We start from the raw sequence: 70,581 nt of genomic DNA, 5'->3' as shown, positions 1-70,581 counted from the left end.
TATAATTAACACCTATGCGGCACGGATACGGATACGCGTATCAGTATCCGAAGGATACGGATACGCGGATACGGCTCTTTCCCAAACAACCCGATACGCGGATACGTTTTAACTATTTTTTTAATAAATAATAATAGTGCATAATAAATTACAAAATAGATATTCTAATGTTATTATACAAATAAAAATAATAAAATTACAAAATATTAAAAGCTAAAGTCAATTTCTTTTATGGTCGATTACACCACATCGATTTTTTGGTTATACTTATCCATATTACCAATAATATTGATCAAAATATTTATTTATAGTTACAAAATTAGACAAAGTTAATGGAGTAATAAATTGGCCCAAAAATGAGCCCCAAATATACTCCTTTTCCATCGTGACCACTTCTTGCCCAATTCATTCTCCCATTTCCAATTTTCTTCAATCCCTAGTTGAGGCAATAGCGGCGCCTCCCCTTTCTTCTTCTTCTTCTTCTTCTTCTTCTTCTTCTTCTTCTCCTCCCATTAACTGTCGATTTTGTTCCCAAATCGGATTGAAGTTCGTAAATTGAAAGTTGCGAAGTTCTTCGACAGAGATGGACGTTGATTTCGAAGAGGAGAACCTCAGATCTTTGCAGATAGAGGAGGATGAAGGCCCAATACGGCCCAGCTCGCGGATACGCCGAAGGATACGTATCGAATCTGAGGTTTCCCGGCCCAATACGGCCCAGCTCGCGGATACGCCCAGGATACGTATCGACGGTGTATCCGTCGCGTATCGGTATCGGATACGTATCCGATACGCGATACGGCAACAGGGTGGCGTATCGGTGTTATATAGATTAACACGCAAAAAAAAAGAACAGACAATAATATCAAATGAAATGATGCATATATACATACAAGTACACATACACACACATAATATGATAAAATCCTAAAAATCTCAAGAAGCACAGAAAAATCAATTAGGACAATAAATAATTCACTAGATTTGATGCAAGAACGAAAAATAAAATAAAAAGTATAGTCATCTCAAAATTAAGGTGCAATCAAATCAGAATAGAGCTGCTAGCAATAAATCAGAAAGCATTTCCATGGAAAAAAAAGTGTACGGACAGATCTGGTTTCCTGCAAATCCATCCATAAACAGAAAGATCTACCTAGAAACCTAAAGTTGCTTTGATGAATCATAATCCTACGTGTGAAATCAAGAAAGAATATAGCAAGATTCATTAAAAAATCTACATAATTCAGAAAAAATAATGAAGTACCTTGAGCTAGCGAATTCATGAAGCTTCCCTCTAGGGGAGAAGATGATGAGTGCCACCTCAGCATCGCACAGAACCGAGAGCTCGAAGGCCTTCTTCAGCAGCCCATTTCTCCTCTTCGAGAACGTCACTTGCCTGCTTGTCGCGTTCTCTATGCGCCTCATCTGTGTCTTTCCTCTCACCATTTTTCTCTCAAAATTTGTGAAAAATCAAAGATTGAAACTGAAACAAGTAGTGGTGGTTTTGGGGAAAATTGTGTGAGGATAACTATGTGGAGGAGTGGCAAAGAAAAAAGTTTTGGAAGAATTTTCCAAAAATAAGTGGATTTTTGTGGAAACAAGAATGTGAAATCAAAGTTATTGCAGTGTGGATGCTTACAAATATGGAAAATACCCAGAGAGCCTTTTGGTTTGAGGTGGAAAAAGAAATATGCCTAAAAAAGGGATGAAACAAATCTGATGTGTTTATGTTTATGACTTATGAGAGAGAGATCAGAGAGAGAGGTGGAAAAGAAATAGAGAAAAAAAATAATGTAGAAATATTTAATGGAAGGTTGGTAGACAGATTGACTCACAGACACAGTCCCTTCTATGGGAATGGGAATTTTTATCAATCAAAAATGGGAAATTAAAATAGCAAAAAATAGGTAAAAAATACTACTAGCCTCCCAGCTTATGTATAGTCAATTCCATTCCTTTGAAACCCTAACAAGAAAGGTAAAAACTGCAAAAATCAAAACAGACTCCAATTTGATTTTTTATTAGTATCACCAAAAAATGAAAGCAAGCACAGAGCAATAATGAAGAGTGAGAAAAATATATGCACACACATGCCAAATGAGTTAATTTGAAGAGGAAATTGGATGCGTCCGTACACATTTAGAAACATGTCAACATCTGCAGTGTCTGAAGGAACACAGCAGCCAATTACAGGTCGAAAACACAACACCTATATTAGATTTTCTAACTAAAGCCATCTTGGAATTAATAAGACACGCCCTTCACTTCATATGGGTCCCACTATTTTCTATGCATAGTGAGTCTTCTCTTCCACATTTGTAGCCACGCATCTTAAATTCTTAATATTTCTTGATTTGTCCATTAAACTTATTTTCGCCTGCTACCCATTAATTTACATTTTTCTCCTAACTGTCATTTTCAAATAAATTGCTTAACCAACCATGATAAAAAAAAATAATGATAATCTTTAACTATGTTTTACGCAAAGATGCTGAATTTTAATTGGTGATAGTGTGTGTAGACTCAAAAGGGCGGCAGAAATGAGTGGATTCAAGTCTATTAATCTTTAAATAAGTTTATTAATTAAGCGTAAATACACAGTTTTGTTACTGCAGTTAGTTGACTTATAAACAACTTAATGCTATCCACAGCCAAGATATAAAATTTTAGCCAAACTTTTACCATTCATTCATGTATAATGTTTATAGTCTTAAATTTTATCATAAACATTCAAAATTATGTCACAAAAATCTATTAAAAATTTACTATTCATTGACCGATGATTTACTTTTTAATTCTTTTTCCCCAAGTTACTTTCTCGTTACTTATATTTTTTTTTCTCTTTTTATTTTATCTATTTTACCGTCTCTCCATAGCTCATAAATATGATTTTCTCTATCCCAAAAAGTAGTCTTGTGTATTTTTTGTCCAATAGAACAAAAGTGGTCCACTATTTTTGAAAAAATTTCGCCGCACGATTATGACATGGGTCAACTATATATCCTCTAACACTACTTCAACTAAAACAATCTATCTCTCATATTTATCAATTTCTCATTAAACCTTGTATTGTTCCCAAAGTCTCCATCTTTTGAGCAGATAGAGGGAGTAATTTTGTTAAATCTCATGTAAAAATGAAACGTCTCACTTATCGTGTGTCGAAGAGGTATCAAAACAAAAAAAATGCTTACAACCCTAGAATTATATTATTAAAAAATTCAAAAATCTTATAATTAGCATAAAAGTATCACACAATTGAAATAAAAATGTACAGTACATATTTTAAATTGAAAAACTATAATAAATCTTGTTGGAATTGGTCATAAATTTGTTCTACGGACATATTATGTCCGTCGACTTTGAAATTCTCATAATTGAGGCGTTGCACCTTGAGATGCGGTTGCAAAGCTAGATGTGGCTTTATCGTCAAATAAATTAGTTGTCGATGTTGTCTAGCATTCTGGATAAGCAACGGCACCTCTCGTGCACATTCAATATATATCAATGCTTTCGGATTAAGGTCCTAAACCAATAAGAAATACTCTTTCTCACCAGCTTAAAAAAATTCACAAAACGGGAATGGTCCCGGACCGGTGAGAGAAAGAGATCTAATAGGCAAAGAAACGAACAGAGTGGGTGAGTTGATTCTCATGAGATATTTTGCAGCAACTATTGCCAATTTGACATTACAATTAGTGTAAATTAATTATTATAAATAACATTTAAAATGATTCCGAATTAGATTTTGATGGATAAAATACACATGTTAATATTTATTTTTAGGTTTTAACATGATTGGCCCGCTATATATTCTACTGAAAATCTGGATATTTGGAGTTAGAGTTGAAATTCATCATCCAATAAATTTTTAATTCGATCAATCCGTATCCGATTAGTCTACAATCTAAATGGAGGTTTTTTTTATGCTAGTTAGCTTCAAGAAATTCATGGATATCCCTAGCCTTATTCGTGACAAATGTGTGTCTCACTCATTTAATTCCAAGTGTGGTTTTCATTTCCATAACATTTCAAATTGGTTGGCTTCAAGAGTTCAATCAAATTCTTGCTTCATATAGTAAATAATCATTTTTTGTGTATGAAAATATACAAGTCACATTATTTAATACATATATTTTAAATTATTGGTAATCATAATTAAATCATAAACTATTTGAACACTAACAAAATTACCATAAACTATTGATAATTATAATAAATAAATACATAACGTGAAAACTAACAAAAATATCATGTTGTTCTATTTCTGAGTCATCCTTTTCAACGATTCACGCAATGGCCGATGAGTGATGGGAAACATAATAAATCCATCACCAAAAATCGAACAACGATATAATTTGTCAATTATAAATGCTCCTTTATTTTTATTGTATGTAAATTATACTCCACATCCGTCCCATAGAATATAGACTGATGAATTTTCTTTTACATATGTCCCATAAAATAGTCCATATTCATTTATAGAAATCTTTTAACCTTCTTTTTTTATTTATCATTTTATGAGCTCTACCATCCACTATACTATTTTAACTATTTATTCGCATTCTCTTTTGCTTTATCAATTATACATTAAAACTCGTGTCGTCTCCAAATAACCCATTCTATGGGACGAATTAAGTACTTTTTATTATTTTTCTATTTTGTACGAAGTGAAAAGTTAGTTCGGTATGCTTATCAAAGAAGAAACTAGTTGCGTTTTATCAAAAAATCTGGCCTTTTGTCGATTATACGATCATTTAAAAGAGCAGTAGTGCAGTACTCGTATTATATGCTTATCCAGGAAGGAGTATTGATGATTACTTCAAGTGAGTTTGAATGTTTTGGAAAAGCTAATATGTTGAAAATGGGAAACCCTTTCCCAAATTACGATTAGTCAAACACTTAAAACTCTGGACCTATTAATAATATTTTGTGAATTTCTATTTCTAAGATTTTGATTGGTGATTATTTTAAAAGTAATCTAATTAGTTATAGTATATTCTTTTGTGGTAAAGGTTATAATGACGAATTAACAAATACACACATCTTGATTTGTTCTTACCAAACTTGCCTATTATTTTTCCATTTTGCTATACTTACCCTAGTCAACATATATTGGTGTTATATAACGTAGGCCGTTCGACAAAGCATAAGAAAATAAAATCAAAGATCCCTATTTTTTTATTATGCTACTAAATACGTGTGTGTTTGCCAATTGGTAGAGTGGTTGGTGCCCAGACCAAAGGTCACAGATTCAAGTCCACTGTGGCATTGCCTTTACAATTTATAATAATTTGCCAATAATAGAAAAAATCTATACAAGCCAACAAAGAATTGATAGATTTCTTTTAGGTCCATCCTCACATTTTCATATTTGGTGCCTCAATCGTCAACCTAATAGTCGAAGATGAAGCGTATTACTGATTCGGTTGCACTTTATGGTAGTTTAAATTAAAAATATACATACATTAGGTCAAGTTTGAATGCATATAAAAGATATGTAATCAATAGTTTCGATTTTTTGCCTAAAACAATACACTCGATGTTTTTCCAGTGTAATTGCATTGTTATTATTCCTACAAAATTCAAGTGTTAGATATGAAACACAGTCGTTCCTCTTTCGCATGTTTCTACTAAATATGAGTTGGTGTCTGAGTGTCTCTCTCTCAAGATTAGTAATAATTACTAAAGTGTGTTCAAGAAATTATTGAATACGAATATAAGAATAAATTTTGTAATTACTACAGACAGTGGCGTGTGTCATGTGTGTAGGGAAAATGATAAGATGAGAAAATTATTATAAACCACAAAACAATGGCCTCTTATCGGTTTTCATGTGGTCCATTCCAATTGGATGAAGTCAATATGGCCTATATGAAAAGACAAGACAAAAATTTAATTTTTTGTTGATTAAATCCGCATTATACACCGGTCGTCCTTTTACCCTTATCGTTTAATACAGGCATTCATATCACTATTTTTATTACACATGCATCTTCATTAGAAACACGTGGAGAATTGGTTATTTTTATTTATTCTTTATTGCCTGTCAATTTGAATCTTCTTCCATTTCAAAACGTAATTGAAAGACATATTATTCTCCATTTAATAGGTGATCATAATTTTTCTAAAAATATGTCTCGTTTTTGCCCTTTCTCCATTCCTTCTTCAAATTGTCGTAGATGACACATAATTTTATAATGACATAACTCATTCGAACTGATCTCAATAGCTATTTATAAAGGAGCAGAGTTAAATTCCCCACCCAATAATTTCTGTAGAGCTATTGGGTCAACTAAAAGATACTTATACATTTGATTTCATTTTTGTGCCATGCTCAAAATAAACTTGACTACGAGCATAAAGACGAAATCCATACTTAAAACATGTTTGAAAATTCTTTCAATTAATTGTTTCAGTACATACTGATATACACATCCAAGGACAGCACTACTACCATCACCAATTTCCAAACATAATAAGTTGGCCCATTTGGAGAGAGAACAAAATTTATGGCATTTGGTAGCAAACAATGATCCAAGGGCTCCACCACCATTACACCATTTTTGTCTACCAATTTCAACATTAATTCTCCCCCATCAAATCTCATCTGCTCTGATACTTTACAATAATTCCTTAAGACATGCCAAATTTACAGACACTGTTATGCCATAATAAAATTTAAAAAAATAAGCTCTTCTCACAAATAAAGGTGGAAACTTGACTATGAGGGCTGCATTACAGTCTCCTCTTTAGATAGCATAACTACTAAGTAATAAAACAATAGCATTACTCTCCGGATGAGTCGTTACAAGACTTCCTCTACTAAATTTTGATCAGCTATGGACGAACCTCTGTGCAGCAATTTGGGTGCAAAAAGTGCTATGAGCAAAGGATGCCGTCTCAAACAGGAGATAAAATCGTCCCTGCTGACCCTATCGTCATTATCCACGTCGAACAAACTAAAAAGCCCATGAATCTGTATACACCACAATAAACAAGTCTGAGAAAATAAGGAAATAAAACTATACCTCCTCCGTCCCTTAAAAATATGAATCGTTTCCTTATTAGTCCGCAGCATAGTTGTCCACACTAAAATGCCCAATTATCTAAGGAGATATGTTAATTAAGTGGCAGATTAATAGGGTAAGGTAGAACACTTCAACCTTTTACCATAAAACAAAATATTTTTAAATGTGTAAAAGTCAGAGGGTCCAGATTCTTGATAGGATTAATGCCAGATAATACCCAACTAACCTCCTCGGTATTTAAACTTGGAATTGATAGTGAAACTGCATCTTGTAACTGTCAAAATAACAAAAAACAGGGGATAAGGGAAAATCTCAGAATAAAAGTCACAAGACAGTTTTAGAATCAGCGTCAGATATAGTTATAAACCTCTTGCTTCAAAATATGATCATTCCCACTTATAGCACATTCACCAAATGATACATCACATGCCCTCCAAAACAGAGGCTGCTTCAAAATGTTGGCTGAACCTAGCAAGAACTGAAATGACATAACATTTCAAATGTCAGAAACATCTTGAACAGGATACAACATCGCTAACAAATACACATCTCACTGAGTTTCAACATATACATAGTACATTCAAATGTTTAAAAGCATAAACTTCACTTGTTGAGCCAGTACAACCAGAAAGCCAGAGTAGGATACCCAAACTACATACAGTGGGTCTTGTGTTTTGTTGAACTGCTTCCATTTTTTTCTCTTTTAGATATTAAGGTTTCTAAAACCTGCTAATTGAGATACTACGTGTGGTTGGTAAAGAAAACCACTAGTACTGATTTGTTGCAAATATCCATATTAACAAATTTTATGAGCATTCTATAACAAACTTACCTGCTTAAATGTTATTTTACCCATCTTCTGCACATCAATAAAATCAAACATCTGCAGAATAACAAGGAAATTGTTCAGTAAAATCTACACAAGAATCTGGAAAGAGCTGTAATGTGATGTGGTTGGGTGGGGAGCTATCACCCATGTTATAATAGCATAAAAAATTGCGACATCCATCATTGTCGTTTTGGATGCAGTCAGAAACACCAAGTCACCATGAAAAGAGGTAAAACAGTTCATGAAGGAGATTGAAACTCAGAAACATTTGGAACTAACCTTCTCAGAAAGACCACAAGGTTTCAGTCTCAGAGCTCTAAGAAAATCACGGAATTCAACAAGCCCACTGAAATAAATAAAATTTTATCAGAATCAAGTTATAAATGTTGCATGATCATCTTAATTTCATAGAACATGCAAGTGGTTGAGCATCATAAAAAAACATACTCTCTTCTTCACCAAGTATAGAAGCTATGAACTCAATAGTTATCTAGACAGTGACATGTTCACGCCTTGTTTTGAGTATAAAATAGATAAGAGTTAACCAAGCCCAAAATCTATTGCCAGAGACTTTGACAGCTGACTACAAGATAGCACCTAAAAAACCCTTTTTTAAGGTAGGAGTAGTTTTTTTTTTCTTTTGCCAATTTGTTCACAGGAAAATCTTCTTCATAAAGCACATACATAACGAAGTTATGAGGTTCCTGGATAGTTCCATCTTAAATAAACTGAAAGATGAAGCTCAACATTGCAACTTCGGGTAAAATTGGAAGGACGCAAAATGATTTATGCATTTCTTAATCGTAATTAGTGCATTACAAGGTGTGTTAGAGATGGACCCAGTTAAAATGCAGAAAGAGTCTGTCTTACTGAAGCAACTATAAAATGATATATTTAATGCAACAGAACAAAATTTCGGAATACCTGGGATCTGGATTCATAGACAGAAATATCTCCAAAAACTCAAGGGCTTCCACAACACTCAGATGTAACGACTGCAGTTAAGTGATACAATAAATCAAAAGAATTATAAGTAGTTTATAACAAAGTTGCATGATCTGGGATATTTTATAGAATTTACTTTGTAACCCATATATTTCCAGCCTATGGTTACTGAGCTTCATCAGAGGCATTTAGCAAAACAAAAGGGAGGGTAGAGCTACCATTATAGTTTATACCAAGTACACATTGTTATGAGAGTTCTGCAAAGTGCGGATAACTTTTGCTGATCAACGACTCAATGTTCAAAGCAAACTATGAGAAAGGAATAAATTTTACTCTGTTTCCTAAAAATAGAAATTCTTTCCTTTTTGTCCGTTTCCTAAAAATAGAAACTTCCATTTTAAGAAATGGACCCCTACTTCCACTACTTATTCTCCTCTCTTTTTAATTCACCCATTTTTCTCTTCCCCTCTCTTACTTTACCAATTTTGTATTAAACTCGTGCCGTTTTCCAAAGTTCCTATTTTTAGGAAACGGAGGGAGTATATTCATCTTTCTTGTTCCATTTCTTGCTCTTTTTTTGTAGAGGATGTTGCAACAGGTTATGGGTGAGGAAAAGGAAACAAGAAGAAATTCTGGGATCCATTCTAATTACATAGGGTGATGTTCCATCTGTTTTGAAGCTACTGCAACGAACTTTTGTGAAGTACCATTAAAATGTTTTATGTAATACCAGCAGTCATTCAGGAAACGCCAACTGGAATGGTGAATTCCCTCCATTATTGTGCAATGCAGATTCCTTTAAACACAAAGCACTACAGCAAGAGAATTTCAATGATGTAGACATTGACTCTAAGCACATCAAATTAGCTCTAAACATCATTTCTTCTTCGACTGTTTTTCAAACATGTTTGGGATGATATTAGCAGTGGACCCAACATCCAAAACAATTCTACAATGCAAAAGGAGACATTAATTTCCTTAACACTTAGTTAAGGCCAATTTAACTTACCGATTGTACCCAGCCCAGTTCTACCATGTACAGCGACGGGTTTTCCTGGTAAAAGAAAATAAAACCATATACTATCAATGGATCATTCAAATTTGCACAAAAAGAAAATCTACGTTGTGAACAACCATTCATATGGGCACACTTTTCATATGATCAAACAGGATTTGACTAGATGGAGAACAAATAAACCAAGCATATTTAATAATAACTAACAAATAAATGTAAAGGCAGAAGAAATAGGATACCAGCAAATCTAAACTAAATTGATAATGAGTAGTTACAGTAATCTATTATTTACAAAAAATTAAATTTGAGAAACACAGGGACCAAAAAAACAATGGTCTATACAAGAAGTCGGAGACCTGGACTTCTGGGCCAAATTTAACCAAACGGCAGGCCAACATATTACTACTATAGATGACTAAGGCCAACTGTCCTTACATTCACAATCTTAGGTCTCAGGACTTAAGTTAGTTAAAACACATTGAATATTTAAGGCACTGAAACCAGTCATAAACTCCAACAAAAAAAGAGCACTTGTAAAACTATCATACTAAAGTTCAACATATAATCTTGAAATATTCTCTTCAAATTGAAGACAAACATATTTTAATAGCGTTGGAAAATAATATGCAACCTGCTTTGACTCAGCAGCCTTAGCAAGGAGCATAAAGTCTCCATATGAGTGAGCCGTCTGTGCTACATTGAGGGCACTTGCAATGGCACGCCCAGTCTGCATTAGGTCAAGCACACTTAAGAATAACATAATTAAATGAAGTATTTATGCAATATTTGTATGCTATACAATTGTATATTGTATACTCAGGAAAAAAAAGAAAGATGAAGAAGCCACATTCAAGGTCATGGTATGTGTTCTAGTAAATAGACAAACATTAAACATCAACAAAGTTTCAGAAATTTGGGAAATAACCAAATCGATAGCTAATTACAGGCAACTGGAGTGTGGCATGATTGAAGTTAGACCCAAAAAAGTCTTCAGGGTTACTGCTGTTTAACATAAATGAGAGCTAGCATATCCATACAGAAATTTAGACATTGCTCACCCTCTGAGAAAAATGAACTGCATTTTCCTTCCGATTCTCATTAGGATAAACAAGCGGAAGATATTCTACCTGTGAATAATGACAGGAGAATGGTATGAAAGTATCAGTATATTGTACTCCCTTGCGATTCTCATAAAAGGAAATGTCTCACTTATAGTGGACGACCTAAAAAGGAATACGCCTCACTTATAATGGGACGGAGGGAGTAGTAACATTAAACACTGTACGAGGCCAAGATACTTCACTTATTGATACAAAAGCTCTTTATATTACAGCAAATTCTTTTACATGCAAAAAATGCCATTTAAACTTTTTGTTGCATTCCCTTTCTACACCACACGATAATTTTGAATTTTCTATTAATGTGAAATGCAACAGCAGCTCAAACATGATAACATATACACGTGTAGTTAAATTCACTACTTCTGCAGTTTTCACTAATTAGTACATATAATAAAGGGCATAGAGTCAAGACATTGCTCCATTTAAAGCAGTGTAGGATTATATGAAAGGAAATGCCTGATGTTGTAATTATTTTAGGCCTGTTAGCAGTAGCAGTAGCACTAGCCACTATCATCTAGTTATGAAAAGATAATAATCCAGGGATAACTACTACACAGTACACAGATATCAGAATCCAATACAAAGAAACATACCTCCATGAAATTGTGGAACTGCGTAAACATTCTGAACATTAACATGGCAAGTGTGATATTTCCCCTGTAAAAGATGGCACAAATATGAAGTTGAGCATGCAAAAAGAAATGAAGAGGCATATCCAATGGGAAAAAAATCTGGCATTACCATGACTGGTCAAAGTGAACATAGGGGTAACGAACAGCAACTGGCTGAACAGGATAGCCAGGAATGAATGCACCAATTTGGAATGATAAAAGAACTCTGCCATTGCTTGTTGTTCCCTCAGGAAATAAAAGCACACGAGGAAACCGATTGCATGAAGCTTTTCTCTGTTTTCAGGTCCTTAAAGAACATTTCTGTATCAAATAGCTTATATATAGATAAATGAAATTAAATACATTTTTAACCAAGAACAATTATAAGAGAGATATCCATGTATTTGTTTCGGTTAAAGACAGAATAAATGACAGCATATGGGATCTTCCTACCTTGATTTCATTTACAGCATGCTTCCTTGATGGCTTCGAGAATCTATCAACATAAATAACCTAATGCAGGAAAAACATAATGATTAAATAATATATATGATGGCACCAAGCATGATTATATTGCAATGAATAAACCCTAACTAAACAACAAAAGATTTCATCCTGAGAAACACATGTGCTTCCCCGACTGAACACCGAAATAAAAAGAAGAAAAGTAAGAGCTATTGGAAATTTGGAATTATAAATTGTTAAAAATTTGTACAGACTTATCAGAGAAAGATTACAATCATACCTGCATTGCTCTGATTATGGTCCCAACAAAAGGCATGGAATCATGTGTATCCGCAGACACTATGGTGGGAAATATTTCATAGAAAAAGAAAATCGGATCAATATATGATACATGATTAGACACAACTATAGGAGCAATTTCCCTTGGAGCAGGTTTTCCTTTTCTTTTTATCCAATGGTAGCTGCAGAACAAAATATGCAAAAGAAACAACAGTTAGTTTCTGAATCAACTAAACTGGAGTCACTTAAACGGAATGCTGACAGTGACAACATCTACTATTAATTACTCCATCCGTACTATATAAGTCTCCCCTTCCACTAAAACACACTTCAAGAAAGTGGGCAACTTCACTATTACCACTACTAATAATTATCAAGTTAAAAACTTAAAAGCAAAAAAATAGCATTGATGAAAAGGGGTTATATAGGAAGTTTGGCAACCTTTTATCACGGAATTCTAAAATAGGAAACTTATTCAGGGACAACTCATTTTGAAGTAGGACACTGCTAGCTCAAAATCAATCCTAGTCATCACTCTGATTTCATAATTTGTGATGCTTCCCCAATTAAAATATTTAATATTTTTCCCTACGAACACTAATCATCACAGAATCTTAAACATGAAAACAAGCATACCCAGCATTTCATCGAAAGAGTAAGCAATTCAATTTGTAAGTAAATCAACACAGGAAATATAAAACTGCTACTCCCAACATAAACCTTGGCGAATTTAAAAACTGTGGCATGAAGAAGCTAATAAAGTTAAGAGCTTTATACCCAAAGGAGAAAAGGATAGCCCGACCACAAAAGCGGGTGACCCACATGAGCAGACAGCGCCACTTAGGCATAGGATTATGCCTGTCCTTCCAGCCACACAGCGCCAGGCGAGTAATCAAGTAGCCGACTGTCAAAGACAGGCCGAAGAGCACGAGGCGGAGCAGCGCGATAGGCAAGCAGATGAGTATCTTGAGGCACTCGTAGAAGCCCTCGACGTTTGGGGTGTGGTTGCGGAAGGGGTCGATGGTGGAGGATCCGGGCACCTCGAATTCGTCGTGCGCCCCGATAAACGCGTAGGGATTGCGGCGATTCTCATCTCCCGATTGAAATAGGGGTCCGGGATCGGTTTCGGGTTGAGGCAGATCTGGTCCGTCTTGGACTGTGACGATGACGTGGGGCTGGGGCTGGGGCTGGTCGGAGGAGAGGAGGGGAGTGGAGAGAGAATGGTCCTTTGCCACTGCCGCCATTGCTTTGCTGCTGAGGGAGAGAGAGAAAGACAATGGAGCGGTTAAATTGGGATTTTGGGATCGGAGAGAAGTTCTGTTTTCTGATACTCTGTTAGATAATTAATTAAATGAGGGAAAAGTTAGAGAGGGAGTCCTGCGAAAGTACGTTAATGCCCTCCTACTTTATCCCATAAATATGGATGGTTCGATCAAATTCAACGAAAACAAGATTTTCTATCCAAATTATTTGTCTTCATTAATCAATTATTATAAGGAATAGTAGTATTAAAACTCGTAGGTGTATACGAATAAAGAATATGGCAAAAGGGGTGGCTATCAAATGTAGTGCATTTATTTGATAATATTGTTGTTTATATTGTGTGTGAATTTGATAGTGTCCGCACATTTGGAAAGAGGGAGGAAATATGGAAATGGACAGCGTGAAGTCCGAGTGGAGCTGAGTAATTGAGCCACGTGTGTTAATTTGTTAACTATATTGGCCCCATCACATTTTACTTGGATAGTTTCTGTCATTTTTACAATTCACACTTTTGCAGTTTTGGAGAATGACAGACAGTGCTTTGAAAGATGATGTTTGTATTGATTACTCGTAACAGGAATCAAGCCTTAAAGTATGATATTTTAGAAAGAACAATCCCAAATCATGGGAATAAAGAATGCCTTAAAAGCCGTTTTTAGCTGTGATAGTTTGATCACCCAAAACATTTTATTTCAACATAGATTTTACCAAGACTGAAATAGAGCCTATTTTCTTCATCTCTTTTGGTCCCTCAATGGTAGTTTCCTCATCTTGTTTTTAGGCCTTTTTTTTTCTACCTATACAAATGCCTGGTAGTATCATTTTCATTTCTAGCACTTAGACTTTAATGAACATACAAAAGGACCTCTGTTCTCCCCCTTTTGGTTGAGTTATCTTTTAAAGTGTTTGCCATGTTAGCTTAGCCAATTTCTAGAAATATTCTTCGACCTCGTTTGATTGCCCTGAGAGTGCTGAGTATGATAGGGTTGTTCAAACCAGTTTTGCATGATAGTGCTATGACATACATATCCCAGTTCGATGTTTGGTTGGCCTGCTAGTCCATCTCAGATAACTTATACAGACTTTGATTTGGCTTACAGAAACTACTGATAGCAGCGGTAATGGACAAATATGCCATCATTAACATTTTCTATTGATGAATTCATCCTTGGAAACCCTATCTCATCCTCACCAAAAATTAAACTGGCGCGCGCCCCTCACATATTTTCAGCTCACCCAAGGTCGCAGCTTGGTCGCGATTTGATTACCGCAAATCAAAGGCCGATCATCGTGTCAAGTTCAACTACACCGGTAAGATCTCTTGTATTATCATTACCGCCGCCCAAACTTCGGAGTGTTGTTATAGTTCGGATTATATTTTGTGTGGTTGTCACCTGCGAACTCAAAGACAACCCTGCATTGATAAAAATTAAGCCCCACTCATATACATAACAGACGGAGGAGTGAAGATGCAAAATCAACAAAGTTGTCATTTCATGATGCCTACCATCACCCTGTTGAAGCAATACATACATTTGCAAGTCACTGAAAGTGAAGATGCTGACAAAGTCCAGGATGGTAATTCAAGCACACAGACACACAACAACCACTTGAACATAAATATTAGTAAACTCATGGACTTTTACAGAATTTGAAAGAAGCAAATTGATAATAAAGTGTCAATACCCAAGTCAGTGTAAACTCAATGAAATGCAGCACAAAACCAAAAACAACGGCCAATCAACTACAAGCTAATCAATGAACTAAAACCCTTGACTGATTGGGAAGTAGGTCCTAAAATCAGATTCCATCAATGAACTCATTCACTCACCACGTATAATGCAATTGACTCCAGCAATTCACAAATTCATCCACCCATCATATTGAAAAAAACTGTATTCAGATTCCGTAAAAAATAATAAACTTAAACTCAGACTGGGGCTTCGCTTGACAAAATTGACGAGATAACAAACTTAAACACAGGCTGTGACTCCAGCAATTCACAAATTCAGCCACCCATCGCAATTTGGAAAATTTGTACCCAACTTCAATTGATGTCTAATTGTGTACCCAATTTCAATTTTCCAATTTAGGTACAATTAGACGAAACTATAAAGACTTGATTGTGGCCGAGGGCTGAAATTTGTGTACCTTAGGAACGCCCTCTTCTCTAGCCATGGAGAACCGCGTAGTTAATCGAGCTTCCCAGATTGTCAAACAAGCTGCGTCGAATTACAGGATATCAATTCGGCGGCGAATGTGAACTTTGACGCCGGTGCAATTTTTCGTCACAAATCAGTATGAAACAGAAGGAGAGGGAGGAAGGGGATGGGTGTTTTAGACAACAGATGTGCAGAACACAATCTGGATCGGCAACATAACTTCAATCACAGCCTTCAGCCTGGTTAGGCATATATGAAAATGGCAGTTAGCTATCATAAATTTTTCTGGGTCATGGAGTTTATACCGGGTCCTCGTGTAGTTATATCATACCAATCAAACACTAGATAGATTCTAGATAGCAACCCATATCTAGGGCTATCATACCAATCAAACACTAGATAGTGTCAAAACATATCAAACGAGATATTAACACCAAGAGAGAAGATTGTGGAGAATAATTGATTGAGAGAAGATTGGGGGAAATAATTGATTCAATTGTATAAAGTCCTAGAATAGCTTGATTACATTTATAGTCTTACAATAACTAGAGAGAATTCAATCCTATATATTGTATTGGTTGTACACCACTCAAATTATCAAGCAATACACTACATCTTCTACTCCCAAACAACCTATAATTTCCTTTCGCCAAATATGAGTATCACCTCTCTCGATTACCATCGTTAAGATGGTATCAGAGCAGGCTGACTCGGGATCGAGACTCAGAACGATATCATCATAGTCTCGTATACCTTTCCCGACCTTTCAAATCCTGCAAAAGAAACCAACCAACAAGGATGTCAGAATCTGAATCCAAAACACCCCAAAACACAAACCAACCCGTAATTCTTTCTGCCGAGCAATTCGCAGAACTCATGAGACTAAGTATGTCTCAAAACTCCCAAAAACAGCAACCCAGAACCGACCACCAACCAGAGTCGTTGGGTAAGGTCCATGTTCAAACCAAGCTCAACGGGGAGAACTATCCCCTGTGGGCAAAACTGATGCAGAAGGCCATCGGAGGGAAAGGCCTGATATCTCACATCTCTGGAGTGTCAGAGCCTCCCTCTCCGTGTGACCCAGAATATACGCGATGGATCCAGCGAGACCACTGTTGTTTCAATTGGATCATCAACCACATCGAAGCCAGCCTGGTGAATGAGGTATCACAATACGAGACGGCTCAAGATCTATGGGAGAACTTGGCCATCACGTATGGAAGCGGTACCGATCCATTCCAAATCTCAGACCTGCACAGGCAAGCATACGTGATGAGACAAGGAAACATGTCGCTGGAAAGCTTATGGCAGAAGTTCCAAGACTTATGGATTTCGATCGACAGCCGAGACCCCAATCCAATGGACACACCGTCCTCAATTGAGAAGTACAACCAAAATACTCAACGACACAGACTGTACCAGTTCCTCTTGGCCCTCGACAACCGATACGACACAATCAAACGGGAAATCCTAAACATGGATCCAATCCCAACAGCCAGGAAGGCCTACGGTATGGTTAGACAGGAGGCCGTAAACAGAGGTCTAATGAACCCGGAATCAAAGGAATCGGGAGTCGGCATCGGTCTTGCAACATTTGACCGAAACCGAGCACACCCCACTCTGGGAGCCAAAAATCCACCTCCACCAACGAAACCCTACCGGCGAGATGAAGACAAGAGCAAGCTGGTACGTAGCCACTGTGGGGGTAAAAAACACACGAAGGAAACGTGCTTTCACCTCCATGGTTTCCCAGAATGGTGGGAAGACATGAAAAGATCTCGCCAACAGAAGAACACTCACCGGAGCAATGGTGGTGGCGGCGGAAGAGCAGCGGCCGCCGTAACACTCGGAGATCGAGCCACCTACACCGATCCATCGATGGGCGGCGTCAGTCCTACCGTGGTGAACGGCGACAGAAGCAGGGCAGTGGCGGAGGAGAAAGCCATCGCCTCTGCATCGGTGGCTAGGGTATGGTCAGAAGGTAAAGTAATCGGAGATTCTGTTGCCAGCGACGGATGGACGACAGAAGCTAGGGTTCCCACTGGAGGGGACTTATCGGAGGCGGCTAGGGTTGGTGAAGAAGAAAGGGGAAATCGTCCAAATGACCCTAACCTTCTCGAATCCGGAATTGAACCCAAACCTATCCAAAAATCCCATTTACCACCCCCAAACTTCCCGAAATCCCATACAAAACCCCGAGCCCAAAATAACCCTCAAAAGGCACCCCCAGACTTCCAAATATTTTGCAATGACCCCCGAACCCAAAAGGCCTTTCAAATATTACCCCAACACTCCCAAAAAATACAATCTAACCCCAGAACCCAAATACCATCCAATTTATTACCCCAAAGAAACCCGAAATTACACTCTGAACCCCAAAGTCTGAAAAATCTGGAAAACCTACCCGCTATACCATGTAAAAATTCATTTGATGCCTTAGCCTGTTCCTCGATGTCCCAAACCGGCCCAAAAGATACCCATTGGATTTTTTACTGTGGGGAAACGGACACGATGTCGTTTGATGCCTCAGATTTCTCAACCATCTCAAAATCCACCAAATCATATGTCCAAACAGCCAGTGGGGACCTAGCTCGAGTCCAAGGGGCCGGAACAATCAATATTTCGCCCACATTACGCCTGTCTAACTGTCTTTTCGTGCCATCGTTATCACACAAGCTCTTATCTAATAGTCATGTGACTAAGGAGTTGCATTGCAAATTACTAATGCAGCCTCGTTTTTGCATGTTACAGGATATCAGGACGGGGACGATTGTTGGGCGTGGCACTGAGCGCAACGGACTGTACTATGTGGATGAGATAGCCCAACAGAGTGTTGCATTGCTGAATCACGGACCGACAGAAAGGCAGGCTTGGCTTTGGCATCGTCGGTTATGACACCCATCCATAGGATATTTTCGTATGATTTTTCCTAAATTAGTTACTTCTATGAATTCCTTTCATTGTGAAACTTGTTTGTTAGCCAAAAGCCACAGACACACTTTTAAGTTGAACAATACAAGAATGAAACACCCTTTTGCTTTAATATATTCTGATGTTTGGGGTCCTGCCCCTATTACTGGGGGACAGGGCTTCCGATATTTTGTGCTCTTCATTGATGATTATTCTCGCATGACTTGGATTTATTTTCTAAAAAGTAAGTCCGAAGTGTTCGAAAAATTCACCACATTCTATACCCTAATCCAAACTCAATACCACCAAAAAATCCAAATCCTTAGATCAGATAACGAGGGGGAATTCGTCAATACAAAAATGCAAGACTTTTTCCGGGAAAATGGATTAGTTCACCAAACATCATGTGCTTACACTCCGGAACAAAATGGGGTTGCAGAAAGAAAAAATCGATATATTCTTGAAATTACCCGAGCCCTTCTCATCGATTCCAAAATACCCAAGACATTCTGGCCCGAAGCCGTAGCTACTGCAGTTTACCTCATGAACTGCTTACCCACTGGGATCCTAAATTTCAAATCTCCCCTAGACACGTTTTCCAAACACTTCGAACTCCCATCATCTTTATCCTTAGAACCCAGGGTGTTCGGATGTACTGTTTTTGTCCACATTCCCAAACACGAACGATCCAAATTTTCACCTTGTGCCCTCAAATGTGTTTTTTAGGATATGGGAAAAACCAGAAGGGGTATAGATGCTATGACCCAACCACTCGACAAATGCACACCACCATGAACTGTGACTTTGTAGAAGGGGAATACTTTTACAGCCAACCTAGTAGTCAGGGGGAGACACAATCTTCAGATAATTATCCGAACAGTGACCTACTAAATTGGCTGCCTATACCCATACCTAACACTGACCCGAGGGAGACCCACAGAGGGGAAGAGCCACATCCAAGCCATGTCCCGGATGTTGGTCCAACAGAGGAGGTCGACGTCACCGCCGGGCCGTCAAATCCTGTAGCACAGGACGGTGAGCAAAGTGACATTACCCAAACGTCAATCCCTGTCTTGATTCCTGAGGTAAATAGTTCAAATATTGATGAGGGTATATCTTTGGAGAATACTAATGTTGATAGGAACAATGGAGCCGAGAGCGAAACCGATGGCACCGATAGAAGACAACAGCACGAATTGCCTCCCAGGAGTACAAGAGGAGTTCCACCTCGCAGATACTCACCAGAATGGAAGGGGAGAAGGGTCAGATATGCAGTTGCAAATACAACACAAGGGCAACTATCAGAAATGGCATGAGCATTTGAGGCTGCCCTGTATGATGAAGAAGAAATTCCTCAATCATTTGAGGAAGCGTCAAGACATAGACACTGTCGAGAAGCTATGAAGAAGGAGATAGATGCTCTCATCAAGAATGAAACATGGGAAAAGTGTGCGCTGCCTAATGGAAAGAAGCCAGTTGGATGTAGATGGATCTTCACGATCAAAAGGAGAGCCGATGGTTCAATCAAGAGATATAAGGCGAGACTTGTGGCGAAAGGATACACGCAAGTATATGGAATAGATTATGAAGAAACATTCTCTCCAGTGGCGAAGCTCAACACCGTTCCAGCACTATTGTCGGTAGCAGCATGCAAAGACTGGCCCCTACACCAATTTGACGTCACCAATGCCTTCCTTCATGGAGAACTAGAACAAAATAAGGAAGTCTATATGGAAGTACCCCCAGGATGTTCGGCGGAATTCGGAAAAGGCCAAGTATGTCGTCTAAGGAAAACCTTGTACGGACTAAAGCAATCTCTGAGAGTATGGTTCAGAAGGTTTTGTCAGGCAATGACCAAACAAGGATTCAAACAAAGTCATTCAGACCACACACTCTTCACGAAGAAAAGGGGAGACAAAATCACTTGTCTAATCATCTATGTGGACGATATGATCATCACTGGAGATGACAGTGAAGAAATTCAAAACCTGCGAGAGAACCTGTTCAGGGAATTCGAGATGAAGGATCTAGGAGCATTGAAATACTTTCTTGGAATAGAAGTTTTGAGATCCAGACACGGTATATTTCTAAGGCAAAAGAAGTATGTCCTAGACTTGTTGGCAGAAACAGGCCTATTGGAGTGCAAGCCAGCAGAAACTCCCATGATTCTAAACCACAGTTTAAAAATGGACAAAGAAACTGCACTCGCAGACCGTGAACGGTACCAGCGGCTAGTGGGAAAGCTTATCTACTTATCTCACACTCGGCCAGACATTACTTATGCAGTGGGTATCGTGAGTCAGTTCATGCATCGACCACAAGTAGATCACATGGAAGCAGCCTTGAGAATTGTCCGTTATCTAAAAGGAACTGTGGGTTATGGAGTATTCCTAGCTAAGAGAGAGACGCTGGAAATCGACGGATACACAGACGCAGATTGGGCAAGTAATCCCGTTGATAGAAAGTCCACATGAGGCTATTTTACGTTCGTTGGAGGTAACCTGGTCACATGGAGAAGCAAGAAACAAAAGGTGGTGGCCTTATCTAGCGCAGAAGCAGAGTTCAGAGGAATCAAGAGTGGACTCATGGAAATCATGTGGCTAAGGAGGTTGTTAACCGAAATTGGCTACCCCCTACACGGAAAAGTCAACTATTCTGCGACAACAAGGCAGCAATAAGTATCTCGGAAAATCCGGTGCAACACGACAGAACTAAACATGTGGAAGTCGACCGACACTTCATTAAAGAGAATCTTGAGGCAGGCACCATTGAGTTCCCGTTCGTACGCTCAGAAGACCAATTAGCAGACATCTTAACCAAGGCGGTTCATCCGAAGGCATTCAAAGAAATTTTGGGCAAGTTGAGTATCGGGGATACCGTTTCTCAACTTGAGGGGGAGTGTCAAAACATATCAAACGAAATATTAACACCAAGAGAGAAGATTGTGGAGAGTAATTGATTGAGAGAAGATTGGGGAGAATAATTGATTCAATTGTATAAAGTCCTAGAATAGCTTGATTACATTTATAGTCTTACCTTAGCTAGAGAGGATTCAATCCTATATATTGTATCGGTTGTACACCACTCAAATTATCACCTCCCAAACAGCCTATAATTTCCTTTTGCCAAATATGAGTATCACCTCTCTCAATTACCATCGTCAAGAGATAGGACCTAGTTAGCTATTAGAAATTCGGTTCAAGCATAATTGTAAATTTCAGAGCTTGTATTGTAAATGGAGGGAAAATTGATTTTGTATTGCTTGATTGTATTTCTGTAAAAAAGTATGTCTCGTTATATAAGAAGAGTTTCCACATATGTATGGAAAGATTTACTTTTATATTAGTAGCATTAATTTATTTGATTTCTATTTATTGAAAGATATATCTGCAATCTCTCCACGAACATTTGTGAAAATTCCAAAATTTACTACCTTGGTCCAGATATCAGCGTACTTGGTAAAATGGGTTGTAGAAAATTAGTTTTTCATGTACTTTTGAATTTTTTATTTAACATTATAAATTAAAAATAATTATATGGTAAGTTACTTAATACTCTTCCCGTCCCCTAAAAATAAAAGCTCTTTTCATTCTCGTTCATCTCATGAAAATAACATATTTCTATTTTTGATAACTCATTTATCTCTAATGAGGTAGGTCTCACTCTTCACTAATAATATTTCAATTACTTTTTCTTTGTACATCTCTCTTACTTTACTAATTGTGCATTCAAGCACGTGTCAGTCCAAAAAATTTCTATTTTTTTTTGGAGATTGAGGGAGTAGATCTTCTACTTTTAATTGAAGTTTACAATTGAGGAAATTGAACTGCGAGGAGGAATTTCAAAATGTATATGAATATAATTCCGTCATAATTGAGGCGTTTCTTTAGACTATGTTTATCGGTTTGGTTGGCCGACCGCCACCTCCTTCACCCCAACCACCAACCGCCTGGTCTTCATCCCTTCATCCAATGAGATTGTGCCAATTTGGTATTATTTATTTTTTATAATTAATATATCTTTAATATATTATATTAAAAAATTATATCAAAATTCATTAATTTTCTTCCTCTATAAATAGAGATCACATTTGCTATAGTTTTGCATACAAAAAAATATCATCTTTTCTCCTCCTATAATCTTTGTTTGATAAAATTTCATACTATTTTTTAGTTTCCTTTGTTGCTAACTATGGAGGATGATGAGAATAATATATTCTCCAATTCCCCAAATTTCTATCATTTTTGAATTTCTAGTTTTCATCTTATGTATGAGCACCAATTATGTATTTTCAATTTCGTATTTCAATTATTGTAATTTATGTTTTTTATTTGTTTTTTTTATAATTTTTAGTTTGTCATTTATTACGTTTTTCTATAAATTTACAATAATAAGTATTTCATGTAATAATAATATTATAAAAAATAATATAAAAATAAATATATAATAGTGTAGTTGGATGGTCATTGATAAACCATGAAAATATGTGTGGTTGGGTTGGATGAATATTGATAATGTGGAAGATGATGTAGAGGAGATATAAATGAATTAAATATTAAAAAAGTGGATGCTTGAGTTGGGTTGGGTGGTTGCTGATAAACTTAGTCTTATGGCATTGAGATTAAGAAAAAGATGTTTATTAAATTTAATAAAAAGATAATAAAGTAGGAGAGAGAGAAAAGTATAGAAAATAAAGTACGAAAAAAGAATAAAGTTGAAAAGAGAATCAAATAAAAGAGAGAAAATGTGTTAATTATTAGTACCATATATGGAAATGACCCAATTATGATAAAACTTCCTTAAATAAAAAAAATTACTTAACTATGATAGAATGGAGAAGTAAACATAATTCAAATATAAGACTAATAGTATTGAGGCCGGTGGAACGGAGTGAATAGTAAACATAATTAAAATACTACTACCTCCGTTCCATAGTAGTGGAGACGTTTCTTTTCGGTACATGATTTAAGAAAAATATTGTATTAAGTCAGTTAAGTAAGAGAATAATAAAGTGGGTTAGAGAGATGAATAGAGAATAAAGTAAGAGAGAGTAAAGCAAGTAAGATGAAATATGTTGATTTTTACTAAAAGAGAAATGACTTCACTACTATGGAACGTACCAAAATGATAAAACAACTCTACTACTGTGGAATGGAGGGAATAGTATTGAGCCTGGTTGAGTTTGGGTTAACAAATGTTCCAATTGGCCCCGATGAACCCAACCCAACCCAACCGAACCTAACCCAACCGTACCCGTTTTACTAATGGGCTAGGCGCCTAGGCCGGCTACACCGATATTGGGCTGAGTTGATGAAAAAGTGTGTACGGGTTTGATTCTGATTTTAAAAAACTTAAATAAGCTACTTGTTGAGTTTGATGCTACTTAAAAAGTGTGTATGCTGAGCATGTCATGTTAATGAAGAAACATTTTATTATTATAGTTGACTGTGTTCTATTCACTCAGCTACTTTAATTTTAGGAAAAGGATACAATACCACCTCATTGAAATTTGGAATGTTCGCGTCGCGTTCGCGTTCGCATTCGCATTTAAAAGTAAGGTAGTTAATTAATAATGTTCGTGGAGCCGATCAAGCACGATACAAATTAACATTAATATTTCCTAAAATCGATAATTTCATAATCAACGTCCGAGTCACAAACCAAATAAATCCATATTAGCATAATTTAACAACAATTATATAAACCATACACAAATAAAACTTCACCCGTTCTAACAATTTCAAAGCAAACTTCACCTCAAAATTATCACAATATACATAATATGTAACGATTGTGTAAAATTAACCCAGTGAAATTCGCATGTAAAAAAGAAATTTCCATTTTAAGAACTTTTTATTTATTTTCTCCCAAAAGAAAAGAACATAAAAAAACCCATTTTTCTGGGCGCAGCATTGATCAATAGTAGAGGGGGTTTAAGGGTATCATTAACCTCATCCCCATTTCAGGCCTCAAGTCCCCTCCACGTCATCATTCCCCTACAGTTACGACTCAGGCCCCAACTGCTCTAACCCTACAGGCCTCAACTCGGGCAGCAACTAATAAATGACACTATTCACAACTTCAACATATTTTACTCGTAAATGCAATGCGTTGAACAATTCAAACCAGAAAAATAAATTGTTCATTCGAAAAAAGAAATTACAAATCCTAGAAAAAAAATACAAATCCTAGAAAAAATTTAAAAAGTCCTAGAAAAAAAATTACAAATCCTAGAAAAACTATTTCTTCATTTGGGCGCGAAGGTAGTCGATCATCTCACGGTGCAACTCGAGATCGAACTCCGACATGGTCGAGGTATCCCTCGATGTCAACTCCGTCAGCTGGCTCATCCGCCAGGTAATACTCATCTCCGACAAAGAGTCGGACATCTTATCCAGAGACTGATTAATCGGCGGTGGCGCCATAGCGGAGTTGCTCGCAGTTGCATTCCCCTTTGCTTTCCTCTTTGCCGCCTTTGTTCCCATCGGACGGCTGTGAACGCTAGGAGATGAGACGAAGACGTCGTCGTCCGTCACGTTGAGGTCGATCGCCGGACCTCCTTCGTTCGAAGAGTAGTTTCTGGAGGCGGAAACTTTGGTTCTCTTCGCCGCCCCAGTTGCCTTCGGCTCGGCACCACTGGTGTACTTCGGGCTCTTCTCGACGAGCTTCCAAACGTCGAAGTACTTGAAGGGCTTCTTCCCGTCAGCGAAGAACGCCTCCTTCGCCTTCTCGACGAGGTCCGCCTCGCTGTGCCCGCTCGGCCACGTCCGGACTACGTTGGCCCACTTTCCATTCCACTTGCTCATATCCGCCTGGATCCGACCCCAATGCTTGCGCAGCTTCACGTAGCTACGCTCGAACGACCCTTTGGGACGCCCAACGTTATACTTCTCATCAATCCGCTCCCAGAACACCTTGCCGGACTGCAGGTTGCCGATGATAGGATCCTCGGCGACATCGACGTAGTTCCTCGCAAGCCACATTGTCTCTTGCGGACTGTACTTCTTCGGCCCATCCTCCTCGCCGACCTTGCCCTTGCCCCGCCCTTGAGCGAGCTCCATCTCACTGATCTCGAACTCTTCGGTGTTGACCGGCGATGCCGGTATGTACCAAATGTTCGAGTTGACGAACTCGTCCATCTGACGTTCATCGTTGTTGAACCAATCCATTGACGCCGAAACAAAAAGTATAATAGATGATTAAAATGGATAATGTACATAAAAATGGTGCACAATAGTCCCGTATTTATAGACACAAAATCGGGAAAAAATAATTTTTGAGGACTTGCGGCCCGGCCCGAAGAGCATGTAACGTTGGGCCGGGACTCGCGATTTGCGGCCCGTGCCCGATTAACGCCAGGCAGGCCGGGCCGCGGGACCGTCACCGAGCCGCAAATGCGGCCCCGGGACCGGCCTGGGCCGGAACTTCACGCCCTCCATCGCTTGTGACAGGCCGGGCCTCGCGACTTGCGGCCCGGCCATCCGCATTAATGATGCTCGAATACTGAAAGCCTGATTTGAAGGTTTTAGGATTTTAGGCTTCCCCTTTTTTAGTTGTTTCAAGTTATCTAGGATTTACTTTAAAAAATCGCATAACAACAGTAAACAACCACCCTAATAACACCAACAAAAACATCATAACAAAATTCAGTGCCAAAAAAAAACATTCAAAGCAGCAAAGAGAGCCGTTTCTAATGAATTTGAAGATCAAATTTCCAACTCTACTGTGGAGTGATGATAAAGTTGAAATCAATGTTCTAAGGAATGGTCCATTGTTAAGGATGAAGTTCCTTAACTCGTAGATTTTGCGTCGAACGTCGCGGGAGCTTTTGCCCATCGATCAATCCGGCGTCAAAACTAGGGTTTTGTGCGTTTTGCACGTTTGAAAGGAAAGAGAGTAAGAGAAAGTAAAATATAAGGATAATTGATATTTCTTGAATGAAATAATATGAATAACAATGTCCACTATTTATAATAGTGGATACTAACTTAATGAGCAAGACAAAAGATATGGAAAAGATATGCAAATCTATAATTAACTAACTAACTAAATAATAATAATAATAATCATCATCATCATCATCGTATCAACTCCCCCACGGTTGAAATCCACATTGTCCTCAAGGTGGGAACCATGAAGCAACGATGAGTGTCGAGGAATCCTCCTGGATCAAACATACACCGAATAGTTGGGCGTCTCCCTGAATCATCTCCATCAAAAATCACAAAGGGATGACCCTTATGGACATGATAATTCAGTTCTAAAATCTTGTGAATGCGTCCATGAATGATCAAGCATAGAGTGTCATTTTGCGGAGGAATCAACCGAGCATCGACGTCGAGCGATGTTGATCGATGATTCATACTTGCGACAACCTTGAAATGAGATGAATCACTCAATAATTTCAGCGATGCGTTGTCCACAATGGAACTACCCAAACCAATCTGGACTTGGGGAATCTTGAATCGAGAAGCATTCAATTTTCACGCGCACTGAATTTCGATGCAACCGTGAACCGGTTTCTCTTTACGTGCGGAATCCGGACTGGACTTCTCTATCTTCTCAACCTTCTCAACTACACCAAAACGAGAAGAAGAATGTAGAATCTTCTCCGAAGAATCATCAAATCCTTCCTCGACTCCTCGACTCGATCACAGTCAAGAATCACAATCTCTTTCTTATTGCACTCTAAAACATTCCCAACTAAAGTCTTAGACAGAGCATACGGTGGCTCGAGGGCGGTATCGGGAAGCAGCGCAAAGGGTGGTGGTGTTGTACTCGACTGCTGCGGTGGAGCCAATGAGTCGTAGGGGACTAAATCCGACGGCCCTGGTGAAGCCTTGCTATTTCCTGATGGAGGAAGGTGCTTAACGAGGTCCCCAAACCCAAAAATTTGAGAGTCGTAGGGCTGCGCAGGTTCAGGCAGCTCGGGAGGAAGCATGTTGTCGATGCGTCGGTCGGCTGCAACAAGGTGAGACTCCATCCTGTAGCAAGCTTCCAACAATTGTTGAAGTTATGCGAGAGTCGGATGTGCCGTGGTGGTGGCTGGACAAGGTGGCTGCGGCGCGGGTTGATTCCATCCTGAGTTATGGTTGGGGGGCAACGGATGATCGTATGCCGAGACCTCGTGGAAGGGGCGTTGTCCCGTTGTCTCCCAGTAGGCAGGTGGATCTCAACTAGTGGGTTGTCTGAGCGCGGCGTGGTGTGGCTGCTGAGGCGATTGATAAGGTTGAGAGTATCCCTGCTGCGTGCACAACCTTGGCGGGTCCCAACAAGAGGGCGGTGGTGGCGAGTACAAATCTGTCTCGTAGGACGATGGTTGCTGACACGCAGTTTCCTGGCGCAGCCATGGCGGATCCCAAGAAGTGGGTTGACGGGCTTGGTAGGGATGGTGTTGTGGGTGGAGTCTCCCATCCTGTGGATATGGATATGATGGTTGTTGATCTAACGCTCTGATCGGATGGAGCAGGGGTTGAGGTACGGGCTGCCATGGGTGGTAATCCGACTGCCAGAGTTGATATCCGGTGTAGCCGTACGACATGTAGACAGCGATTCGGAGGAAGAGCTCACGATGAAAGCACCAATTGTTAAGGATGAAGTTCCTCAACTCGTAGATTTTGCGTCGAACGTCGGCGTCAAAACTAGGGTTTTGTGCGTTTTGCACGTTTGAAAGGAAAGAGAGTAAGAGAAAGTAAAATAGAAGGATAATTGATATTTCTTGAATGAAATAATATGAATAACAATGTCCACTATTTATAATAGTGGATACTAACTTAATGAGCAAGACAAAAGATATGGAAAAGATATGCAAATCTATAATTAACTAACTAACTAAATAATAATAATAATAATAATAATAATAATAATAATAATAATAATAGTAATAATATCATCCATCCTCAGTACTAAAGGAGGAAGAAAAAAGAGCATGAGACATTCGAGAGATCACCGGTTCGGTCCATCAAAACTAGTGATGAGGAAGAAGCCTTGAAGTAGAAGCAAGGCTAGTATGATGGCTGCTGGTCCATTTTGTCCACAAATCAAATCACCACTATATACTATCATTGCAATATGTCTTTGATTGTATTCTAACCATCTCTTTTGAGTACTAAGAAAGCAGATTTTCGAAGAATTCAGGATTGTTCTGAATAAAAGTTGCTGTCAATACTTTCACATTCATCAAACTTGTGCAGCTTTTGCTCTGATCTTTCTCATACCCATTAGTGATAGCATCGCACGCCTCAGCTTAAATTATTTCATCTATAAGTGTCTCACTCCATTCAGAATGCAGTGCAGCCACTAAGTTTCTGACCAACAACTGCAATTGGTTCTAGATTCTGATGGCAGCAGGTAAGAAGTTGATCTTTTTCAAGCACATTACTTTATATTACAATTTAGTAATACTAATTGTCTATGGTATGTTTTATGACTTCTAATCTTTGCTTATTCTACTGATTTCCTACAGAGGCAGCTATGATACTAAGGACTATCCTCCTAGTTCTGGCACTGAATGTTGTTTCATCTTCTTATGCTGCAATGGACTCGAACACATACGTTGTCCACATGGACGAGTCCAAGATGAAGGCTTTCGACGTCTCTGTTGGAACGTCGAGAAGATGGTATGAAGCAATGATTCAGTCTATCAATGTAGACTCAGATGGAGGAGAGGAGGCAGAGCTCCTTTATGTCTATGAAAATGTCATTTCTGGTTTCTCTGCAAGGCTGTCAAAGCAGCATCTTGAGTCTCTAGCCAAAGAGGACGGGTTCGTCTCTGCCACCATGGATGAACTATACAACCTTCACACAACTCATTCACCTCATTTCCTTGGCCTAGAAGAGGGGGTAGGCTTGTGGGATGCTGAGAATCTGGCCTCTGATGTGATCATTGGGGTGGTCGATACAGGAATATGGCCGGAGCACCCCAGCTTCCGTAGCAAGGGCCTGCCTCCGGTGCCTTCTCGTTGGAGAGGGAAATGTAAGGCTGGCCCCAAATTCACAACCTCGAATTGCAACCGGAAGCTTGTAGGTGCAAAGGCCTTCTTCAAAGGGTATGAGGCCATTGCTGGGAGGGTGAATGAGACCTCAGACTACCGGTCCCCTCGTGATTCCCAGGGCCATGGCACGCACACTTCTTCGACTGCAGGAGGGAATCTTGTTAAAGGCGCGAGCTTCCTAGGCCTGGCTAAAGGGACAGCAAGTGGCATGAGATACACAGCAAGAATTGCCGCATACAAGGCTTGCTACCAACTTGGATGTGCAACTTCTGATATAGTAGCTGCAATGGAGCAAGCAGTCAGTGATGGTGTGGATGTGCTGTCTCTGTCGCTGGGAGGCGTCTCGAAGCCTTACTACGCGGACAGCATGGCCATTGCAGCATTCGGTGCGGTTAAAAAGGGAGTCTTTGTCTCAGCCTCAGCTGGCAACTCAGGACCCTCGGGTTCCTCCGTTAGCAACACTGCACCGTGGATGGCAACCGTTGCTGCAAGCTACATGGACCGCGTTTTCCCAGCCAGAGTCGAGCTTGGTGATGGCCAGATTCTCCTTGGCACCACACTCTACTCGGGGAAGGCTCCCACCACGCCATCGCATCTGGCATACGGTGACACTGCCGGTGGCCGTGGCGCTAGGTTCTGCGTCGCCAACTCCCTCTCCCCGAGGCTAGTCAAGGGGAGGATTGTCATCTGTGACAGAGGGATAAACAACAGAGTTGAGAAAGGAGAGCAAGTGAGGATGGCTGGTGGAGCCGGCATGATCCTTGCAAACGGAGAAAATCAAGGCGAGGAGCTGCTAGCAGACGCCCACGTCTTGCCTGCTGCATCTCTAGGAGCTGCAGCATCCAAGGCAGTCAAAATGTACTCAAACTCAACCACCAATGCAACTGCAGTGCTCACATTTGAAGGGGCAGTCTACAACAGCCCAGCTCCGGTCATGGCTGCATTCTCCTCACGCGGGCCTAGTCTGTTCGGACCAGACATTATCAAACCAGACATCACTGCACCAGGAGTGAACATTCTTGCAGCATGGCCGCCAAACATAAGCCCCACGGAGCTCACAAGCGACAGGAGACGCGTTCGTTTCAACATTGTATCGGGCACTTCCATGTCCTGCCCCCACATCAGTGGCCTAGCAGCACTGCTCAAATCAAGGCACAGAAAGTGGTCACCTGCAGCAATCAAATCAGCTATGATGACTACAACCTACATTCTTGACTCACAAGGCTCACCAATAGCTGATGTGGCCTCAGCAGGCTCAAGCTCCGCCACCCCCTTTGCGTTTGGCTCTGGCCACGTCAGCCCCCAGATGGCCGCTGATCCAGGCTTGATCTACGACGTCTTCACCAAAGACTACCTCACTTACTTTTGCAGCCTAAGCTACAACTCCACACAAATAGGCCTCTTCTTCGGAGGGAACTTCACCTGTCCAGATGCTTCTGATGTCCAAACCGGAGACCTAAACTACCCTTCTTTTGCTGTCCAATTCAGCAGAAGTGCTAAAAACACAACATCAACATATACAAGAAGAGTAACCAACGTTGGCATTGCGGTCAGCAGTTATGCTGTCAAAGTGTCTGAACCCCAAGGTATATCGATCATCGTAAGGCCTCGAGTATTGAATTTTAGGAAGATTGGACAAAAGTTAAGTTACAAAGTGACCATCATTGCAAAAGGGATAGTATCCACTAACTTCTCATTTGGCTCTCTTGTGTGGATTTCGGATAATCATTCTGTTAGGAGTCCTATTGGAGTAACATGGCTGTAAGAGAATGAACAAACGAATTCTCACCATCAATTTCAAGAATCATTTGATCCATTTCAAGATTATGATTTCAAATCATTCGAAGTTTTATATTTTCATGAGTGATCAAGCAACAATCGATAGTCGTACATAATAAAACAAACGTGTGTCACAAGAATCTTTATTACAAATCCTAATATACAAATACTACTACAACTTATCATAAAAATGGAACTACAAAACAATGATTGTGACAAGAAGTAAAACGTCAGTGTTTTCTAATAAAGAAAACGTTATTCATTTGGCTGATTAATGCAGCACGTATACATATGGTACAACATTGAATGAGATCCATGGACTAGTCAACTCTACTACTAAGTCTCTCCAACAAAAATGAGGAAAACATAACTTCCAAATAAATTCAAATAAAAATGCTAGTAACCCCTCAAATCTCTCTCTCTCTAAGCCTTCTGCTTCCCCTTGTTGAGTCTGTCCAGTTTTGCCTCTGCATTCTTGAGGTGTTCTCTCAATGCTGATACTCTCTGCTCCACCTCTTCTAATGTGCCTCGAGTGATGGATGGTTGGTACACGGACAGAAAATTGCGCGAAAACGCTTTCAATGCTTCAACCCCACAAACCTGTTACTCAACACTCATCAATTAGAGTGATCATACATCACCAAGAATCATTGTAATCATTACAGTGAACATACATCATTTCTTTGTGACAATCTATATTACATACATACCTCTTGGGGCAACAATGGCAGCTTAGTGATGTTGAAGTCGTCATATAGCATGTAAAATTGATTCAGGTATTTCTGCTGCATGCGCATTCTAGCTTTGAGCAACTTTGACTCCACAACTGAGAAGGACAGTGCAACTATTTAGTAATGAAATGGATTTGGTAGGAATAAAATATTAGGACGTAATTTACCTTCTTCGTCATAAATTACTTGGTTAATGATGATATTATGTGTATCAATCTCGAATTTAGTAAGCTCCTGCACGAGCCGTTCAGTTTCATAAAGAGAGAGGAATTCTGGAATGCAGACACAGACGAAAGTTGTCAAATCCTGCCAAAAGAGAAGGGTACAACATCAGGATTTATAGGGCAGTAAATGTAAACATGGGTGTAGTTCAATAACTGAATTAGCTTTCTGGGACAATGATATACGATAAATGTCTATTAAGAGCCATTTAAAATCTTACGGGATCCTTAAACTGCTTGTTCACTTGTTCAATCACTTCTTTCATGCCCTCAAGTTTTCCAAGGATAGCGTCTTCATTGAATTCATCACCGACACCAAGGAGGCGAGTCATCTGCCATGGAAAAACCGAGAGTAGGTTATTTTCATGAACAAATCAACAACGCATAGGAGAGTAAAAATTAATAACTGAACTATTGAGCACCACAGCAGCTGAGAGAGTGAGAGAGAGGGAAAGAAAATGAAACGTGGCAAAAAATGTTTTTGGAGACCTGAGCGCATCATAAGCTATTTGTCATAATGAGATTCATATGTAGGAACAGAAAACCTAGACTAGCATTAACTTACATGATACACCCAATAGAAGAGTAAAGTTCGTACTTTGGGGACTAGAATAACATACAACTGCATCATCAATCTTGATAATTAATAAGTATGAACATAATAAAGAAATAAGGCGGCAATTCTTACTAATTTATTGAAATTATTAAAAGTACTGTCAATCCTTCTTATAGGAAGAATCACCTTAGTCTCAACCTTGTAATTGATTTTTTTCAATAACAACTGTAGTACACTTAATGAAAGAGCGAATCATACTTGGCTCAACAAGCCACCAAATCTGTTCTTTAAGCTCATAATCTTTGCAAGCCCTTTCTCTAAGGTTGAAGGAAACTGTAGCAACCGTAGGGTGTGGCCGGTTGGAGCTGTATCGAATACTATGACAGAATAATCCATGGTTTGCACAAGCCTGGAGAATATTCCAAAAGTTAATCATGTCTTCTTCAGGAAGACCAATGTAATACACAAATCCATTTGTTTACACTAAGGGGGTGTTCGGTTGGCAAGATTAAATCTCATGATTAAATATGTATCATGTTTGGTTCATAAGATTGAACCCTTCAACTTAATCCTAGATGGATAGTCTCATGATAATTAGTCATAGCCCTCCAACTAAAATAATCTCACAACTTAATGATAGTCTCATGATATTAGTCATGGCAACTGAACGCCACCTAAGTAGATAGGTTTAAATTCCTCAATGAAGGATGGAAAATGCATAATAAGTGTTGTTCGATAGAAAGAAAAACCATTTGCCAAAGCCAACGACATAGTAGACTTCAGACTTACTTAAGCATTTCCGCAAAACTCATTGCCTCATCGATTCCTGGGATAGAATTTGCTAGTTCTGACACAAATCCATCAGTTGCATCTGATCCAAGAGAGTCTTCATGTTCCACAGTAGGATCAATTTCCTAGAAGAGGAATCTCATTCAATGAAATGCAACAATTCAACTTACAATGCATAAAAACAATTCGAAACAAAATTAGATCTTTTGATACATTCAACAACTTATATGAACCGAGAAGATCCATAAAATTAATTAACATCGATTAGATGATAAGACTAGAACTCCAAGTCTCCAACACGAATCAAATTAAAGTTCACATGATCGAGAATCAATCACTACATAAATAAAATGATGAATAAAACTTCAATTAGATGGAAACAATGCGGGAGTGGTGAGGGAATAATTGTACCATTGCATACAAGTTGGAGAAGCCATTAACAAGCGAGGGAGACTTGGTGAACTTCTGCTGGAAGGCATCGCTTAGATTGTGGGCAGGATCGGTGGAGATGATGAGCACAGATTCACGGACGGTGGCGAGCAAAATTGAGATGATAGAGCTGCAGGTGGTCTTGCCGACGCCGCCTTTGCCGCCGACGAAAATCCACTTCAAGGAGTCCTGCTCCAGTACGTTCTGCACCGTCCCCTCCGGAAACTCTGCGTTGGCTCCCATCGATCGATATGTATCAATTCAGTTGCAATTTGTTTGGGGATTTTAAACCAGCAGTTGGAGTGGGAAGTCCGATTCTTTTCTCCGTCTCCTTCCTTCCCATCAATTTTCTTCAGTATTCCAACTGTACGCTATTTGCGATTCCACCCCCACTCTTTCGCGTATTACCAAAAAGGGATTCAGTAAAGTAAAAACATCCACAATAGTTTTGGACAAGCAATACCACAGCCATAGCTTAGCCACAAACTCCTCCTATCATATCAGCAGCCCTAAAAACTCCTCCTGTCACATCATCAGGACAAGCAATAGCCCAGCCATAGCCTAACCACAATAAATAAAATAAAAAAAAATAAATAATTAACAATCACACAAAATACGGAATTAAATTTTCGACACAGATACGGGAAAATTTAATAATAATATTACAATTAAAAAAAGTATATTAATTAAAAAAATACATTAATTAAAAAAAACTCCTCTTCCACACACGAATTACGGAATTACATAATTAAAAATTACAATCACGCAAAATATGGAATTAAATTTACGACACAAATACGAGAAAATTCAATAATAATATTAAAATTGAAAAAAAGTAAAATAATTAAAAAAAATTTACATTAATAAAAAAAACACTCATCTTCCACACACGAATTACGGAATTACATAATTAAAAATTACAATCACGCAAATACGTAATTAAATTTACGACACAGATAGAAGAAAATGCAATAATTTTATTTAAATTAAAAAAGTAAATTATAAAAAAAATTACATAATTAAAAAAAATCGGCTAGCCGATTCCGAGCCCGCAATGGCGGCTAGCGGATCGGCTAGCACCCGCGAATCGGCTAGAGCTCGTTTATCGGCTAGGCTAAATTGTCGCAATGGAGGCTAGCGGATCGGCTAGCAGTCAGCTAGCCTATCCGCTAGCCTCCATTGTGGATGCTCTAATGACATAGAGATTAAAATTCATCCCATAAACTAACGGGAATTGATTTATTATTGTTGATGATAAATACTACATCCGTCCACCAAAAATAATAGTATCATTTAAAAATCACATTAAATTTTAAATAAATTAATAAAGTAAAAAAGAGAAATAGTAAAAAAAAGTGAATAAAGTATAAGAGAATAAGTAACAAGAGATAAGTAGAATGTTTCCATATTTGAAATGAAACTATTTTTCATGTACGCCTAGGGATGTCAATCGGGCCAGCCCACTGGGTTGCGGGTCAATCGGATGCGGGCTAATCGTGTCGTGATTTTTCCGGATTATAAAAGTTCAACCCTAACCCTAAAAGCTCGGGTTTCGGGCTAGCTCATCGGATTAATCGGATTGCTACCGATAAAATTAACGTGCGATCAATCCAATAAATAATGGTGAAAATTAGTTATATTTATAAAATGTAAAATATTTAATTATGATAAATTTGAGATATATGCTTAAACTCAAACATAAATATGATCAAATACTAATATTTGAGATTTATGCAAAATAAAACATAAATTTTAAAGCATGTTTAGAATATTTGAGATATATGCTTAAACTCAGCCTTCTCCACGAGGTCCATCTCGCTGTGCCCACTCGGCCACATCCGGACAACGTTAGTCCACTTGCCATTTCACTTGCTCATCTCCTTCTGGACCCGACCCCAATGCTTGCGCAGCTTCACATAGCTACGCTCGAACGTCCCTTTAGGACGCCCAGCGTTATACTTCTCAGCAATCCGCTCCCAGAACACCTTGCCGCTCTGCTAGTTGCCGATGATAGGATCCTCGGCGATGTCGACGTAGTTCGCCTGCCACAATGTCTCTTGCGGACTATACTTCTTCGGCCCCTCATCATCCGCAACCTTGCCTTTACCCCGCCCTTCAGCGGGCTCCATATCATTGATCTCGTACTCATCAGTGCTAACTGACGATGTTATGTCGATGTTGCTACCCACTCCCAGACTAGGCATCGGTTGCGATGGGGGTGATGCCGGTACGTACCAATTGTTGGCGTTGACGAACTCGTTCATCTGACATTCATCGCTGTTAAACCAATCCATTGAAGCTGAAAATATGGGAATATTAGATGATTGAAATGGGTAATGTACGTAAGAATGGTGCACAATACTTTCGTATTTATAGACACAAAATCAAAAAAAAAAATAAAAAATTGGGGACTTGCGGCCCGGCCCGGAGAGATGCAACGCCGGGTCGGGACTCACGATTTACGGCCCGTGCACGTCTAATGCTGGCCAGGCCGGACCCCGGGACCGGCCTGGGCCGGAACTCCATCGCCTCCAACGCGTAGCTCGGGCCGGGACTCGCGATTTGCGGCCCGGCCTGTTGCATTAATGATGCTCTTAATAGCAAAATGAAACAATTTTTTATGTAGATGGATGGAGTAATATAATACTCATATAATTTTGAGCATATGTATTAAAAAATAATTAGTAGCAAATTAAAATTATATTACTCCATCCGTCTCACTTTAGGAGTCTCAGTTGAGTCGACACGTATTTTAAGAAATATAAAGAAAAGTTAATGAAATAGATAATAGAACGTGGATCATGATTTTATATATTATTACTCTCTCTGTCCCATTAGAAATGAAACGTTTTCCTTTTTGGTCTGTCCCATTAAAAATGAAACGTTTCTAAAAATGGAAACAATACTCTCTATACTTTTTCTTCTCTCTTACTTTACTCTCTCTTCATTAACTCACAAAACAACACTACATAAAATCTCGTGCCGAAAAGCAAATGTTGCATATTTAATGGGACGGAGGGAGTACCATTTATAGCATATTTTATCTTGAACTCCTAATATGAGATAAACTAAAATATTCTTTTTAGTTACTTTAACTTGTGAATATATGTTGATCAGAATCTCTCTTGGCTAAATGATCAACCCAGGCATATCCATGATACGATGTTATAAATTACTAATAACATTAGCCCTGCCCGCAGGACGTAGCATAGTTTGCAAAAAAGGGGAAGATCTTGCTGCAATGAGTCTGGGTTCAAATCTCACTGTTGTCGTTTAGTTGCTTCCATTTTCAGGTACAAATGGAGCCCCTTGGGAGATGGGCTTCTGGCAGTCAGTGGGTTAAGTCCCTCCTTAGGCTATTGCGTACCCTGATTTAACCCCCTCACATGATGTTGGGCCTCACCGCCAAGGCGACGGAATCACCTTTTTATATATTCAATGTTACTAGTACTTTATTAGATATACAAATAATAATTAATTTTGTACTTGATTTAATAATAAAAAGTATTTATCTCACCCTGATACACTTGTTAATCCTCACAGAAAAGAAGTGATTTTGAATCAACACTACGGCCTATCATCATCATCTACGACGACCTGCTGCAAAATTAATCCAGCTGGTTGAGTGAGTCATAACTCGGTCTTATTTTGGAGGTTCCATGCCAATATTCATAAATAAAATCCAACTTTAGGTAGTAAGCAAAAACAATGTACAAAATGGAACAGTTTGTCAGACCAATCCAATTTCCTACAAATCATACTGCAGTCAGTGAGTGCTACACAACCCAATAGGCCAATACATTGCCAGTAGTTGCGGTGCTTTGGCTTATTAGAGCATCCACTACGCGTCGCGCCGGCGTCCCGCGACCCGTCCCGGAGAGACGGGTCCGTCACGCGACGCGTTACAGCTCGCCGTCCCGTCCCGTGTCGCCGAGACAAGCGACGGACCATCTCGCCACGCGCCTAGGCGACGTGGCACGACCCGGCGTCGTGCGTGACGCCCACTCGCCGGCCCGCGAGTGGGCGTCGTCACGTGCTGACGCAATAAATCAATTTTTTTTAAAAAAAATCGAATTTTTAAAAAAATACTTTTATTTATAAAAATTGTTTTTATATTTAAAAACAATTTTTACAAATAAATAAATACAAAAAATTCGTAATAGCCCACATATATTTGATGGGCTTGCGTATTTATGAAACTCATTCTTGGTTGCTTCTCTTTTATAGAGACAACCTTGAATGTTTTATGTTCCACTTTCGATGTGGGACAAAGTCATTCTTGGTTGCTTCTCTTTTATAGAGACAACCTTGAATGTTTTATGTTCTACTTTTGATGTGGGACAAAGTCATTATTGGTTGCTTCTCTTTTATAGAGACAACTTTAAATGTTTTATGTTCCACTTTCGATGTGGGACAAAATAATTCATGGTTGCTTCTCTTTTATAGAGACAACCTTGAATATTTTATGTTCCACTTTCGATGTGGGACAATGTCATTCTTGGTTTCTTCTCTTTTATAGACACAACCTTGAATGTTTTACGTTTCACTTTCGATGTGGGACAAAGTCATTCTTGGTTACTTCTCTTTTATAGAGACAACCTTGAATGTTTTATGTTTCACTTTCGATGTGGGACAAAGTCATTCTTGGTTGCTTCTCTTTTATAGAGACAACCTGAATGTTTTATGTTCCACTTTCCATGTGAGACAAAGTCATTCTTGGTTGTTTCTCTTTTATAGAGACAACCTTGAATGTTTTATGTTTCACTTTCGATATGGGATAAAATCATTCTTGGTTGTTCTTCTTTTATAGAGACTTCCTTGAATGTTTTATGTTTCACTTTCGATGTGAGAAAAAATCATTCTTGGTTGTTTCTCTTTTATAGAGACATCCAAGAATGATTTTGTCCCACATCGAAAGTGAAACATAAAACATTCAAGGATGTCCATATAAAATTGTATTTTAAATTATATCATTTTTATTTTTTTAACATTTTAATTATGTTTTTTTTTAAAAAATTTAAGTTGTATTTTTATTTTATGTTGTAATGTTATTTTAATTTTTATGAAGTGTATTTGTTTTAATTGAATTGAGTTGGAAAAAAAAATAAAAAATGAAATTGAATGAATAGTAATTAAGGGACGGAATAAGGGACGGGTAAGGGACGGAGCGTTGCAGGTTCCGTCCCTTAGTTAAGGGATGGAGGAATAAAGTACATTGGAACCCTCAAATAGTGGTCAAATAGTAGTTAAGGGACGGTTTAATGGACGGTATAAAGACAGCATAGTGGATGGCCTTAGATTTTTGGCCAACGTTTTTCTCTGGAATAATTTCTCAAAAGCTTTAAAAAAGTTATTAATACAATTATTGTTTTCAAAACTCCAAACCATAATTATTTTGCCTATACACAATTTGAAATATATAAACAATCTAAAAACTTCTCTAAAACCAATAATAAATTTATAACCAAAAAAATTCGCTTAGGGCTCCACGCAAACCCCGTTATTCGAAAGCTGCTTCTGTTTCTAAAACCCCTTCCGACTTGGGAGCTTTACAGTCCCAACAATGGCGATGGCTTCTGAAGAAACCAAGCTTGAGCTTTTCCTTCAGTGGCTCAATGTTCGTCGACACTTCTAAACTGAACAATATCTAGTAGTTAATTTTTTATGATCCAATTTTCAATTCGGAAACAACCATTGATAAAAGGCTTTTGAATTCAGGTCAATGGAGCGGAGTTACGTGGTTGTAAAATCAAATACTGCAATTCCAGTAAAGGCTTCGGAATTTTTTCGTCCAATGATGCTCCTGATGGTAAAGTATTTAGTTTTACTTTTACTTAAAAATTCAGTCTTGAATATTGATTTATATTTGCTTTTATCTGCTTAGCTATTAATGTTTCACAGAAATTAGAATAGTGGCATTCTGGAGCGTTTTGGTAATGACATTCATCATCTTTTTGGAACTTGAAACCAAGTGATGTATTGTTTCATGATCCAGTGTTTTAATAAAAAAAAGTACTTGAGATAAATGATACTCCTATCAGATTAAATTCGGTACATATAGATTTTTTTTTCTATATAAAGTAGTATTTAGGATAGATTGCCTCTGGGAACCGATTTAGTTTGTTAGTGTAGTTAATTGTAGATCCTTGAGTAGCTATAAAACTCCAATTTTGTGCAGCTTTCTTTTCCTTCAGTTTTTTCACGAGAAGAAATTGCAATGCAACGAGGTAGATTTTACACCTGCCAACCATCTGATTGATTTACCTGCTTGTAAACTCAGGAATTTTTCTGGTGATTCCACTTGATCTAGCAATAACTCCGATGAAGGTCCTGGAAGATCCGTTAATTGGACCTGCTTGCAGGTCGATGTTTGAGGAAGGAGAAGTAGATGACCGGTTCTTGGTGATGGTCTTTCTGACAGTGGAGCGACTACGAAAGAACTCTACATGGAAACCGTATGTATATAATGTATTTTTCATTTGTACTTTATAAAGCGGAAGTTTTATCTTGGATGACAATAAATGTCTTGTGACTTAATCTCAGATATCTTGATATGCTCCCTACTGAGTTTGGAAGTACACTTTGGTTTAGCGATGGTGATCTTTTAGAGCTAAAGGGCACAACATTGTATCGGGCTACTGAACTTCTGGTAAAGTATAATATAGTATTAATTTGCTTAAAGTTCCATTTTGGCTGATAGAAATGTCAGGATTGCACTTATAGTTGCTTGATGGCATAAAAAATGCCTAAACATGTTGCAACCTCGACAACATTCTGTAGCACCTTGTACTTTATGTGGTCAAAACAAAATTTTTAGCGATTATTCACACTAAACTTGTCATTTTATTTGCTTTGCTCTGATATTTACTATTAGTATATGTGACTGAAGACAGGTTTCTGTTAACAGAAGAAAAGTTTAAAGACTTTGTTCGACGAGAAAGTGAAAAAGTTGGTGGACAAACTTTTGGCTCTTGATGGAAATCCAGAAAGGTGAGTGCAGACTGTAACTTAGTTTTTCACTTTCACATCACTGCTGGAAATTTCTTTACGTTGGTAACAGTCCTTTTTTTGAGTTATAACTTCCTTGTTGGTTTTGACAGTCAAGTGAGATTTGAAGACTTCCTTTGGTATGTCCAGACCACCTTCTGCTTCTATACACTTAAAATGTTAAGACTAAAGCTTTAAGAAAGGCCATTGATATGAAACATCCTTACAGGGCGAATTCAATATTCTGGACCCGGGCTCTAAATATTCCTTTCCCAAGCTCGTATGTCTTCCGAACAGGTCAACCAGAGCGAGAGTGCGGAAGCAGCAATGCTCCTGGTGGGTCTACCAGTCATGATTATACTGAAAAGTTGGCAAATGGGAAAATTGCTATTACTTCCAACAATTTATTAACTTTATACTTCCTTTGGTTCACATTTCTAAGAATTGATTACGCCATTTCGGTTCTTAAAAATGTGCTTGTGTTTTCTCAGCTACTGAGCTGAACGGATCAAGCCAAGTTTCTGGATCTGAATCTGCCTCACAAGCAGATTCTATATTCGTTGAGGGTCTAGTGCCTGGCATTGATTTTTGCAATCATGGTAATCTAACTATCTTAATTAAATGTTCAATGTTTTTGATATGCAGTTTGCTCATTTGGTGCATTTTACTTTAAGCCACTGTTTCACACATTTTCCTTTTACTTTCCATGTATTTCTTCATATATATGCTGGTTGGTAATGCACTATAAAGGTTTTTTCCAGATAAATCAATATACTTTTAGAAGGAATAGATTGCGAGTAGCTTCCTATATGGTAACTTCTCAAGATTAATTGACGGAGATATGCCAATCACTCATAATTCATGTTTGGTATATTACGACTTGAAGGAGATTCTCATGTCATTCTCTTGCCATTCTGCAAAACTCTTTGTCTAGATATAAAGGCAGCAGCAACATGGGAGGTTGATGGAAGTGGATCATTGACAGGAACCCGTTTCTCTATGTACCTTCTTTCTGGTACAACTCTTCGACTTGTCATTAATTATTCTGTAATGAGGAGGGGTTCTTTCTTTCTGAAGCATATTGTACTATAGAAACATATTTTTATCTAAATGTAGTTAATTTAGAAAAAAAGTAGATTTTAACGACACGCTAAGTTTTTCTTCCCCTCATCAGCTGGGGTCATTCCTATCCAAGGTGAAAAAGAGATATCTATCAGTTATGGTGCCAAGGGAAATGAGGTATGCCGAATTTCTGGAAACTTCTCTTCGAAATTCTCTCCTTTAACTTTTTTGACCTGTGTGTTTCTTTTAAAGTTTTATTTTAGAATTATGCAAGTATTGCTTCAAGGGTCATGCTAGATAAATTTATCAATTTTTGTGCATGGGTAGTTCCTTCATATATTATTTGACCCTTTTGTAGAGTTCTTTGATCAGTTTAGAATTGGTGCAGGAGCTTCTTTTCCTTTATGGATTTATAGTAAAGGACAACTCAGATGACTATCTTATGGTAATGTTCCTAACAATGTACTATTTCTTCCCTTTTATCTGATTAAAATTCTCTCTCTCTCTCTCTCTCTCTCATATTGTCTTATATCTTCACCATTGACATCATTTCCATCCATGAACGATGCAGTTACATTATCCTGTGGAAGCAATTTCCGATATGCCCTTTTCAGAGGGTAAACTGCTGCTTCTTGAAGAACAGGTGCTTGATTGAGTACCACGCTCTACTTTGCTTAATACATACTTTGTGTTTCAACTTCCGTGGTTCAGGTAGATAATCCTTTGGTCCATTTTTGGTCTTTGTAGAAAGGTGAATTAAGGTGTCTTTTGACGAGAAATTTGCTAGATAATGGCTTTTTCCCTGAGTGCACCTCACCTCGAGGCACTAAGAGCAGGGAATATGATGATGACCAGGGGGTCGATTATAAGAGTGCACGCCGCAAGATACCCTCGTTTGCTAATAAACTTGTTTTCCCCGAAAAGTTCTTAACTGCACTGAGAACAGTTACCATGACGGAAAGCAAACTTCAGCAAGTCTTTTCATTACTTGAGGAGGTGCGTGCGATATGCCATCATCTTTCCGTCCTTAACATTTATATTGTTTCGTGTTTCTCTCTACTTGCATAGTTCTTCATGGTTATTGAGTGTGTGAAATTACTAAAGAACTTTATATCGATTTTTAGAACTCAAATTTCTTCTGCAATCAGCATGATATTTGTGGATGACCATATTTTAGTTATTTATTTGTCAATTATCCCAACTGAATTCTGAGAATCGTCATTGTAGGTTGTCGGATCTGGAGGAGAGAGACGACCGTCTGAAACTGAAGTTCGAACGGCTATATGGGAGGCTTGTGGGAATTGCGGTGCTTTGCAATTGATTGTCGATCTTCTTAACATGAAGTAATATTTACCTTTACAAAGTCTAATTTTCTATTAAGCTGACATCCTGAGATAGCACATATTGAGATGCTGGACTAAAGAGATTTTTTTTGAATGCTATTCGTGCGAAAGGTTGATGGAACTTGAAGAGGGCTCAGGCACTGAAGAGAGCGATGCCGAGTTGCTTAAGAAAGGCGAGGGCGGCGCAAGGTAACGATAACAGTGCCAACTTCAGTTTCAGCGTACATCTGCCAAGGCCAGAATAACAATTTTTGCTTTCGCAGCAGCAACGGCTCTGTTCTGATGAGCAGGAAGAAGTGGGCTAGTATAGTATACCGTCAAGGCCAGAAAGAGCTCACGCGTCGATTCCTGCGGGAGGCAGAGCATGCGCTGCAGTTAGCATTGAGCGAGGACACAGCTAAGACATCTAGCTAGGTATATTTACACAACAATTTTGAGATCGTTGCTGCAGTTATGTATTACTACTACAATTTAATCTATTACTCAAAAACTGATGCCATGATCTAAAATGGTTTCGTTTCTTTTTTCTATAGGTTTCACAAACATCGTTGAAGATGACTGAATTACTACATTTGGAAGCAAGTGCAGAAAGGTTACTCACTTTCAGCTATGGTTTTTTTTTTTTTTTCAATTTAGAACAAGGCATGTTCATGAAAATGTCAAATAAATTCAGATGTGGTACATGGATAAATTAATATTTTGAAATATTTTATACAGGCAACTAAAAAGATGCCTTTCAATAATACTATGTTCGGATTAAAGTCGACGTTTTTCTATTTCGTGCATTTTAAACAATACTTTGTAGAACTAATAATAATGCAAAATTTCGAATTTTTAAATTGTCAACTTAGTAGTAGAAATAAGTCGGTATACAAAGGCTAACAATATAATTTCCAATGAGATCTATCACACACATCACATGTGAGATCATTTTCATCAACCACTCTCCAAAATTGTGGGCACCCCTCATCACATGGAAGTCATTCATCCAAGCCAGCGACATTGCGCAGAGTCCAGCCGATTCCGTAGGCGGCGGCGCCAGCCACTGCGCCGTTGAAGAGCGTTATCCCCATGGAGGCTGCATAGTTCTGGCCTGCAAACTTGGCCTTGGCAATGCCCAAAAGGGCGAGGGCGAGCGCAGAGAGCACGCACGCCCCTATGAACTTGATCTGGTCGTTGTCCGTGAAGGGGATGAGGATGATGAATGCTAGGATGGGAGCACATCCAAACACCTGAAACGCCACGAACGTGATGAGCCCATTCTTCCATGGCTTCTCCGATTGCTCCTCCGCTCCCACCCCCCTCGCCATTTTCTCATCCACCAATATGTCCGGATACTTGTTGAAGATGCTCACAACCTACCCGCCAGTATGTTAGGTTGTTGACTAAGGTCCTGTTATGTTGCTGACTATCTTAAATTGCTAACGGCTAACTATGTCAGCAACTGTGGACATAGTTACCACTTAGCAATTAACAAATAGTCAGCAACTGATCACGTCCCTCTATATATATATATATATATATATATATATATATATATATATATATGTATATACATACCATGGCAGCATCGGAAGCATCCATCCCAAGCTGCTGATAGCGACGGAGCAGGTCTTCCTGCTGAGCTCCCCGTTGGTTTTCGACATCCCATTGGGCGACGCTCCTCTCCTTGGCAGCGACGGCTTTCTCAGTGCTAGTCGACATAAAATCGCCAAACCCCATTGAAATCCCATCGGCCACAAGATTGGCAAATCCCAACACCAAAACATCAACTGCATGCAACACAAAATTATTAATAATCCTTCAAGATATACAAAGATGGAGTGTGTTAGAAAGGAATGAACCGGAAGAAAGGCGGCCGGCGGAGATGGAGGAGATGAGGGAGAAGGAGGTAATGATGGCGTCGAGGCCTGCATACACAATGCTCTTCACGAATTCCCCTCTCCACGGCTCTTTTGGCCTTTCGCTTTTCCTATTTCCGCCATCGCCATTGCCATTGCCATTGCCATTCACTAGGAGAGATGCATTAGTAGTAGTATTTTCCATTCTGATCAAATATTTTGCAGTTAACTTTCTTCACCGAATCAATTAATAAATCTACCATGCATTCGTGTCAGCATGCATGGGATTCTCTCACCACGTGTCGTGAGCTCAGATGGTTACCAGAGTTTTACGTGGTCAAGATGCGCACGTGTGCCTTTTTCATGGGCCAACTGCTCTATGGAGCTCGTGGAATCCACACGCTCGGATATTCAACCCGAATACCCGACTCCGAATGGCCGTCAAACGTCTACTCTTCTTTTTGGTTTTTTCATCTTTTCTAGTATTACTACAATGTTCATTTTTATGAAAAACACATAAGTGATAAAGCTGAATTCCACGGACTTAGATTTAATTGAGTAAACATTCTAAACAATGCAACAAAATTGAGTAAATTAGAGTCGAGTGAATTAACAATTCTGTATACTCCCTCCGTCCTAAAAGAGTATGAACATTTGATTCGGCATGAATTTTAATGCATAACTAGAAAAGTAAAAGAAAGAAAGAATTTTTTTTAAGTATTGTTAGTGGAGAATAAGTCTCACCTTGTTAGAGAGAAATGAGTTTCAAAAATTAGAAAATTCATACTTTTCAGAGATGAACTAAAAAAGAAATAGTTCATACTTTTCAGGGATGAAGGGAGTATTAATCAACACATATTCTTAACTATAAATATCATTATGTTATCTTTGTCATGTGTATTTTTTTTTATCTTAGAATTTATTTTTATTATTTGAAATACGTCACTCAATACTACATTAGGTAGGAGGGATGCAAACTAAAGTATTTCGTAGTTTGTGTACATTTGGAAGTTCTTAATATAGGCGTGATCTGATGTGTTTGCTCCATTCAATTGTTAGTATTTCATGTCGTGATCTGATTTTAATACTACAGAAAGCTATTAAAATGGCGTGATCATACGTGATAATTGTTCATATGCAATGTAGTAAATACATATTTATTGCAGAATCCTTGTATTATACATACCTGAGCTGAGGCCTTGTTTTGTCATTACCGTTTTGTTAGTTGATTAGTTTCTCACTTGTAAAACATTAAAGTGTGGTTGCACCACTATCTATACGTTTAAATGTTTTTGATTTTATCATTACTATCAAGTTTTTTTGTGTTAGATAACTACAGACCATCTCTTCAACTTCAATTTATCTACATGAAAACACAGAAGATGAATGCCAACAAACCTATCTCTATGGGGATTCTTGTTGTCAATGATGGCCTAGCATGCCAAAGCAATGTGTCAGAGGTGCTTCGACACTGCGATTATGAAGGTAAGAACAGAATAAGCTTCGACTTTTTAGCACTGTTAGATTGAGTTCGTTACAACTTGCTATTTAATTATTTGAGTCTATGTTTCTTGTTTTTCTCCTCAGTTTTGCATACTGGAACTGTTTATGATGCTTTACATTCAATATGGGAGAACAAGGACAAGGTTGATCTTGTTATTACAGATGTGCACAAGTTAGAATCAGACGGCGTCACAATCATCAAAAATATTAAGGAAAAGTTGAAATTGCAGGTTATGTGTAAGTAAAAGCTTCCCGTGGTAATGCTTCTCCACATCGTGTATATTCGATGTGAACTTGATCAGCACCAACTCGTTATTACTTGCAGTGATAGATATTGATGAGAAGGCCGAGCTCAAAGGCGAGCCGCTTAGTTTCTCTGCGTATTTTTTGACTGGTTTGAGCTTAAGTGGTTTGAGTCATCTTCTGGTGAATGCAAAACAAGTGAAGGAAGACAAAGTGGTGGCAGCAACTAATCAGCAAGAAAATGTTCAGATAGCATCCGTTTCTAATGCTGTCGTTGCTGAAGCAAACAAGGATTCTTTGTCGATTGGGGATGCAGCGCGCTTGAGCCAGAAACAGAAGGCTATGGAGTTATACGAGGAGACAAGTTATACAGGGAAGAAGCGAAGAGTTACTTGGACAAATAAAATGCATCAGAAATTCTTGGATGCAATTGAAAGACTGGGATATGACAGTAAGATCATGAGTCATTTTATGAAGTTGACAATTTGATTATTGTTTTAGCAGCATTTTGTCTTGTTTTTGGCAGAAGCGGTTCCTAAGAGAATAGTTGAAGTTATGGGCGTCCCCGGGCTTACAAGGGAGAACGTTGCTAGCCATTTACAAGTTCGTTTCTAGTCCAATTTGTGGCGAGGATTCAATTTCATCTTCTACAATGGAAATCATTATCAACCTGTGTTTGCACATATAACATATTATTCACAGTGGATGAGATCTTCAAACTTTAATGAAGAATCATCTCATTAATCTCATCAGTAATTAGCATACCTCATGAAATTCATTACTTGATCTTCCTGCAGAAATATCGGTGGAGCATGAGACGAACAAAGGAAACTGTCTTCGGCTCACATTTGACAGGTGAAGATCTTGTCTTCGGCTCCACAATGGGGACGGAGTTCTACACAAGAATCAGAAGTGATGTGAGAAACATGATGCAATGGAGAGACAAACATTGTTTGTCTTCTGACAACTCCAACACCAGCAAATTTGTGGGATACAGATTCATAGGTAACCAAATTGATTATGGTCGCATCAACAAGATCAACACAGTTGCAGAGTTTTCTACTACAGGGAGATTACAAGATCAATCCATGAACTACGTTCAACACCACCCATTGTCGGATCAGAAAGCTAGCTGCATTATGCAACAATCTTCTCTGTTAGAGAGTTCTGCATCAAGAAATCATTGCCAAGAACCAGACTTGCTCTCCTCGTATACCTTGGAAATCGAGAGTCTTCTCCAAGGCCCTCCAACTCAACAACCACAGCAGATCTCAGGAGACTCTTTGCTAGACCAGCTGGAATCTTGGGGTTCCTCTGCAAATGCACTTCATTTCCACGATCCGACAACAGCCTCTTCGGTGCTTCATCCTCCCATTCAAGATTTTCCGTTGCTGCTGCTGGAGGAACCCGAAAATGGTTTCTCCGAACAAACTCCATCGGGTTTCTTTGATGATATCTTTCAGCAGCATTGTTCTCCTGTTACTACACCACCATTGGCTGAGATGTTCCAAAATTTAGACGATGTTTTTGATCGAAACACATACGATCAGATTGATATACAAGAATTTGATGAAACCTATTTCAGTCAAGATGATTATACATATAGCAACGTTGCTTATTAGGAACTTTGTTTATCAATACTTTCAATTTTTTTACTTCTCTTGTTATACCAGGAACATAATGCAATTTCATATATATTTTGAAGAACATCACAACTTTCTCTTTTTTTGTTGTTAAATGCTCCATTCATTCCAAGATCATGGATATTTCTTTCTGGCGATAAAGTTTGAGAGAATAACATAAATAAGTGAAAAAAAAGTAAAAAGAGATTAAAAAATTAAAAAAATTAAAAAATTAAATGACTTATTTAATGACTGCAAATTACTAGTATTATGCTGAAATGAAAGTAAGTTATCTACTCAACGGCTACAATGAGCAGTCTCTTCCCCCCAATCCTTTCCTTCCACCAAACCAGAACGCACGATATCCTCGCCGCCGGCAACCTCGGCGACGCAGTGCCGCGTCAACAAGCCAGCGGCACAACCTCGAAAGGGAAACTCATAAGGAAACAAGACGACTACCACTCCACCCTTAAAGCCCTCAACTCCAAAGGCCGTTTTCCAAGAAAATCTCTGGGCCAGGTAAACATTATCCTCAAAATTGGAAAAGGAAAAGATCCATTTTTTACTATAGTATTATTATCTCAATTTCTCTTCTTCTATATCGTGTTGTTTGTCTTCCATTTTAGCACTATATGGTAAATGGGTCGGTGACTGAATACGGAGCTAGTGGCGGCTGCTAATGTGAAACAAGGCGATGTAGTGTTAGAAATTGGACCAGGAACTGGTTCTTTAACTAAAGGGCTAGTGGAAGCTGGTGCAACTGTTCTAGCCATCGAAAAGGTGGCAAAATTCTATTTTTGTGAATGCATGTTAACTTAATTCCAATTTAATGAAGAGCAATAGATGAATTCCCGCACAGTGAGTGACGCATAACATTTGTGCGTCGTTATTAATGAAACGCACAAATGTTATGCGTCTTTACTGAAAGACGCACAAATAATATGCGTCTATAAAAAACGACGCATATAGATTATGCGTCGATAAACGACGCATAACTGTTATGCGTCGTTGCTAAAAGACGCACAATATATGTGCGTCTTTCAGTAAAGACGTATATTATTTGTGCGTCGTTAAATCGGGATTAAGAGGGCAGAATGCTCGTAATTGACAGACGACGCAGCGTGCAGCGAAGGAGGGGCGATTTCAGCGACGATTTCCGGCGATTTGAGGCGTTTTCCGACAGATTTCAACCAAATACCAAACATATTTCGGTAATTATTCATCCATTTGGCTACATAAATCAATAATTGCTGAAGTTATGGAGGTTTTCCCTAATTTAGTAAAGTTAGGGTTTATATGAAATTGCTCAATTTACGGACGATTTCTGTTAGTGTGTTGTTTATTTGTGTTGTTTTGTTGCGTATTTGTGTGTTTCACATGAATTTAGGGTCAATTGTAGAAGTAAGTGGTTCAATTGAAATTATATACACAAAGTGCAGAAAATAGATATATTCTTGTGCAAAAATGTGAAAATTTTAGTTATCTTATGCTATTATATGTTGGGTGAATGTTTTGAAGTAGATGGCATCTGCAAGTTCTGAACAACAGTTATGTTATGGACCTGAGGATCCATCCGTACTGTTTCATCAAAACGAACATATTTCAGCCTCATTGTTGGCGAATGGCACAACAAATGTGTTGAGAGTTCGTAGGACGGAGAGTAAGGTTTGGGCACTGCCAATACATGAAGATGTGATGCATTGGCTTGATGTTTGGGGGTTCAGAGGTGTGATTGAATGTGGAAGGCCAAGAAGGATGGACAATGACCTAATAACTGCATTGATCGAGCGATGGAGGCCTGAGACCCACTGTTTCCACCTTCCAGTTGGTGAGGTAACCGTAACCTTACAGGATGTGCAAAACCTGTGGGGTTTGAGAGCAGCCGGTCGTGTTTTCACTGGCTGTGACTACCCTATTGGATATGAAGATTGGCCCAGCAAGTGTAGAGATGTGTTGGGATGGATACCTGACGCAGAAACAGAAACGAAGCACGGTGGGTTGTTGATGACGTCTCTGATCAACCAAGCGACTATGCCGTTGGGTGATGGGCTGCATGAGTATGCATACGTCCAAAGAGCACGTATACATGCTCTAATCTTGTTAGGGGGGCTTATTTTACCGGACACTACCGGGTGCAAGGTCCCCTTTATGTGGATAAATGCCTTTGACGATCCGGAAGACGTGGCTAATATCAGTTGGGGTAGTGCTGCTTTAGCATACCTGTATCATTATTTGTGCGAAGCTTCTGTAGGCAGACAGAGAAGAGATGTGGGTGGCCCTATGGTTCTCTTGCAGCTGTGGGCGTGGGAAAGAATGCCAACATTCTTTTGTAATCCTATTCAGCATTCGAACCGCACCACTGTTGACATCATATAGTGCTCGACGTCTTCTGGCAAATTTACGTTCCTGAGAACTGACCCCCAACTTCCATATAATGGCCTTCACATTGGGGCCCTTGTGCTTCTTCAACACATTTGCCCTCACATGAAGCAAACAAAATTTGTGGTGTATCTGCGGGGCCCTAGTCATGATTTCAGAATCCATTGCATTCAAGAGTCCTTTATGCCTATCTGATATAATGCACACCTCCCTCTCGTATTTCACTACATGAGTTCTGACATGATCCAAAAACCACGACCAACTGTCATTGGTTTCTTCATCCACCACAGCATATGCAATAGGCAAGCATGTCTTGTTAGCATCAAAACCACAAGCAACAAGCAACTTACCTTTAAATCTTCCTCGAAGGTGAGTCCCGTCCACTGTTAACACCGGTGCGGCCTTCTGGAACGCATGTATTGCAGGCCCAAATGCCCAGAAAACATAGTTGAACACCATTGTACGCCTCTGACTCAACAGATCGTTATGCTTCCACTCAACAATTGTGCCCATATTCTGTGACTGGAGTTCAAACATGTAGCTTGGCAACTGCCTAAACGACTCCTCCCATCCACCGTATACAAACTCTATAGCCTTTCTCTTTGCATACCACGCCTTCTTATAACTGATTAACACACCAAATCTGTCTTGAATATCAGCTATTATTGAGAAGACCTTGAAATCGGCACATTGTCGCACATGATGTCGAATCAACAGAGCTATCATTGGGGCTGAAAAGTTAGCATGATCTCTATTAGCACGATGGCCTATACAGGTATGTCGATTCTTCCACTTCCTAACTTCCCACATATCGTCATGCGACCTTTGTGTAACTGAAACCTCCCACTTACATTCCCTCGCCTTTTCAGCATCGGTGGTGCTGATGATGCCTGCCCCTGTGACTGTCGTTCCTGCTGGAAATTTGCATACAGCATGCCACCTTCTTAATTTGCTCTCGACAACCTTAAACTGTTTTTCATTCCATAAACTCCACATAGTTATAGCAGTTTTCACGTGTAGCTTGGAATCAAATTTTGTTCCCAACACAATCCGATGCGGCTCATTCTCATTCCAATACAAAAGGCTGTGTTCATTACCTCCCACATCATCCGATACTCCAGAAGGACGACTTGGTAATTCACGAAAGAATCTAAACCCATTAGGATTGTATTCCGGAAGTGGTTGTTCACCTTGCATAACAGGTTTACATGGTACTATCTCATCATCAGAACTAGCACCGACATCATCAGCACCATCACCATCACTGAGATCGGGGTCTGGCTCTGTCTCGGATAGTGGCCTTGGCTCATCAAGATCATCTGCATCATCTACCTCATCATTCAATCCAACACCAACATCAGCAACATCTACAACATCTACAACATCTACAACATCTCTCTGCTCATTCATTTGGTCCACCCTCGCAGATGATCCAATACCACACTCAAAACTCATTTGTTCAAACCTCGCAGATGCTCCAATACCATAATCAACAACTGGTGGGATTTCTTCACTCCTCACAGGTGAATACTCAACAAATAATTCAATACACCCACTTGAATTTTGAGCATTGTTGAACATAAACATTACACTATCATCATTGCGAATCACAGAACATGTATAACTCATACCGGAACCATAGACTATACATTGTCTCCATAATAATTCAATTGTGTGTTGGTTCATATCTATTCCCATCGCATCACAAATCATTGCTACCAACTCATAATAGGAAACACATGAATTTAATATAATGGAGCTCCTCGCACGAGGTGGGTCATAACCAATACCCATATGTGGTAGTTGAACTACTCTACCACCCCAATACAAACTCACAAATACTTGCATGATTTCTGCATCAAAAACATATAAACCAACGACAATTATGGACATTTTCCTACAAGCCCTAATTTGTATAAATTGGGTAAAACTAACAAATGAAAGCACAATAAACATGAATAATGATGAATGTAGCTAAATTGATGAACAAATTACCGGATCTTATGGAGAAATCGCCGGAAATTGCCAGAAAACGCCGGAAATTGCCGAGATAGAGGAATTGAAAGTGTATGAAGGTGCGTTCTGTGATCTGCGTGTGACTGGAGGCAGATAAAAGCCGCCTTAACGACGCATAACCAATGTGCGTCGTTCATGAGCGACGCACAACCCTTATGCGTCGTTAAGCGACGCATAATCCTTATGCGTCATTACTTAACGACGCATAATGGTTATGCGTTTCATTAAGAACGACGCACAATCATTATGCGTCACTCCCTCAATTAGAATGAATCTATTCTCCTTCATTAAATTGGAATTCCATTACTCTCTTAGCACAAAAGAAGAAAGACCTCTCGAAAAGGTTGGTTTTTAGGTACTATTAATTACCTTTTCTTTTCCTTAATTTTGTTGTTGAATGTTATCAGAGTACTATCCAAGTTTGAATTATGACCTCCTCAATTACTTATGGACTTTAGTTTCTTGCCAAGATTTAACCTTTCTGTGTATGCATATTTGTAATATACATGTCTGGGATTAGGTTGTTTTGATTATTGGAGAAACGTTTCTGAGACTAGTGAGTGAAGAGAGATTGCAACTTGTTTGGAGTTTTAGAGACAGGAGATCAGACTGTTCTTGTATCAAATTCATTAGTGCTAAATTGGACCTAATGTGAATTGGGGATTATCTACAGAGTTTAGGATTGATTAAGTGGAAGATTACTCAAACCTTAACCATGAAACCATGCGTCTAAAATTTTATATCAGAACTACATCATACTATTAAAAAGAAGAAATTTTTAATCTACTCAAATGTGTTCTCCTGTTGTTGTGGTCATCTATTGTTTTTTGCTATGTATTTTTGTAAGTGAATAGGTACTGCTGCGAAAAACCCTACTGTATTTTGGCTGTTTTTTTTTCAGGATCCTTATATGGCATCACTAGTGAGGGAACGCTTCGACGGATTAGGATGTGTGAAGGTAGCCTATCTGTATATCTCTCATGAGTACAAACTTGCTTGTTGATCCAACTCATTTTATGAGAAGCTACGAGGGGATATACCGTGCAATGATGCCAGCATCTCATTGTTAATGATTAAAACATACACACACACATCTGAACACTATGTATTTCAGCCCTTTTTTTTCTGCTTGGATCTTGTAAAGTAGTTCTTTCTTGAACCCTTCATCTGAGAGAATACATATAACACTATCATGACATACTGGTCTACTGACACTGCTTAAAAGGGTTTGTTTCTCTATTTTTTATGCGTAGGTTGTGGAAGAGGATCTCATATGTCCTCATTCTCGTCAGCTAAAGACCCAGCACATGGAGATTCATCTATGGCTAAGGTTTGGGAGTTCTACTAACTAACTCAACTATACAGTTAGGTTTAAAGGTTGCATATTAGCCTCGTAGCTTTATTTATGTACAAAGACAGCGTTTTTCGACACTCTTTTTGTTGGGAAACCAGTTTCAAGATACATTTCAAAGAGACGTCAATATTTCCCTCTGCAATTCACACATTATTTATCATCTTCTAGATCTTTTAAAGCTTGCATTGGCATTTAATGTTTCACCACCTTGATTGTAGGTGGTAGCAAACCTACCTTTCAACATAAGCACTGATGTGGTGAAACAACTTCTTCCAATGGGAGACATCTTCTCAGAAGTGGTACTTTTAATTCAGGTACGAAGCAATATAAGTTGTTATATTGTACCCGAAGTAGCTAGAACGTGTGAAGGACCTCGGAATGTCATTGCACGTTGATATGAGTGAGGCTACACTGCTCCCATTCCTTTAATCCATCGGAATAGCCTAACTGGTTATGGTCCTACTTCGCAGTCGGTAATATGTTCTGTTCTCTGTCATCCCTATAATCCTTTTCAGGAAGAAGCAGCACTACGTTTTGTGGATTCCTCGTTGAAATCATCCGATCATCGACCCATTAATGTTTTCGTGAACTTCTATTCAGGTAATTCAGTAACAGAGTAGGATTAGTTAAAGTAGCAATCTTGCAAAAGGGAAGTAATAGATATGAGATGATTAATCTGCCCTATCTCTCATTAGATCCTGAATACAAGCTTAAGGAGCCAAGATCAAATTTCTTCCCCCAGCCTAAGGTATGCTCTTCAAATTCATCACTTCCCTCTGGAATCCGTGGTTCAAAAACATAGCTCTGATGCCGTGTTGCTAGGTGGATGCCGCTGTGGTCGCATTTAAACTGAAACAACCCGCAGATTATCCCAACGTCTCGTCCCTTAAGAGCTTCTTTTCAAGGGTAAAAAATCTGTGTCCTGTGCTTTTAAGATGATTCAAGAATTGATTTCCTATCAATGGTTGTTAATTAGGTGAATTCTGCATTCAATGGAAAGCGAAAAATGCTGAGAAAATCTCTTAACCACATTTGCCCTTCAACTGATATTGAAGCTGCTCTATCTGCTCTTAATCTCCCCCCTACTGTAAGTTTCTTCCCCAATTTTATCAATTACTAAACCTCTCTTCACATTTTTGAAACCTAATTACCAATTCGTGTTTGCAGTCAAGACCCGAAGAGCTCACGTTAGAGAATTTTGTGAAACTCCACAACTTGATAGATAGATATGTAAATAAAATCACAATTGTGGATTAATTGAATTCACAAGACGATTTAGAATAAATAAAATGGAAAAAGATCGAATTTTTCAAGCGTGAAACTGGTGAATCAATTCTAGAGCGCGCAGCTTAGTAATTAAAGGATCAAACACCTCCGGCGCGGCGTCGGCCTCATCCTCAAAGCTCCGCCGCCGCTGCTGCTCTGCGGAAGGCGAGAGGTGGCGCTTGGGCCTCTTGTTCTGTATAAAACACTCTTTCATCCGCCACGCCACCTTCTCGACGGCGGCTCGCGAGTTCTGCTCCTCGTCCTCGTCCTCCATCTGCATGGGCTCGCCGGCGGCGGCGGAGGAGACGGAATTCTCCGGCTGCGGAGAGAGGAAGAGGGAGAGGCGGTGGTGGGCCGCGTGGAGCGCCGCGTGGATTTGGAGGAGTTGGGATGGATCGGCGGCGGATGGGAGCTGCTTCGCCATTAGGGTTGCGTGTTCTAGAACTGCGGCGAGCTCCGGCAGCGGCGCCTCCGCTTCTGTTTCGACTTCCATTGTGGGCGATTCTAATTGAGACACTGATTTTGATTTGCTAAATTCTTTTTTATGTTTCAGATATTTTTCGTTGATCAGATTATCTCATTTTCATTATTTATTTGAAATCAATTACTAATATAATACATTAATTATCACCTTAGGTGGCGTTTTGTTGACATGACTAATATCACGAGACTATCCATCTAGGATTAAGTTGTGAGATTATTTTAGTTGGAGGGGGAGACTATGACTAATTATCATGAGACTATCTATCTATGATTAAGTTGAATGGTTCAATCTTATGAACCAAACATGATACATATTTAATCATGAGATTTAATCTTGCAAACTGAACACCCTCGTAATGTATTAATTTTGATAGGCATTCTTCTACGTCATACTTCTTGTGATTCAACTCTGCCCATATATTTTGAGAGAAGTGTTGTCTCTGAAGATACAATACGGAAGGGTCCTTAGGACCACATAAGAGTCTTCGATGAGAAGTTGAAGATGCTGCCATAATTCAGCTACACAAAATTCACAATTAAAATTAAACAATACACAAACCCTAAATAACTATCAAACAATTACTCTAATATTGTAAAAAATAAGCTCCAGATGTTGCCATAATTCACATCGCACGTTCTTTTGAAGTTAAAAAGAAAAGTTTCGACATTTGTGCTCAAAATTGATTATGGCACAATCCAATTCAGCTTGAGGCCATCCATAATAGGAATAGCCCAGCAATAGCCCAGCCATAGCCTAGCCACTGCCACATCATCAGCACTAAAAATCCTCCTGCCACATCATCAAAACAAGCAAATAGCCCAGCAATAGCCCAGCCATAGCCTAGCCACATAATATCCACATCACTATTAACAAATATATACAAAATAAAATAATTAACAATCACACAATATACGAAATTTAATTTACGAGACATATACGGGAAAATTTTAATAATACTATTAAAAATTAAAAAAGTACAATAATTTAAAAAAAATACATTAATTTAAAAAAAATACAATAATAAAAAGGAGTGTCAATTCACTCCTTGTACAGAAATTAAGATAGAGAGAGTACTCGTTAAAACAAGTGGTGCGAATGAAAATGACGAGCAAAGCGCGTATATATAGTGTTTCGAAAGAAAAAAAAATTTAAATTTCGTGCTAGGCGGTGCGCTGGGCGATCCGCTCGGCGCTATTGCAGCGCCGAGCGGATCGCCCAGCGCTGCGCGGTTTCTCTCTCCATTCGTCCGCTGGGCGACTGCAATAGACCGCCCAGCGAACCGCCCAACGCCGGCGCTCGACTGGGCGCTATTGTGGATGGTCTTACAGATTTGATATCACTGGAAATCAATTCAAAAGAAGATAATGTTGAATCAATGAACAAATGCCAAAATTAATAACATGAACAAATTAAGCGTAGAAATTAGGTTATCTTTCAATACACAATCCACAAAATATTTCAAACATTTCTTCGCAAAATCAATCCAAATAAAAACGGTGGAAATCTGAGGTTAACAAAAAGGCAATCACGATTACCAGAATTAACGAGAATAACAGCACATTCATATTCTCCAATTCTTATATCCCCTTCTAGAATTGGCTTTTAGAGCTAAGGTTCTAGTTTAGCTAAGCACACAACATCCTAGCTCGTATCATTCATTATAATAGCAGCAGAATAATTGTTCTGAAACCTATAACCACCCTATTCAAAACCAAAAACCAAATATGCAACTCTGTATACTCAATCACCACTATTTAAAACGTACACAGTAATTCTATACTCAAAATGTACTCAAAATAAGCATACTAACAGAAGAATATATCAAATATGTGGAAGAATGGCACCGATTCACTCCTTGTTGATGCAATTGATGGAGGGAGGGCGAAATCACCAAGAAAAGCCGCCAATGTGTTCGCGATTCATTATAGTTTTCGCGATTTGGGGGAGGAGAATCTTATATAAACCATTCTGTCAAAAAACGGCAACATCAATGGCGTTTCTTAATTTGATTTTTTTTTTCGGAAAATCACTAAAACACGCCAATGACATCGGCGTCAATAAATTATGATTATGGATTTTTTCCCTATAATTGCTTAAACACGTCATTGTAGATGGCGTTTTTTAATTAAACACGCCAACTCATTTGGCGTGTTAAAATAAATATTGTGTTTGCATAAAATCAAAAATAAATTGTAAAACGCCTATTTGGTTGGCGTTTTTACTTAATAAGACGCCAATTAGGATGACGTTTTTCCCATAGATGGAAGAAATAACAAAGTGAGTACATTTTTGTTATTTTAGTAGTAAAGTGCCCCACCGAAAAACTCTAACTATTATTGCTAAGTACTTATTACCAATTTCTAATCATTAGATCTAAAGGATTTAGTGGTGCCACATGGAAATTTAGTTTGTAATTAATTAATTTGAAAATGAGCTTTTAGCCATTTCTTATACTTCATCCGTTCCAGCTAAAACGACACATTTCTTAGTCGGCATGAGATTTTAGGAGTTGAGGATTAATGTGGTTGATTGTAGAGATAAAAAGTAGGTGCAAGTATTAAATGGAGAGAGAAAGAGAGTTGAATATTTGATAGGAGAGATGAAAAAATTGTTGAGTGTATTAATTGAAGAAAGTTTAAAAAAATAGAAATGTGTCATTTTGGTTGGGACAAACTAAAAAGAAAAGTGCATCATCTTAATTGGAATGGGGGAAGTGTACATAACAGTTTTTGTGATTCTCGTGATATCAACATTGTATAGTAATCTGAATATAAAAATTATTGAAAATTCAAATAAAATTATTAAATTTTTATTCGAGCATATGCAATTAAGATCTCGTTAGAATCCTTATAAAATAACCTTTAATTTGATATGTTATGTGAAAAAATAGTTTAAATCGTGAAAATTATATGAGTTGAAAATTTTGAGATATTTTTTAGAAGTTAGTTACTACTAACAAAATTCAGTTTCCATTAATACTCCATTCGCTCCCCTAGCTTTCGTCTCTCAGTGTCAGTGTCGGCCCAGCAGAGTGCTTTCGCCGTTGGTGTTCTTTCCGATCTCTACGCATTTCACCGCTCCACCGGAAATTCCCTCTGCCCCTACCGTACTCCAGCTTGGTAGTTTCCACCGCCTGTCCAGGGTTTTTTTTTTTTTAAATTAACTTCATATATTTATATCATATATATGAAGGAGGAAATTACAAATCAACTCCTATAACAAGGAGGAAAGACAAATTACGCCACCCAGGGTTCGAACTCGAGACCTCCAGGATGGACGCGGTATCCAGCACCCTTTACCGCTAGGCCAAGGGGCTTGGATCACCACCTGTTCAGGGTTGAGCCTTGGGATTTGACGGCGGACTTAAAAATCCACTTACAAACGCTTTACGCCCAATCATTTCGGATAATGCTTGTGACATTAAAATCAAAGCAATTGACATCAGGTTGTACATAAAACATGGTTATTGATCTTCAGATCCAAGGGCTCAGATTTAGTAGTAGTTGGCAACTAAAAGGAGGAATTGGCAACCTAATAAGACCCACCATAAGATAGTGTTATATTTTTAAGAGTAAACAAAAATAAATGGTTTTGAACTTTAAAGTTTGCATATTTGTGGTCACTGAAAAATAATTATTGAAAGTAAATTTTGCCCTTTGCACGTTTCGTGATACTTTATTTTCTCTTTCTTTATTCTCTTTTTTATTTAAACTATGTAAAAAATCATTCCTAACTCTCGTATTAAAAAAATGCCTCAATTATATTAGTAAAAGGGTACGTTTTATTGCCTACATCAATATTTTCTTTGTGGTGAATATAAGGCAAACTATTACTCCACTTTGCCTAACCAAATGATCTCACAGTCTCACTGTTAGTCTTTATCAATTTTTTTAATTGAAAATAATATTCCTTTCATCCCGCTTTAGCCGTCCTAGTTACTTCTGAGCACTCATTTTGTAAAAATAATAATAAATAGTTAAAATGGAGAAATGGTAAAATAAGAGAGAGAATAATGTAGATAAGACTCTTCTCTACATTATTCTCTCTCTTACTTTACCATTTCTCCACTTTAACTATTTATTATCATTTTTACAAAATGAGTGCTCAAAAGTAACTAGGACTGCTAAAGCGAGACGGAGGAAGGGAGTATATACAAATACAAACGGTGTAAATTTGAGTTTTTAGAATGAAAATGCATCAACCTAACTACGTGTAAAAGAAATACATTTAGTCCCAACAATCAAACAAATCTAGAATTGAAAAAAAAATGATTCAAATTCATATTGAAAAAAAAGTTTAATTTATTGAAAAAAAAGTTTAATTCCACTGTTTGAACAAATGACAAGCCCTTCCACAGGCCACCAGAAAAGAAGAATTTTAAGAGCATCTCCAAGTGGAGAAGATATATAGAAAAAAGGTATACTCCCTCCGTCTCAGTTTAAGAGTAAGATTTAGTTATGTCAGAGGTTTTAAGAAATTGGTGGAGTGTGTAATAAATGAAATGAGGTAGTGGTTGTTGGAGTGTGTAATAATTGAAGTGAGGTAGTAGAAAGTGAGACCCTTTTGACTTTTTGCATGTTTAGGATTTTGTTTTGTTTTATTTTTATGAAAGTAATGACATTTGAGTGTAAATTTCATCAACAATGAGGTTAAATTCTATGGCCAAATATAGTAAATTCTAAATGTGACTCTTAAACTGGGACGGACGGAAATGGCAAAACCGGACTCTTAAATTGGGACGGAGGGAGTATTATATATTTACCTTCTTAAAAAGTGAAATATTTCATTTTAAAAAGTAACACGTTCCAAAGAGAAAAGGTATATAGAAAGGTAAATTATTTTTTAAAAATAAAATAGTAGTACAAAATACATTGACAAATATAAAGTGTAATACCTTCTCAAATATCTTTTGCCTTAGAGAAGGGTTTTTCATGAAAAGAAGACAAATATGGTAGTTATAAGATTTTACTTCTCCATGGATGGGGAGGTAAAGATATCTCTTTAAAATGGGAAAATATATAATATCTTCTCAAATACCTCTTCCATTGGAGAATAATTTTTCATGAAAAAAAGTAAATATGATAGTTATATTAGTTAGCTCTCCCCTTAGAGATGTTGTGAGACTAAATACAACACTGCACTAAGCTGATTATATGTTTGGGGTTCCAGTGGTCCCCCATAAGACCATGCTTTTGAAATCCAATTAGATCAGAATAGGATGATGATGCATTTGGATGCTAAGAGTAAGATAAGCTGCAGCAGCAATAGGCTTAGATAGAGTGCTCCTCTTGAACTGCGAGACGGCACACTGGGCACGTTGACTGCTTCTTCTGCCACAATCGATCCGAGAAAGATGAAACGTATGGCCACATTGGGGCATTATTCTCAGTATCTCTGTCTTCATACTCACCCAAACATATTGTGCACCTGCAGTTTTGCAAACAAACCTATTTATCTTCAAAGAACTAATATTCAATTAGACTCAGTAAGGATCTTCTTCCTTAGAACTAAACGCTTCGCAGTTGAACTTCATGTTGGGAATAGTTGCGAGGGCAACGGGTGCATGGCCAATACTCGTATTACCTGCCTGCTAAAAATGAGATCAATATGAACATAGGTTGCATCTTGCCAGAATATACATCAATCAATCTATGTCTGAGATTTGTTAGTACTAATCATTCTGCTTCAAATCTTTGTCCAATTTACACCATGACATAGACTGATCTAGGATAACTACTCCCTCCGTCCCGGCTAAGATGACACATTTCTTGGTCGGCATGAGATTTTAGGAGTTATTGGTTAAAATGTTTAATTGGAGAGAGAAAATGTGGGTGTAAGTATTAAAATAAAGAGAGAAAGAAAGATGAATATTTTAATAGGAGTGAGAAAAAGTGGTTGTGTGTATTAATTGGAGAGAGAAAGTTTTCAAAAAAGAAAATGTGTCATCTTAGTTGGAACAAACTAAAAAAAAACGTATCATCTTAAGCGGGACGGAGGGAGTACAAAATACACATAGAAATGGAGAGGAAGATGACTTAGAGCAAGTAGACAGAATACACACAGAAATACTCTCTCTGTCCCATTAAAAATGAAACATTTCCTAAAAAAAGAACTACCATCTCTACTTTTTTTCATTTCTCTTTATTTTTTTTTCATTAACTCACAAAATAACAGTACATAAAATCCCGTGGGAAAAAGCAAACATTTCATATTTAATGAGATCAATTAGAGCATCTCCAATGCCGGCGTCAAAATCGCGACGCCGATTTTTCGCCGACGCCGGTTCTGACGCCGAACCATTGGAACCGGCGTCGGCGAAATCGGCGTCAAAATCGGCGTGGCCATGCCGATTCGCGCGATGACGCCGGTTCCGACGCCGATCCTCACGGCGCCATTGTGGGTCCCGGATCGGCGTCAGATTTTATTTTTTATTTTTTTCTTTTGAAAACACTATATATACGCGCTTTGAACGTCATTTTCATTCGCACCACTTGTTTTAACGAGTACTCTCTCTACCTTACTTTCTGTTCAAGATCAATAACGAGCAATGGAGAACAACTACGAAGGTACTCCAGTGACTCCCGGGGGATGGTCTCAGACTCCCCCGCCTCCCGGTGTAGGGTCTCAGACGCCCCCGACTCCCGGGGTAGGGTCCCATACTTCCCCGGCTCCTGGGGGAGGTGGTTGGCCTCTGATGACCGGGTACTACAACATGTACCCGTGGCAGCAGATGATGCCAGGGTGGGCACCCGGCATGCAGCCCCCTATGCAGATGATGCCGGGGTGGGCACCCGGGATGCAGCCACCGGCGCAGCAGATGATTACCCCGGCGCAGGGGACGTACGGGGGGGACAACGCCTATCGGCCGACTTTTGATTTTTCCACCGGTTCTTCACACACATCGACCCCAACAGATGCACAGTATACGGAGACCTTCTCCTTAGCGGACTTGGGTTTTGATATGAACGAGGTTCCGGAAACTCTCATTCAAAGCCAGGGAGTAGGGCGGGGTAAGAAGAAGGGCATGGCCAAGAAGGTCGGCGAGTCGTCGCAGCCGGAGGCCGAAATCCGGGGCCGGAGGAAGTGGACGGAAGCGGAGAACGTTGCGGTTGCCAAGGCGAGGGTGAGTGTCTGCGACGATCCTCTCGTTTCGAACAACCAGAGGATCTTCAACTTGTGGGCCAAGATAGCCGCAGCCTACAGGGCATTTTGCCCTGAAGGGAGACCGTGCACCGGGGAGGAGGTCCGGAAGTGCTGGGACCGAATCAGGTCTGGCGTCTCTCGATTTTCGGGTTTGTACGCCAACGCCCTCCGCATGCAGACCAGTGGCCAAACAGAGGAAGACTGCAGGAGGATTGCGGAGAGAGCCTACCCCGATCCGCAGAAGAAGTACTATGAGTTCACCTACTGGAACTGCTACGTTGTGCTCAACGAGTCGGAGAAATTCCGGGCAGGCGTCGACGCTGGCTGGCCGAAGAGGCAGAAACTGAACTATACCGGAGATTATAGCGGCAGCAGCGGTGGTTCGACAGACCTCCCCGAGACGGCCCAGGAGGTCCCGACTCCTCGTTCGTTCGGTCGCCGACCTCGCCTGGTTGGCCAAAAGCGGGCACAACAGGTTGCGAGGGGGGCACCCCGAGTTCCCAGGGGGTCCATTCGACATCCCCCCTCGGCAGGTCTACCGAGGAGCTCAAATTCTTCGCGCGCCAACAAACGCGCGCTCAAATGGTGAAGACCTTAGCCGACTTCCAAGCGGCGGTGGACCCCGAGGTGAAGGATTTTCTTCGTGTATTGCTCCAGAGCCAGCGTGAAGAATTGGAGGCGATGAGGAGGGACACCGGCGGGAATAGCCGCGGCGTAGGTGGCGACGGAGGCGGCGGCAACGACGGTGACGAAGCGCTGGGCGACGACGGAGACGAGGACGGCGGCGAGGAGTGATTTTGTTTTACTTTTTTAAATTAATGTACTTTTTAATTTTTGTACTTTTTTTAAAATTATTGTACTTTTTTTTAAAATTAATGTACTTTTTAAGTTTTAATATTATTATTCGAATTTTCCGTATTTGTCTCGTAAATTAAATTCCGTATGTTGATACGAGTGTAAATTAAATTATATAATTGTTATTAGTGATGTGGATAGGTAGTGTGAAGGCTATGTGAGGGCTATTTGATGTCCAATTGATGTGGCAAGCTGATGTGGCAGGAGAATTGTAGTGCTGATGATGTGGCAGTGTGAAGTCTATGTGAGGGCTATTTGACATCCAGTGTTACTGGAGATGCTCTTATAGAGTGGATCTCAAACAATCGGCGAGAATCAATCTGGCGAAGGCGCCCACAATGAGTCTAGTGCAGACGAACACGATGGAGGTTGCACTCATAACAAATCATGATTGTTGTGATCAGATTCACTCCCGACCCTAACATTTCTCCACTCTGCACCTTTTACACAACCACTTTCCAATGCAGTCGTGATAACATCAAAATATGCCCAAACTAAGATTCTTCATCACAATACATGCCCTAAAAAGTTTTACATGAAAATATATACTATAAAACAAGTATCTCTAAAACATCATACAAACAACAGATGGCCGACAAAGCCCAATGTCAAGAATTTGAAAGCAATGTGACTTGATTTTAAAGGAAATTAATAATTGGACTATCCTAAAATACAAGAAAACTAAAGAACAACAGCAACAGGCCAAAAAAGTGAATGAACAATAATTCATACTCCTTCCCTCCACAAATAGATATGTAAAAACGAGAATTGAAAATGTATGATTTAATATATATTCTTTTTAACCTATTTTAACAGTTAAATGAGACAATTTTGTTGGAGTCTTTTTTTTTCTTCATCTATCCTCTTGCTTTTATTAACTCGATGTATGTTCTTGAACTAGTTTATTTTTAGAGAAAATATGTTCTTGTGTATAGTAGGAAAAACAAATTGAGGTTATTAGTTTCTTTTTCTGGTCAACTAAAATAAAACTCACCATTTAGTGACACATTTTTCCTACAGTGTCAGTGACAGTTGCCGTCGAAAAGAAGCCATTATTTAAAAGCTTGTTGCTAAAAAATGTAGTGACTGATTAGTACCCTCTAAAATTAACAACAACATCACCAACGGGATATGTATATTAGTCACAAAACTTATCAGATGCTGCATTCGGAAGTCCGTACGAGGCCGTCACTAAAACTGTATTGCCTAGTCTCATATTAGTGACAGAATTGTCTGACACTAATTAGTGACGGACCCATCCCCACCACTAAATCTATGTTGCATATTTTCAAATCAGTGACGGCCTAATCCGTCACTAATCTGCCATTGGATCAATTTTTTTATAATTTATTAATGACCAACCAACCACTTCATTATATACCATTTTATATAATAAATAATATTTTTATTATTGCAAAATTTATAAAAAATATAAAAAATGACAAAATAAAATAAAACAAACAAACGAAAGCCATAAATTGCAATAAATTAATATACAAATAATCTTGAGAAGGATTGAATTTTTGGGAATCTTGTTTCTAATCCGTGAACTTTGCCAAACTATCATTCTCACCATGGAATCCATGGTGAATAAATTAAAAAAAGATGAGAAATTGTAGAACAAAAGAAAGATTATATGTGTAGAGAAAAATATAGACTTTTTTAATAGAACTATAACAAATGTGATCTTTATTTATAGATAATGAAAAAATTTGTTTGGTATAATCTATATATATGTTTAATTCAAGGGTAGTGATAAAATGCAAACAGTAAATATTGTACACACTCAAAACTATGATCTGGATCGGTAAAAAATGTCAACAGATGACAAAATAATAGCAACAAGAAATGTCAACTGATACGCTAGGATTTTGCACTATTTTAAGGCCACTTTTTGGTTCGTTTTGAGTGTCAAAGTTCCATTACACCGTCCATTAATTGCATATTTTGTCTATTTTGGTATTTTGACGTGTTTTGTGAAAAATATGCATATTCAAGCCTAAAAAGATAGCTAAAAGTCGAAGTTGGAAATCTGGAGCTTTCGAGACGTCCAGCGGTCCGCTGTAACCGAGACAACGACCGCTGAGCCAGTAGCGGTCCACTCCGGGAAAGTTGTGCATGAAAAGAGGAACACGCCCAGCGACCGCTCCGAACGATCCAGAAGCTACGGGACGATTGACAGCGACCGCTGGAATGAAGCGTAGCGGCCGCTGTTCGAGAGGTAGAGGCTACGGATCAACCCACATCGATTGCTGGCCAAGGTGCAGCGGCCCGCTTAGGGGCGGACGCAGAAAATATGTTTAGTAGGGGCTATATTGTAAACTGTACTCGCTTAGTCCTTTATGGTCTTAAGGATATTTTTGTCCCAAAAAAATTTGAAATAGTGAAAAAGTAGCTTAAATGATACTCCCTCCGTCCCACTCAAGATGACTACATTCTTGAGTGGCACGAGATTTTAGGAAGTTTTATTAGGTGGAATAAAGTAACGACGAAAAAGGTAGTTGAATATTTTAATGAGGAGAGATGAGAGAAGAGGTTATTTTCAAAATTGGGAAGTGGCCATCTTAATTGAGACAAACAAAAAGGGAAATGTGGTCATCTTGAATGTGATGGAGGGAGTATTAAGTCAAAGTTGAGATATTTTCAAAGTTTACGGAATAAAAATGATAGTTTGGCAAAGTTCACGGATTAGAAAAAATATTTCCGCACAATAAACACTCTGAATTTGTTAGGTATCAATTACCTGAAAAACTTTCAATCTAAGCAACTCAAACTCCAATGATTTAGTCTTCAGAGATATTGGTTTTGTAAGGGCTAAGTAGATGGTTTTAAAAGATTTTAAAAAATTTACAAGCTAAAAACAAAAAAAAAATTATTGGGTAAGGGCTTAAGCCCCTCCCTCTTCGAACGCATGTCCGCTTCTGGGCCCGCTGGGAAAATGTGGCGCACAGATTTGACCTAATTTCCCTCCAAGATTTACCATACTTAGCCACTTTTTGCCTTAATTGATGCTGCTCGAAAATATGGCTATAAATTCCTTTTCAAACCTCTTCAAAAAAGGATCTTCTTTCTGCTACATAATTCCAGAACATATTATTTGAGAGCTCTTACTTGTTCATCAAGGTGTAAGGGTTTGAAGAAAGAATCAATAGAAGATCAAGGCTACAAGGATTCAACCTTTGGGTTTTATTACTTTAATTCTTATGTTCACTTTGTTTTCCCTACAAACTATGTTTTTAGCTTATTCTATCATGTGAAACTAAACTCATAGGATTCTAGGGACGTGTGAGTAACGACTTTGATTATACAATTCCGTTTTGCTATTTAATATCCATTTTGTTCTTACTTCGTTTCTTCCCTAAGTGTTGGATAATTGCTTCACGTTTAAGTGACACATTCTGTGATGATTTAATATAATTTGCTACATAATCGTGAGAGGAGGTTGGCGAGTTAGATCTACTTAGTAGACACTACAATTAGCTTCCCTTAAAACGACATGTTAATTGAGAGTGAGGACTTTTCAAGGGTCTTAGGAGCTTTTAGGAGTTACGGATCTAGGATTGACAACCATAATGTTAGTAATCTACGTTTGTACCGCATGGGCAAAACTTAAGCGACTCATCCTACTGAAGTAAGAACTGTGTGCTAGGGTATTGTAGTAGGAATTTGTATAACCATAACTGTGAACACACATCCCTGGAATTCTCTTATCTCATATATTTATCTTTGTGTTTTATTTGCAAAAGTTGTTTTATTCCACTTCTAAAGTTTTTATTTTTAAAAATTCAAATCTCTTTCGATTTTCCAAATAGTGAAAGAAGCTTAGTATATGATAGACAATTTGTGTCTGTTTTCCCTGTGTTCGATATATGGTACTGACCTTTAGCTATGTTATTCTTACACTGTATACTTGCAGGTATTTTTAGTGCTAATAAAAAGTGCATCATCAACGCAGTGTCAACACAATGTCAACATAGCATCAACCGTTGACACAATGTTGATATTTTTTTGTTATTATTTTGTCATCTGTTGACATTTTCCAACGGTACAAATCATAGTTTGAGTTTGTACGATATTTAGAGTTTGCATTTGATTACATTCCTCTAATTCAATATATCCATACGTGCTAAAAAAATAGATTAGTTTTACCATTTTTTGTCATCCCCTAAAATTAGACCAAGTTTAAATATGAAAAGTTTTTAACCGATTACAGAATTTTATGTGGTGTTGTTTTGTGAGTAAAGTGGAGAGAATATAAGAAGAGAGAGGAAAAAGTAGAAGAGTAATGTTTCTATTTTTAGAAACAAGTCATTTAGAATGAGACATCCTAAAAATAAAATGTGTCACTTAGAGTGAGACGGATGAAGTATAATATAGTTAGCAATTTTCCATGAAAGTGGGAGGGAATTATTTTTTTTTTTAGATTTGGCTTTTATACATGTATAGATTCATAAAATCTGCAAAATAAAAAAATTTAAACATTATTTACTGATCGAATATTTCTATCACTAATCAATAGTAAAACTTGAAAAAATTGTAGACATAGAAAATAAAAAACTTTAAACCTATTTACTCACGGAATACGTCAGTCACTAGCTAATAAAACCTGTGAAAATAAGTGATAGAAAATAAAAAAATTCGAAGATATTTAATGACGGATAAGTTTGTCATTAATTTATAAAGCCTATTAATTTTAGTGTCGGCATTTGAAATTATAAAAGAATTCAAATATATTTACTGATGAAATAGTCTGTCTCTAATTTAAATTTAAAATAAAACTAAAAAATAAAGGAAAATAATTTAGTGACGGAATTTTCCATCCCTATTAGAAATATCAGAAACTAACTACTTTCTCTATCCCCAATATGTGTCTCACTTTGATCCGGCACGAGTTTTAAGAAATGTGAAGGAAGGTGAGTTGAAAAAGTTAGTAGTATGTGAATCCTACTTTTATATACTCCCTTCATCCCACTTTAGAAGCACCATCTGAGTTCGGCGTGGAATTGAATCTTACTTTTACATACTCCCTATGTCCTATTAGAAATAAAACGTTTTCATTTTTGGATTGTCCCATTAAAATGAAACGTTTCATAAAATGAAAACAACTTTATTTCTACTTTTTCATCTCTCTTAATTTACTTTCTCTTCATTAACTCACAGAACAACACTACATAAAATTTTGTGCCGATTCTCAAATGTTTCATATTTAATGGGACGGAGGAGTATTAGTTTTATAATAAAATGTGAGTGGAAAAAAATTATGTGGAATGTGGGGCCTATTACCCTTTATGGAATATTCCAACTGAGACTACTAAAGTGAGACATCCAAAAATGGTAAAACGAGACTCCCAAAGTGGGATGAGAATATTAGTTTTGTAATATAATATGAATGAAAATGAGTTACTGGAATGTGAGGTTGATTATCAAAGTAGTAAAATTAATGAGACAATTAATAAAATAGACCAAAATGAAGAAATGAGACACATAATATGGGACAAAGAGAGTAATAAATTCTGTAAAATTGAGCGACACATAAAATAAAAAAATTTGAACACATCAACTATGGACATGTTTGTCACTTATTTATAAAGTCTGTAAATTATAGTGCGGATATATATGCATCACTAAATTGAAATTGAAAAAAAAAATCAAACAAATTTACTGAAGAAATAGTCGTTCACTAATTTTAAAAAAAACTAAACATAAAATAAAATAATTTACTTATGGCATCTTCCGTCAATATCATAAAAATGAAATTATACTCATCTGTCCCATTAAATATGAAACATTTATTTTTCGGTACAAGATTTTATGCATTATTGTATTACTCCCTCCGTCCCATAAGAATATACATTTTTTCCTTTTTAGTCCGTCCCACAAGAATATGCACTTTCTTATTTTGAAAACTCTTTTCTCTCTAATGCGGTGGGACACATTCTCCATTAACAATACTTTAATTACTTTTTCTCTCTATATTTCTCTTACTTTACTAATTTTGCATTAACCCTTGTCGAACTAAAGTGTATATTCTTTGGGACGGAGAGAGTATGTGTTAAAGAGATAATAAAGTAACAGAACGGAAAAAGTAGAGATAGTATTATTTTCATATTATGAAACATTTAGTTTTTAATGGGACAATCCAAAGAGAAAAAAATGTTTCAATTTTTATGGGACAGAGGGAGTATGTCATACGTTTAGTGCCACGTCGACATGGATAATGAACATAGACAACCAAGTTTCGCATTGAATGCTGGTGATGGCCCTCTTTGATTCGTCCACCATTTAAAGAGTCATTTTGATTTGTCCAAAACTAGGTCTATATACATTACTTCGTCCGTCCACCATTTAAAGAGTCATTT

General features: G+C 38.4%; 8 protein-coding genes, 1 long non-coding RNA gene and 1 pseudogene across 9 annotated transcripts in view; 5 read left to right on the top strand and 5 right to left on the bottom strand.

Annotated features, from left to right (window-relative positions):
* LOC121795831 (MADS-box protein SOC1-like) overlaps positions 1-2,065 on the bottom strand; it is a 6,724-nt gene extending 4,659 nt beyond the window's left edge. The window contains exon 1 of the mRNA XM_042194453.1: positions 1,262-2,065. Coding sequence (XP_042050387.1) covers positions 1,262-1,443 — 182 coding nt within the window. The 5' untranslated portion in view covers positions 1,444-2,065. The remainder of the gene's footprint in view (positions 1-1,261) is intronic.
* A 4,305-nt stretch (positions 2,066-6,370) lies between these two features.
* Positions 6,371-13,649, bottom strand: LOC121795830 (lysophospholipid acyltransferase LPEAT2-like). The gene is made up of 14 exons (XM_042194452.1): positions 13,068-13,649; positions 12,292-12,472; positions 12,000-12,059; positions 11,677-11,840; positions 11,529-11,592; positions 10,873-10,941; positions 10,446-10,541; positions 9,809-9,853; positions 8,779-8,849; positions 8,134-8,200; positions 7,858-7,908; positions 7,393-7,503; positions 7,252-7,299; positions 6,371-6,973 (listed from the first exon to the last, which is right to left on the bottom strand). The coding sequence occupies exons 1-14, from the start codon at positions 13,532-13,534 to the stop codon at positions 6,803-6,805; spliced, it is 1,665 nt and encodes a 554-aa protein (XP_042050386.1). The 5' UTR covers positions 13,535-13,649; the 3' UTR covers positions 6,371-6,802.
* A 15,080-nt stretch (positions 13,650-28,729) lies between these two features.
* On the top strand, positions 28,730-31,441 carry LOC121795828 (subtilisin-like protease SBT1.1). The gene is made up of 2 exons (XM_042194450.1): positions 28,730-28,975; positions 29,091-31,441. Exons 1-2 carry the CDS (start codon positions 28,966-28,968, stop codon positions 31,382-31,384), a joined length of 2,304 nt encoding a protein of 767 aa, XP_042050384.1. The 5' UTR covers positions 28,730-28,965; the 3' UTR covers positions 31,385-31,441.
* Positions 31,442-31,634: 193 nt separating this feature from the next.
* On the bottom strand, positions 31,635-34,500 carry LOC121795829 (ATPase GET3A-like). Its single transcript, XM_042194451.1, has 7 exons — positions 34,107-34,500; positions 33,696-33,820; positions 33,165-33,315; positions 32,572-32,682; positions 32,297-32,435; positions 32,109-32,224; positions 31,635-31,998 (listed from the first exon to the last, which is right to left on the bottom strand). The coding sequence occupies exons 1-7, from the start codon at positions 34,365-34,367 to the stop codon at positions 31,822-31,824; spliced, it is 1,080 nt and encodes a 359-aa protein (XP_042050385.1). The 5' UTR covers positions 34,368-34,500; the 3' UTR covers positions 31,635-31,821.
* A 5,097-nt stretch (positions 34,501-39,597) lies between these two features.
* Positions 39,598-44,292, top strand: LOC121797391. The gene is made up of 17 exons (XM_042196146.1): positions 39,598-39,741; positions 39,843-39,933; positions 40,405-40,579; positions 40,668-40,773; positions 41,032-41,114; positions 41,225-41,251; positions 41,341-41,447; positions 41,603-41,710; positions 42,046-42,126; positions 42,286-42,350; positions 42,562-42,618; positions 42,745-42,816; positions 42,921-43,169; positions 43,401-43,516; positions 43,628-43,705; positions 43,780-43,930; positions 44,050-44,292. Exons 1-16 carry the CDS (start codon positions 39,688-39,690, stop codon positions 43,928-43,930), a joined length of 1,620 nt encoding a protein of 539 aa, XP_042052080.1. The 5' UTR covers positions 39,598-39,687; the 3' UTR covers positions 44,050-44,292.
* Positions 44,293-44,496: 204 nt separating this feature from the next.
* Positions 44,497-45,562, bottom strand: LOC121796927 (vacuolar iron transporter 2-like). Its single transcript, XM_042195690.1, has 3 exons — positions 45,361-45,562; positions 45,077-45,288; positions 44,497-44,874 (listed from the first exon to the last, which is right to left on the bottom strand). The coding sequence occupies exons 1-3, from the start codon at positions 45,560-45,562 to the stop codon at positions 44,497-44,499; spliced, it is 792 nt and encodes a 263-aa protein (XP_042051624.1).
* A 1,177-nt stretch (positions 45,563-46,739) lies between these two features.
* LOC121796926 (two-component response regulator ARR2-like) lies at positions 46,740-48,725 on the top strand. The gene is made up of 5 exons (XM_042195689.1): positions 46,740-46,842; positions 46,945-47,097; positions 47,186-47,554; positions 47,630-47,706; positions 47,901-48,725. The coding sequence occupies exons 1-5, from the start codon at positions 46,740-46,742 to the stop codon at positions 48,723-48,725; spliced, it is 1,527 nt and encodes a 508-aa protein (XP_042051623.1).
* Positions 48,726-49,027: 302 nt separating this feature from the next.
* On the top strand, positions 49,028-55,731 carry LOC121796432 (annotated as a pseudogene).
* On the top strand, positions 51,646-52,030 carry LOC121796433. Its single transcript, XR_006049757.1, has 3 exons — positions 51,646-51,680; positions 51,764-51,879; positions 51,974-52,030. It is a non-coding gene; the product is annotated as an uncharacterized LOC121796433 (long non-coding RNA).
* On the bottom strand, positions 55,671-56,287 carry LOC121793474. The gene has a single exon (XM_042191485.1). It carries the CDS (start codon positions 56,231-56,233, stop codon positions 55,784-55,786), a length of 450 nt encoding a protein of 149 aa, XP_042047419.1. The 5' UTR covers positions 56,234-56,287; the 3' UTR covers positions 55,671-55,783.
* Between the last annotated feature and the right edge of the window lie 14,294 nt (positions 56,288-70,581).

Source organism: Salvia splendens, chromosome 3, assembly GCF_004379255.2.
Source record: "Salvia splendens isolate huo1 chromosome 3, SspV2, whole genome shotgun sequence".
NCBI classification, from domain to species: Eukaryota; Viridiplantae; Streptophyta; class Magnoliopsida; order Lamiales; family Lamiaceae; genus Salvia; species Salvia splendens.
The sequence above is the reverse complement of the archived record's forward strand: the minus strand, read 5'-3'. Positions and strand labels throughout refer to the sequence as shown.

Excerpts from the sequence above, each read along its gene's own strand:
- LOC121795830 (XM_042194452.1), bottom strand. The coding sequence starts at position 13,534 with ATGGCGGCAGTGGCAAAGGACCATTCTCTCTCCACTCCCCTCCTCTCC. Across the intron at positions 12,473-13,067 it reads GCTATCCTTTTCTCCTTTGG|CTACCATTGGATAAAAAGAA; the intron begins GTATAAAGCTCT and ends TTTGTTCTGCAG. Across the intron at positions 7,300-7,392 it reads ATCATATTTTGAAGCAAGAG|TTACAAGATGCAGTTTCACT; the intron begins GTTTATAACTAT and ends TTATTTTGACAG.
- LOC121795829 (XM_042194451.1), bottom strand. The coding sequence starts at position 34,367 with ATGGGAGCCAACGCAGAGTTTCCGGAGGGGACGGTGCAGAACGTACTG. Across the intron at positions 33,316-33,695 it reads AGTTTTGCGGAAATGCTTAA|GCTTGTGCAAACCATGGATT; the intron begins GTAAGTCTGAAG and ends AATATTCTCCAG. Across the intron at positions 32,683-33,164 it reads TTGGTGGCTTGTTGAGCCAA|ATGACTCGCCTCCTTGGTGT; the intron begins GTATGATTCGCT and ends TTTCCATGGCAG.
- LOC121797391 (XM_042196146.1), top strand. The coding sequence starts at position 39,688 with ATGGCGATGGCTTCTGAAGAAACCAAGCTTGAGCTTTTCCTTCAGTGG. Across the intron at positions 40,774-41,031 it reads ATCGGGCTACTGAACTTCTG|AAGAAAAGTTTAAAGACTTT; the intron begins GTAAAGTATAAT and ends TTCTGTTAACAG. Across the intron at positions 41,711-42,045 it reads CATTGATTTTTGCAATCATG|ATATAAAGGCAGCAGCAACA; the intron begins GTAATCTAACTA and ends CTCTTTGTCTAG.
- LOC121796927 (XM_042195690.1), bottom strand. The coding sequence starts at position 45,562 with ATGGAAAATACTACTACTAATGCATCTCTCCTAGTGAATGGCAATGGC. Across the intron at positions 45,289-45,360 it reads CGCCGGCCGCCTTTCTTCCG|TTGATGTTTTGGTGTTGGGA; the intron begins GTTCATTCCTTT and ends TGTTGCATGCAG. Across the intron at positions 44,875-45,076 it reads ATGCTTCCGATGCTGCCATG|GTTGTGAGCATCTTCAACAA; the intron begins GTATGTATATAC and ends ACTGGCGGGTAG.
- LOC121796926 (XM_042195689.1), top strand. The coding sequence starts at position 46,740 with ATGAATGCCAACAAACCTATCTCTATGGGGATTCTTGTTGTCAATGAT. Across the intron at positions 46,843-46,944 it reads TCGACACTGCGATTATGAAG|TTTTGCATACTGGAACTGTT; the intron begins GTAAGAACAGAA and ends TTTTCTCCTCAG. Across the intron at positions 47,707-47,900 it reads ACGTTGCTAGCCATTTACAA|AAATATCGGTGGAGCATGAG; the intron begins GTTCGTTTCTAG and ends ATCTTCCTGCAG.
- LOC121793474 (XM_042191485.1), bottom strand. The coding sequence starts at position 56,233 with ATGGAAGTCGAAACAGAAGCGGAGGCGCCGCTGCCGGAGCTCGCCGCA.